This window comes from Homalodisca vitripennis, chromosome 2 (genome assembly GCF_021130785.1).
Source record: "Homalodisca vitripennis isolate AUS2020 chromosome 2, UT_GWSS_2.1, whole genome shotgun sequence".
Lineage (NCBI taxonomy): Eukaryota > Metazoa > Arthropoda > Insecta > Hemiptera > Cicadellidae > Homalodisca > Homalodisca vitripennis.
The window spans coordinates 125,938,700-126,010,788 of NC_060208.1; positions in this window are offsets into that span (position 1 = coordinate 125,938,700).

Genomic DNA, 72,089 nt, shown 5'->3' on the forward strand with positions numbered 1-72,089 from the left:
TGAGAGAAATTACAGTTTTTACTTAGCAAATCGTATAGGATAAAAAATTTACCTGAGTATATTACACTGAGTATATACAGGGTGAGTGGCTCTTGGTGTGACAAAATTTTTTGGGTTATTATGCAATGTAAATGTGATACAATGGTGGTTATAAAAAAGTCCAACTCCAAAAATTTGGTCTGAAATGTATTATTTTCAGTTTTTCTAAAAAACCCTTGTTTTTGTACGTAGGAATTGAATACTGGTGAAAGTGATAAGATAAGGAATTAAAACATTGATAAAGGATGTGACCATTAATCCGTAACTAGCATCCACAAAATTATTTAAAACTGCTTTACTTTTTTGTAATCTTCAATTCCTTGTTTTATGAGCTATTTTATAAAACAAAAAAATTAAGTATGACCATTGTATGCGCGAAAAATTAAGCATACCATTAAAGCCTATTAAATGGCAAAGTTTTTAATATGACTTGACACATTCTTGTGTACAGGGTGTGGTAAAAAGATTGGGTTCAATGATATTTAAGTTTTTCTTAAACTTAGCAACTTTGCCATTTGAATCGACCTGAAGCTTAATTTTCTTTTCTTACCGTTTGAACCGATAACTTTTTCAAATTTAAAATTTAACGGAGAATCTAAAAATGATGTAGTTTGCTCACATATGTATATACTTTGGTGAGAAATATCAGATTTACGTACAAAAACACGGGTTTTTTAGAAAAACTGAAAATAATTCATTTCAGACCTAATTTTTGGAGTTAGACTTTTTTATAACCACCATTGTATCACATTTACATTGCATTATAACCCAAAAAATTTTGTCACACCAAGAGCCACTCACCCTGTATACTGGGTTAGATGCAAAATGAATTAAATGTCTCTAACATCTTTCTTCAAATTTTGGAAACAACTAATTTTAGTTATAAAAATACAATTTCTGTTATCCTCATTACCCAAAAATATTAATGTTGCATTGAAACTAATAACACATACGGACCTATCTGTCATATTTAATTGTGTAGTTTTGTTTTTTTAACAGGTACCACTAGTCTCCATTACTGTAAGGGATAATATAGGTATACATGTGAATTAAATGAATTACTATATCAGCTGCTCTTGTCACGTCTATTGCATTATACTAACATAAAATTGTAGTTATAAAACATCTAGTCTGTCTCTCACAGGAAGCCCTCGAAGGTATCTTGGGTCAACTAGTTCTGGCAATATGAGTTTTTGGTAAAAAGTTAAAAGTGGAATTTTAATTTAAAATGTTAAAATTTTAATTCCTTTATTTTGTAATGGGTAATAGCTGCTCATGTAATGAGATTTGTTTAACAATCAAATGAAGCAATCATACATTAAGTCAAATAAAACCTATTATAGTTAGACTATAATACTGCACTAAACAAAATACCTCATAATGTGGTATGTCACTCATATTTTGAAAATATTGACATTAATCAATAATTTATTGTTCCCCAGGAGGTAGAGGTAGTTGTTACACGTTACGAATGTATTGTTACGGAAAGAGTTCGCCAACACTATTTCGGTGATATGAAGATGTATATGACAGCTTCCACACGACACGATCATTCATTGCATGGGCGCGCAACGGTGGCGCGTAAGTAGTGTTTCGTCCATGGCCGCTGGAAAGACCCGGCGCGGCGCGATCCTTAGACACCGCCGCCCGTGAGCTCAGTGGCGCCTGTGATCCTATGCTCCATTTCTGCTCCGAGACGTGGACGAGTGAACATCTCTACTAGAGCGACATCGACCACGGCTGAAGATGATGGAAGAGGGATCTGCCTCGGCGGTCCCAGTTGGCGGAGCCGGTTTACCGGAGCCGCTGGCGACACTACTGGGGTCCCGCGCGGCTTGCCAAGCGGGCCCCAGCGCTGTCTGCCCAAAAGGCCTTTTACAAGGCCAACCAACCGCTGGACGTCCCAGCAACACCATTCCACCCGGGACGGGAGAACAGGGCCCGGGTGAAGTCTGGTTATTACCGGAGACCTGTAACGCGATGTGCCAGGTGAGCCCCGCCCGGTCAGCCGACCGGGCCGCGGGATCCCAGCACCGCACTGCTGCTCAGGCCAGCAAACTTATTCCACCCGGGACTTGTCAGGGCCCGGGTGAAGTCCGGACTACCCCGGAAAGCTGCCAGGGTGCAGCGACTAAGTGCCAGGGGAACCTGCGCCGGTCTGAGGCCCAAAAAGGCCTTTCTAAAGGCCACTCTACAACACCGGGGATCTCAACCCCAGTGGCCCAGGCCTTGGTGCCAGCTACCCCTGGGGCCAATTCCGGCTTATCAGGCCGTTCTGCCGCGGGTCTGCGGAAGCGGCAAGCGGCCCCAGCCTCGACTCTTCCGCCTAAGAGCCGACGGACGGACACCGCTGCCAGTGAAGATATGGAGGTTGAGCGAGGCCCCCGCATTCCCCCCATCATCTTGGACATCCCGAAAGGATGGGGTAGCCATGCAGTGACCCTGAAGCAGCTCCTAGGAGGAGATCTTGAAGCTGTGTGCACGGCCAGGACATTGCGGCTCAAAACCACTACTGTGGCCCACTTCAGGTCCTTGCAGAGATACCTGCAGGAGCAGAAAATAAACTTCCACACCTTTGCTATGGCGACCGAGCGTCTCCTGAAGGTGGTGGTCAGAGGACTGCCCTCTACTCTGACTCCTGAGGAGGTCGTGGCCGAGTTCCAAGACATCGGCTATGGCATAGTGGAGGCCAAACTGTTAAAGACAAGGAGAGGCCAGCCGACCAGCCTGTGGCTGATCACACTGCGCAGTGGCGATGGCTTGAGACCGCCTACTGATATCTACAATCTCCAGAGTGTACTTTTTTGCAAGCTGGAGATTAAGAAGTACACCCGACCGGGAGGACCGATCCAGTGCCACCGATGCCAAGGCTACGGACACGGTTCCAGACACTGCCACCGGGACACGCGTTGCGTCAGATGCGGCGAGGGCCACCCTGCCAGCCTGTGCCCAAAGGAGTCAACTAGCCCGGCAAGATGCTGTAATTGTGGCGAGGCACACTCTGCCAACTACCGCGGGTGTGCCAGCTACAAAAACGAGAAACAGCTCTCGTATGCTGCCGCTGCAAAGAGGACTCGGAGGCCTGAACCTTCCAGGGCCGAGCCTCCAAAGCCTCGGGAAGCTCCTGACTCTGCCCCAGCTGCCCCTGTTGACGACATCACAGAGCCCTCCACTGACAGCCGAGAAGACGAGGACTTCGAGGTGGTTCGACGTCGCCGACACCGACCTGCTCGGAAGCCGGAAAATCGGAGAGCTCGGCCTGCCGCGAAAACCTCCATCTCTGAGCCGCGAGAAGAGAGCCCGAGGATTGAAGCTGTACCAGCCCCTGTGAGACCTGAGAGGAGATCAGCCCTACCCAGGCCTACGCCGAGACCTCGCTTGGAACTGCCAAAGATGGCTGCTAGTGCAGAACCACAGGCCCAGCCGCCCACACAAAGCAACATGCCGACCTCTCAGCCTGCTGCCCGTATTCCTGAGGAACTCAAGGCAGGAATATCGCAGTTCCTCTCCCAGCTGACCAGCATGGTGGCGATGATGTCTCGCCTCATGGATATGTTGTCCGCCACCATGCATGGGTAAGCTGAGAGTTGTCAGCTGGAATGCCAACGGGCTTGCTGACAAGAGGCTGGAATTCAGCCAGCTCCTCCAGGACATGGACGTGGACATCGCTCTCCTCCAGGAGACCCACTTCAGGCAGACGGACTCCTTCACCATCCCAAATTTCCAGGTGTATCGCACTGATAGACAGCTGCAGGACATCCGACCCAGCGGAGGCACGGTGGTCTTAGTCCACCGGAGGGTGACTCATCGCCTACTGGCTGCAGTTATTACCCCGGGGACTGAAATCACCCGGGTTGCCGTCAGCTACAATGGGACGGAGCTAGAGATAGCTTCCGTCTACAACCCGCCAAATAGGTTGCTCCAACCGCACTGCCTCGACTGCCTGCTGCGACCCGGCTTTCCTGCACTCATCGCCGGGGACCTCAATGCGAAACACCTGGACTGGGGATGCCGGAAGACAAACTCCACCGGCAGGGACCTCAAGCGTCTCCTGGAAACCCGCCACCACGTCCATGTACTGGCCCCTGAGGAGCCTACACACTACCACCACCAAGGACACCCGCCGGACATCCTTGACATTGGTCTAGCTGGGTCACTGGATGGAAATATCGAGGTGTTTGCTGTGTCTGACCTCTCGTCAGACCACGTGCCAGTTGTCTTTGACCTACCGGACGACGGAGCGCCAGCCTACCCTCCGATGCGCCCCACCAAGGTCAACTGGCACAAATATGCAAACCACCTCGCCGACAGACCTCGGCCCCCACCAACCCCGGCCGAATCGCCAGACCAGCTAGACCAACAGGTTCTGGACCTGACCAACACCCTCCAGGAGGCTGTAGAAATTTCCTCGTCCCCTCTCTCACAGAAGAATCTCACTCCACCTCTTCCTGAGAACCTGAGAGAGGAGATACGCCTACGTCGTAGACTGCGAAGGGAGTACCAGCTGACACGGTGTCCCCACGCTAAGCAAGTCTTCAACCGCCAAGCCAGGAGATGCTCACGTCTCTTGGCGGAACACAGAGCAGCTGCGTGGGACAACTTCGTGGAACACCAAGCTGACGATGGTGTCGGCGGCATCTGGAAGGTCTCCAAAGCCCTCCGAGGGGACAAGAAGGTAAACCGCCCTCTCCACGGCCAACGTGGTATCGTTTACTCCCCCAGAGACAGAGCTGAGGCCTTCGCCGACACCATGGAGGACCAATTCTCCCCACACGCTGACATCTACGACGAGGTCGCCTGCGAAAGAATCGAAGACTTCCTGGAGGACTACGAACCTGAAGAGGATGACCCGCTGCCCTTGGTGACTACACAAGAAGTACACGACAACATCCGTCGCCTCCGCCCAAAGAAGGCTCCTGGCCCAGACTCCCTGGGAACGCCAGCTTTGAAGAACTTGCCGGCTTGGGTGATCGTCACTATCACATGCATCATGAATTCCTGCATACGCCTGGCCCACTTCCCGACCACCTGGAAGGATGCCAAGGTAGTCATGATTCCCAAGCCCAGCAAGGACCCCCCTTTTCCCGGAGAACCACAGGCCCATCTCCCTGCTGCCTGTACTCTCCAAGATCTTCGAGAGGATCATGCTGGCTAGGTTCCCTGAGGAGTTTTTCACGTCTATTAGGACTGAACAGTTCGGTTTCCGAAGTGGACACTCGACCACCCTCCAACTCCGCAGAGTTCTAAACTACATCTCAGGAGCGGTGGAGAGGAAACACCATTCAACTTCGGTCCTGATAGACGTGAGCAAGGCCTTCGACAAGGTGTGGCACGACGGCCTACTGTACAAACTCACAGAGTCCCCCGCTGCCTGGCAGGATGTTCCGGCTAATCCGCAACTACCTTCACCACCGGACCTTCTCCGTCTGCGTTGCCCGATCCACCTCCACGACTCGACCAGTCTCCTCCGGTGTACCACAGGGGTCAGTGCTCGGCCCGATCCTGTACCTGTGGTACACAAACGACATCCCCGTAGCTCCAAGAGTGCAGCTGTCGCTGTAAACGCCGATGATGCACTCTTCACGGCCACATCTGCAAACCTGAGGATGGCCAGAGTCTACATGCAGCGGCAGCTGGATCTACTGGAGCCCTGGTGTGAAAAATGGCGGATCAAGGTCAACGTAGACAAGTGTGAAGCGATCAACTTCACAAGGTCAAGGAGGCAAGCGGACGGCCGACAACTGACTCTCAACGGGGACAACATTCCTTGGAAGACGACGGTCAAGTACCTGGGGGTACTCCTGGACAGCAAACTGACCTTCACTCCCCACGTCACGAGGATCTGTGGATTGGCAAGGAAGGGCTTTGCTAGCATCGGCCCACTGCTCCGCTCCACGAAGCTGCCAGCCAGGACGAAGGTCCTGCTCTACACGGCTCTGACCAGACCAGTGATAACCTACGCGGCTCCAGCATGGTATCACCTCACCTGCAAGTCCGCCCGGAGAAAACTACTCGCAGTCCAGAGTAGGTGCCTCCGGCGGGCCACTGGGTCGCCCTGGTTTGTAAGAAACACCGTGATCAGAGCATCGGCCAACGTCCCTACGATCAGAAGCTTCGTGGAAGGACTTACTTCGACTCTTCAAGAAGCAGCAGAATCCTCGCCGTGGGAACACATCCGTCATCTAGGTGACCAGGAGGTCCCCCAACTCCGTCTTCCAATGGACGACTAGACAACAACACTACACTACACATTACACTACAACACTGACAGGTAGCGAAAGCTACTAGGGCTTTTGACCCTTGTTGACACAAGGCAAAAGCCAAACCGGCAGAGGCCTTGAGAGAAGTGGGGGATCCAGCCCCCACAGTCACAGCGACTTGTACTTGTACTTGTGTGATCCTATGCGATCCTATCCTTTCACACTGATCGGATGACGAATAAATAAAAATATTGTAGTTCATACTTTATACATAGTTGTTCATAATATATTATTATTTAAAAACAAAATATTTACTACAATTTTTTATTTGTGCAAGATAGGAACTTGATTATTAATGTATGAATAGATATTATAAATCAACAAATTGAAGGAACACCTACACTGAAAGGCCACACGTTATAACCTAGCCAAAGCGGGTGAGGGGAAATATCCAGCAGGTAGTGGTGGGAGAGTTGCCTACAGTTTCCGGCTGTAGCCGCCACGCGCGCCACCTGTCAGAGCGTTGAATAGCGCTTGCAGACCTTTCATGTCTACCTTATTGTACCTTAACTTCAGAACTTTTTAATAAACCGTTTGCAGTTTTACTCTTACTATATTCCAATCTACGAATGTCTGTATTTTATTCTTTAATAAAAATTCACGTTTTTATTTTATCAAACGTTGAAAATACCTTTTTTTTTAAACTTTCCACCTGATGTGCAGCTTAAGTTGAATCGAAATTACAATTTCAAAACCTTGCACGTATACAAATATTTAGTTACTTAAATGACATCAATATGTTTGTAATAGCTCAAAAAATGAGCCTAACATGAGGAAGATTCAAAACCCTTGCATCAGCGTTTACCATAGTGGTAGAGCGCAGCCTTAAGGCATTGCACCCGTCCTAAATTATGTACCTTCCAAACACGATATGAGGTGGACAGTGGGAGTGTAGTAAACCGATAGAGTTTTCCATTACAAGGGTGTACGGCATATTTTTCAAAGCTAAAGTATATGGAAAACAGTTAAGCGAAATGTGCCGAAGTTGGCATTCGTAAGTAATAGTTTTTAAAGGCATAACACAGTATCTTTGTAAAAAGAATAAAATTTTACTTCTTAATTAATTAAGAATTTGTAATTCAATTTCAATTTCAAGGTCTCTAAGGGTAATATTTTTTAGAAGCCCGATGAAAAAGTAAATGTAAGAAGAATTATAATAATACATACTACATTATAAACTTCGTACAATCATAAAATGGATGTTAGACTCATTTGAGTTGCATAATTATAATATTTTTAAGCAAATAATAAGTTAAAATAAACTAAATTATTATTCCTAACCCAATTCCACACATTTTTTGAAAACGCTGTCATTCCAGAACCGGTACAGGTAATTTACGGCAAGATTTTGCTTTGCCAGTACATTTCACTCTTGAAACTATTCTTATGCATGTCTCATTATAGGCCTTCATGCTCTCACTGTTTTATTAAGACATTGTTCGAAGCAGGTGTGGGAAGAAGTAACAAGAGGACTCTGGTTTGCAAAATACTAATTCTTTTTAAGACACTCTACTTCATTTCGTGGGATGGATAGAATAAGGATTACCCCCATCAGTGGTGTTCAGAACAGTCCACTTAGAGAAATCCATAGATGTGATTCAGGGACACTTCTAAATAGGTAAAAAGCGTGACTAAACTTTTATATAGATTTCTGCGCTTTGAGACAACCAAATTAATAACAAATTCATCGTGCATAACAGGTATTTAAATTAAGGTACTTTTACGCAAGAACCAACAGAAAAGTGCTTTCAGAACTTATTCGGAATACTTCAATAACCTTCGTGTTGTATAAACCACTAAAGGAAAAAAACTGTACTTACTCTCTCTGTGTCAATAACACAAAGACTTAGTCAAAGTGGACCTTTGTAAATCAGGTCCACTTCATTTCCATCAGTATCGTCCATCTTCTCTTTTATCACAGTCCAGCTACCGTGGCATGAAGCCGCCACCGCCGAGACTAATACTCGTCGTCACTCTTGAATGTGACCACAATACGTTATGGGGAAACTTTGTATTGTATGTCCAGTATACTCCAATATATATCAACCGGCATGCACTGGATGTGAAAATATTACCTTCTTCTTGAGATATATATATATATATATATATATATATACTATATATATATATATAATATATATATATATATATATATATAATTGTTAAAATGTGATTGATTCGATAGTGGACGTGATTAAAACAAACAATAACATTTATTAAGTATGGCTAAAACTTCTATTAAGTGTAATATTGGCAAGAAAGTTTCAATAACATTACATTTCAACATGTTTAGACTTAAGGAGATTCCATTATAAAAACTTAACTTTAGACATTTTATAAAATTACAAAGTAATAAACATACTGTTTTATTAAAATATATGTTTGTTTAACAGAAGTATATTTTACTGTGACTTTTAAACGGCAGGTTAAAATGACACGTATTGAATACGTGATTGATTTTTCAACATGAATTATTAAGGTAAATTGTACATTTTTTGTTTTTTAAGACATTTACCACCTAGATTGCGGTGGACGCAAGTTTATATATATATATATATATATATATATATATATATATATATCTTTGATTTTTATGATTGTAATGATTGATTGATAATGAATAATATTATTATTGCATGTGTAATGTTGTCATGTGCAATTCTGCAATACATCAGGCTCACATGAAGTAATACATATTTTAATTTCATTTCAAAATCCAATTCATTGTAATAGTATTTAAACTATATTTAACATAAGAAGTATACTGCTACATATAACAATTTATTATTGATCGTGAACGATGTTTTAGTAATCGTTTCTAATATTAAGTTAGATTTAATTGATTCTAATAATAAGAATTGTACTACAATATTATGTTTCAATTTATATTTATATATTTCAGACTATATTTTCAATAAATTCCATAATTAAGCATGAATATATTTCTTTTTTAATATTCAAAGAATTACATTTTACAAAACTGATTAATGAGAAATCTTTCTCTTTACATATCTAAACAAATACAACGATCAAACTACGCAAGGAGAGATGTTCTATTTAATTATTGAAACAATTACATTTTACCTTTACATAATCAACTGGAATCAATTTCTTGTCCAAATTAAAACAATTACGTATCTTATCGGGGTTTTAAACACATATTTTCTATAAAAAACTACTGATCTGTGCAAATGATCTTTAAATTGATTACTTTTAAATATAATTACTTTGAAAATTGACATGAAACGTATTAATATGAATGGAGAAAACTCTGACATTACCTTTATGTTATTTTCTTATAAAAATATAATTATTTACAAAATGTCCTAACTTACAAATATACTGGGCACTAACACAAGACACTTGTGTACCTTAAGTATTTCACCGCACACGAACATACTTCGCTTTTTCGTTAACTAGCGCGACTTCGTGAGAACTCCTGAGGCTTGAGGACTCTAGCTGACTGCCCTCTCATCTCCCCCCCCCCATCGGCGGGTTTTTGTATTTGAAGCATTCCAAGCCGTTTCCTGGACCACGCCTATTGCGAATCTCCACTGGCGATTGGTGAGTACCAATATTTTGGTATCAGCATTTTTGGTGGGAACAATTAAAATGATGATCACTTCCTGATGTCTAGCAGCTTCATGGGAGCGGAAGTCGGTATCCGCCCACCGGATACCACCGCTCCGTAGTGTGGTTTGTATTACTACACTTCCGTTCCTACGGTGGGAAGGTGGTTTCTCTTTAGTCATGAATTTTGATTTTCTAATAATTTCATATCCCTTAAAGATGAGAATAGGATCAAAGTGGATTTTTAGTTCAATGTTGCTTCCCTTGATTTTTCTTGAGGAAAAGAAGTAGAATTCGATTGATTAATTTATATTACTGGTTATAATGCAGAGTGCGAGAAAAAAAGGAAAACAAGGGCGACCTCGATCTCTTGGTTTTCTTAGTTTGACAGAAGTGTAATGTTCCTTTGCTTAATTACCGTTTATGTTTGTTCATTCTGTCCATACCCTCGTCAAAGCTGCACATCCGGTTTGTTCTACTTTCTAGTTGCTAGAGAAGCGTATGTTAAAAATTTTCAAATTAGAAGTTAAAAAATAGTGTGGGCGTCTCAATAAAGAGTGCTTTGTCATGCTTTGCCGGATAAAATGTGTTAATGATACATAAATAAGAAAAACCTGTTCGGATAATATAAGTATTTTTCTAAATTTATATATTACAATATGCATTTCCTAAAGTTATAGAACAAAGTAATTTAAAACTAAACGAGATTTCGCTTTCAATAAATGTATCCTTAATATTGTCCAAGAATAAACTATACACAATTATAGACTATACAGTTTTTATGAATAACATTCGAAAACATTACGTAACATTCTATGTATTTCTTAATAAAATATATGATGGTTTGCCTTTTATTTGTTGATGCCACAGTTAAAGTGGCCCCAAAATACTAGTAGCTACGTCGTTACGAAAGGTAGAGATATTAAGATATATTCTAGTAGCGAACTAATTTGCTTTAAGACACAAAAATCTCCATCAAGATAAAATTCCAACGAAACCTCATTAATACTTTTCCCAAATATGTAATAGAATGTAATAATAATACCGTATTTTTTCCATTTTCGGTCGCCTTCCAATTGACTCAGTAATACAATCGCCCGAAATTGGTTGTTTGCAAGATCGAATGAGGCAAGATAGACAATAATTTCAAAAGCCTACTAAACTTTTTGCTTAGAAGTATACCATTTTTTGTAATTTATGAACAATTTCTATATCGCATTCTTGGGTATTGCTTAAACTATAATTAGAGAGGAATTAATTACTGCACATATATTTTAATATCTCATAGAGTGGTGGTTACTCTACAACATTTTTATGACTATAACATGTCAAGCTATGAAATCAAGGAGTTAAATATATTATTATTAAACTGTATCTTGTTATATTGAATTCAACATGGGACAATTCACTTACCATAGGTACAGTTCTCACTCTCTGTTAAAAATAATATATCACTTTTGTTAGCATGGATAGTGTATGTTTAAATGAAAAGCTTACGCTTTCTTCCTTTGTGGCAACGTTGTGCACGCCTCTTATGCCGTTATAATGGCTAATCTTTGTCAATACATCCCCATCCATATCCTATAGTATCACTGCATTTCTGTAGGCATCTTGTAATAGATATTTGTGGATTAAAGAAGAGGGCATTACACTACTTTCTTGATAGTTGTAACTTATTGTAAAATATGTGCATTATGTGTCTATTATTACATCGTGCATTTACGTTCATTTGTCGGTTAGCGTAACACAATATACTTGATTTAAATATTGTTAAAGGAAAGTTCAAAACAGTGATTGGCATAAGGTATTCGACGAAGAGGACGTTACCATTTGTTGTATTACATTTAAAGAAATTTTAAGTAATATTTTTAATAATAGTAATAAGATAGTTTCCCTAGACTGTAAACTAAGAAAAGCTAAGTTATTAATCTCTGGATTTTTAACACGGTATTTTTAAATAATTACATAATAAAATAACTTTATAAAGTAACTAACAGAAAACCGTATTATATAACATTCCACAATTATTTTACAACTTTTCCAATAAATGAAAAGTGCAAATTGATTTTTTTAAAATTTATGTTATATAAACAAGTTATAAATTGTAAGAGCAATTTTTTTAAACGGTGGAAAATTATTAATAATTTTACAATAGGATAAGTGTACAGACCGAATTAAGCTAGGTTATGGAACATGGATAACTGAATCAAGTGTTATCGCTTCAGAAATCAACAACCACTTTATTCAAGGTGTCACCTATACAAGCTGGTCAGCCAAATACAGTCACTACCGAAACAATATCTCCACATTATCTTCACCGTAGCTAATTTTTATTGCTCTTAGCTCCTACTACAATGAGGGTCAAATAAGTTGTTTTTAACTTAAAGAACAAAAGATTAGTAGGTTTTGACAAATTCAGCATTAGTTTATTGAAATACATAATCGATGTTATTGCACCCTTGCATCCGTACTCGTTTCGTTCATTAATAACAGTTTTAGTAAAGGTGTCTTTCCAGAATATTTAATTTAAGTGTAGAAGTATCTATTCTAGAAAGACTAATTCATGTTAATTGGACAATATAAGGCCTGAAAGTCTCCTGTCTCTCAGTCTTTTCAAAATCGTTCGAAACAGTAATGTTGGACGATTTAAAGAAATATCCAACGTGTAAGTAGTAAAAAATTTGGATTTACTAAAGGAATATCAACAGAGTGGACTTATTGTTGTAATAGATCACATATTTTGATGAAATATTTTCTTTTCGACCGCATGTACTAGATGTACGTGGAAAATTAAAGTCACAATTTAGAGGATTATATATTTCTAAGAACCCTTTTGTAATACATAAACTATTAAAACATATAGTGTTAAATGTGTGTTAAGTGTTAAAAGATAACCTAAATTAATTGGTGTAAAAAACGTGTATTTTACACTAGTTAATTTAAGATTGCCGCCCGCCTTGCCACACTGAGGAGGAACCTATACATCATTAATAGATAAGTTAAGAGCAACTCAAAATTATTTGTAAAAAAATGTGACATGTAAAATTTGTGTAACGAGCACGGCTAGAGGAATTTGCATATCTCTGTCTTTATGTGTCACCTTGACAGTGAGTCTGTAATTTGTCACGCTGCCAGTATAATCCTAGTCTAGACGATTGTGACACATAACATTTGTGTAACGAGCACGGCTGGAGGAAGTTGTATATCTCTATCTGCATGTCACATCTTGACATTAACAGTGAGTCTGTATCAGTTATATGAGTACTAAATTTATGTATTTCAAAGTATAAATGTCTATTTTATATCATAAGACGTTTCCACGAAACGAATAATTAGACTTATGAAATCATACAAACAGTTTTAACTTTTGTCAGTTTATTTTAAAAACATTTTGTACTCCGATGTATATGATATATTTTAATTATATATAATAAATATATGTATAAATTAATTAGAACTTAACTTCATACCTCAAGTTGTAAACGGGGTTTAAGACAAAGTAAATGTTTTTCTCGAGTAATAATATTTTAAATATAATCACTATCATATAACATTCCTCTGGTTTCTCATACTAACAAATAACGTTACCAGGGAGTAATGTACAGGAAATAACTTTATTGTAATAACTTACCAGTAGACGGAATGTAATGTTATTAAGAGTTGCATTCGTCATTAGAAACCATGGACTTATCGTCACTCGAGAAACTGGAAAACATTTCATTTTAACAGAACATGTCTGTCTGCAACGATGTTACTTAGAAACATAGAACAAACTTAGCTCTAGACTTTTGCATGAAGCGCCGTTTTTTATTACGAGGTTATCGAATTCGATGATAATTTATGGAACTTCAAGGGATTTGGCTTAACGTTAGGCAATAATATTAGATTATTTTACAATGGCATCGAGAAAACCATAGAATAAACAAGTTTTTAAACATACTTGAATCCAATTTACTTTTGTTTTTTTTTTTAAGAAAAAGGAGAGACCGATCCTCTTTTAAGCCTTATTCTGTCCGTCCTCATGGGCCACTGGCCTGTGTGAGGCTCTTAGACGACTTAGACCGCTCGGCCATCGGCACTCCCAATCATAAGTTCTAACATGTGATTTACGATAGGTGGATAGGTTGGTAAGACCTTCGTTACATTCTCTTTGGTCCTTAAATAATCTGTTTTATCAATATATTTGTATATAGACAAGACGGAGGTCGATTAAAGTGCATGTTCCTTCATGGGATTTAGATAGTCGTTACAAAAACCTATGACTCAGGATGGTATCTCAAGAAACTAATTGGACTACAAACTTTAAATGTTGTATGTTTTGTTTAGTTATTACTAATGGCTCTGTAAACTTAATGTGAAGCCTCCAGCCCAAAACCCGGGAGACCTCATAGGCTGAGATCTCTCAAAGACCGTTATTGCTAGTAACGTAGACTTATGAGATACCAGAAGCTCCCAGAAACAGTGAGCGTAAGAAGCTCATAGAGACCGGAAGACCTGCCAGACTTGGAGAGCTTCTTAAGGTCAAGAGGTCCCAGAGATCCCAAAGATAAATCCCAAAGTTCGAGAAATATCAGAAACCACTATTTTCCTGCGGCTTTTCAGAGGCCAGGAGCTGATACATGGAAGAACCTGCCTTTATGAGTAGAATCTGTAACAGCTGGGATGCTACTAGAGGCTGAGAGTTTAAGGCCTACCCAAAGCCGAGGCTGCCAAAGGCCAGAGCTCAAATAAGCCGAGAGGTTTTAATGACTGAGGGTTTCCCAAGCGCCGGAAAATCTCAGTAGCCGGTTTCTATCGTAGGGCAAGACTGTTCATAGGCCAACATGCCGCCCAAATATAGAGATAAAACAGACACCAGGAGGTACTAAAGGATCAGAGTTGCCAGAGGCCGGGAGTTGCCTAAAATTGATAGAAGGTGATAACGACAAGAAGTTGAGAGCACCCTAAAACAAGGAACTGAGATTGAAAAGTTATGAAGCCAGGAGATGTTTATGACCGGAATGGTAGAGAGCTTCATGAGACCAGAAACTGACAGAGGCCGGAATATGAAGAAGGCCGCGGACCAACTTAAGAAGGATAGGCACCCCTAAAGGCCGTGTGCAGTTGTAATGGGCTTGCAGTTTTCATATGGCGATTGTTAGTCATATGAAATCGGGACCTATTCTGAGGTCGGGAACTTAGACCATATACAATAATACAAGAACTATAGATATTTATTATAATGGTATTACTCGTACAAAGGACACAATTTGTGATTTATATTCAATAAAAGTAGACTTATCACTATTTTCTCACACTAAAGTTATGAAAGAAACCCTGCCAGATCTTTCAAAATTAGCCGTAACGTCGGCACAATTTCGTCCTGTGATCTCTTACATCGAATAATTAATTACTAGTTGCTCGCAAGACCACTTATACATTGCTAATACTCGTACTTTGTATAAGCACTATATTTAACGATTTATACGGAAAAATGAAGTTTATTTTTAATGAAAAGGGAAACATGTCAATTGGTAATTTAACATAAACAGTATTAATATCATCCATCTAATTGTGTGCAATGCATGTCAGTGATGTGCAAACTACTTACTGCACTTGTTTGCTGGTTCTCTCCACTAATCAGTATGTGGCCAGTTTATACTGCCAGCCTAATGAAATAAACAGTTTATTACGAGTGTTTGTTACGGTTTGGAAAATAGTTTTGTCCCTGCTTATGTATTTACAAGCAGTTTTGATGACACAAGTCATACCTTTTATCCATAAAATAAGGGTTATGGCAACACCTGCAACTTTCTTTCTTTCTCTGTACAAAGAAATATTTTAATAATTATAAAATATTAAACCCATGTAATAAAACATCAAGAAGCTACATCCTTTTATTACTGAAAGAAATAAGTAACACCGTACTTGGTGAGTTGTCAAGTCTGTTCGGTATCACTTGTAACTGATAAAACTGTTTATTAGCATTAAGATTGTTTGATCTGTACATACAAAACGCAAAGACCTCACTCACTCACTCATCAATATTCCAATATCCTGGTACCTCAGAAGGCTTCAATTTGGAACATGTTATGCATCATGACTTAAACGTAATAATTGACACACATTATGCTATCAATACAATACCAGGACCAGGATTACCTTGGAACATAAGTAGATTACTGTGGATGGAAGTAGATGCTTTTTGACAGAAGAGCACTTCTATCTATATAGTATGTATATATTTTCTTTATCAAGGCAGCAATTTAACACTACTACTTCACCGGAAGTATCTTAGAGCAGAAATAGATTACTATGGATGGAAGTAGACACTTTTAGACAGAAGAAGATATTTTTGACAAAACGTATGTATATATTTTCTTGATCGGGGGTAACAGTTGAAACGTTACTAGAATACTGGGAATATTTTACACACAAAAATGTTTGGAAAAAACCATAATTATCTTAGGAAATTCTAAGGGATAAAAGTAAACACTTTTTGATTAAAATAGAATTTCCCACACAATGTATTAAATGTGTGTATCGTGGCAACAAGACAAACTGTACTAGGATGTGTGAAATATCATTCATTCGATTAGGAAATGCTTTTTTACGCGTGCATTTTTTAGATAACCTAAGTATTTTAACTTTTGACAACAATATATAAAAATATTTTAAATATTAATGGCATGTAGTGTTATTTTAAGATATAATCCTTCAGTAGCTAATCTATACTAATTATAATTTTGTATTTGTGAAGTAAATTTTATTTTACGGTAATGGATCCTTTCAATATTTCGTAGCTCCTAAACAATTAAAATTGTTGAGCGGAATGTTTATTTTTCACGAGAGGTATATAAAAAACATACATTTGGGTTCCAGGACTTGCTGTATAGGCTGGATACGTCAGACTCCCCGATTAATACCGACTAAAAAACCTCCTCTGGCTACGGCCAGTTGTTCCTGTGCGGAACCGCCGCTAGGCACTACTTCACGGAGGGAGGATATAGCTACAAATCTTTTCCATCGTGTTATTCTAGTCGTCGCTTCTTATCTTAAGTTGCTTTTATTTTTATTATTTGCTCGGATTCGTTCTTTGCGACGGAGCTCTTGGATAAATTCCACTGCAAATACGCTTGTTGCCTCCTATACCGACTTTAATGAGACCATAGTTTTCACTAGAGAATCTGAGCCGAAGAGGAGGCACGCAAAAATACATGAACCACATCTTCCTTACTCCAGGCCAAGACCCCAGGAGAATCCTCATGTTTAAATCGATGTAGGTACGCCCGAGAGCATCCTTGTCCTGAGATTCTTCGCTTCAAGTAGTAGTTCATTTCGCCGTGGCCGCGATTCAAAAAAAATACTTAAGTGTGGGATAAGACGGTTTGACCATCTTTCCGTTGTAGTGCTGTCCCACATCTTTTCCCTCTGCTGCATGATTTTTCTGTCGCTCTTCGGTCCTGAGATCATCTGAGTTTCATAAAAGCAGTCCGGTTATATGCATTTATTAACTGATGGACTATGAATGTTAGAATGATTTAGATTTTTCAAGGGACAACAATAAAGCATGAGTCAATAATGGATTTCTTTAAAAGTAAAATATAGTTCTATGAAATCTACCTAAAACTAAGATAATTATAGTTGTAATAACATTTCATCAATATATAACTACCAAAATAAATAATTTTCGGTGATGCAAAATTGTTCATATGTATATGGAAAAGTAATTACTGAAAATGTGAAAAACTACTGTACAAAAGAAAAATGTGCGGTAAATTATACATATAATAAAAAGCTATTAGAATATTTTATTTTTATATGGCTTTAATCTACATAGTAGTAGTTACTACATAAGTTACTACAACCCCACCCCCCCCCCCCCCCACCCCCCCCCCCCCCCACCCCCCCCCCCCCCCACCCCCCCCCCCCCCCACCCCCCCCCCCCCCCACCCCCCCCCCCCCCCATTTCTGCTTTTAATGTAACTAAATTTACTGTTTTTAGTGTATTTTCCCCATCAATTTCTATTGTTCAATGGTACGGATACACCGCTTTACTGTCTATATTATACAAAGTTCTATAATTTCCATAACTACCGTACCTCAAATTCAACACGGTAAAACTATTAATTATTGTGACATTTTAAAAAACAGTCAGTTTCATGCCTAGACGTGAATAGATAAAATTCAAATTATTCAAATAGTATTTATTGTTAAAGGGCTCTCATAATGTAAACCCATTTCAAAAATTAATCATGGAGATAGTGGTTTTCCTATCGTATTCTATGTATCATTCCAAATGAACTGAACTTTCTGTTGCTAACTTTATGCATTTCCATGACTATACTATTAATAATATATTAAAAAACGTGGGATAATCCCTTATAGTTAAGCTAAATCTGTAATACATTGGAAGGCTACTACGCAACATCTGTAGAATTGGTTTGAACCACCTGTGTGTTTTAAGTTTCTTTTAGTTTTTAACTTTTTTATAAATTGGTTGTTACAAAGAGCAAAACTCACAGATTCCTTGTAATTTTCATTCATCATCATTCCTTGTAATGATTGAGAATTCGTTTTAACAATTTTGGGGTAAAACTGAATTATTGGTATTGAAAGAAGAATTTCGCGGACATTTGCAATTGATTTATTTTAAACTAACAAATACAACATTTCAACACTGCTATTCAGATGTTAAATACGGAAAATGGCTAAGCATAAACGACTTTTGTAAGTGTTTTAACTTGTTGTAAATAAGGCTAAGAAACAGAAATAAATAGGGGTTTTTCCGTTCCTGAAGTTAATTGTATTATTGGAAAATATAAGGGTTTGATCCAACTACAGGTATATTTAGTCTGACTAATATATGAGGTAGAATATGAATGAAGGAATAAACAGCTAAAGTCACACAACGCGTGGTTAAAAATGTCCTACAATTGCTACAACTCATTAGCAATTTTTGGAACGATGTGTTATTAAATTCAAAAAGAATAGAACGGCAGACATAATTTGTCTACTAATTATATTTTTGTTGTAATATTTCTGGTATTATATCATGAATTTTTAATAGATATTCGTAGATTCGTCAATTATTTGCTTTCCTTTCCTGTTATTCCAGAAGAAGCAGTAAATAACAATTGTAAAAAGTAATTTACTAAATGATCACTCAGTCTTGTAACTATTTATACAGGAACATATCTAAACTATACGAGTTTTACAAAAAATTTTTAAAAACAAACATTTATTAAATAGATTATTATATTCAATATGTGGAATATAATAATAGACACTTATTCAATTAGTTTCTAAACATAAATCGAAAATATTGGGAATTTTCTGGTTAATTACTCTTATTTTTTTAATACTCTCAGTAATTTATTTCAAGAGACAGTTTTACAATGAATACACATTTGATAGGTGACAGCAGCTTTTGTTGATGATTCACAATTCGTAAAGCCAATCCTGTAAACAATCGATTTAAACAAGTGATACTCAATCAAAACATGCTTTTTATATGAAAACCGTCCTGATTCACTTGTAATTTGCGAACAATCACTACCAAATACTCAAGTGTAAACTGTTCCATTAATTGTTAACATTGAGTTTCCATAACTGACGAAAAGTACTTGTTAATTATTGATGGAGTCATTTGGATAGCATTGAATAATAATTAGGCACATTAAGTTACATATAAAACCAGCGTTCATGAATAAGATATTCAAATGTTAACATTCCACCCAGTTCTTATATATTGCGTGCATGTGTAGTTCGAATGTGTTATATTTTGAAAACCATAGTAGTGCTTGCCTCGTTGGAGAGATAAAAAAGGTGAGACTGAAATGCTTACTTCAGTCATAAAAAGTCTATTTCCGTCTGCTGTAATCTAGTATTACCTAAGGTATTTCTGGTTCTACAGTAAGATTAGTGTTTTTGCCCCGATCAAGGAAATACATACATATGTAGGTTTAAAATAGCAACATCAACCAAAATATGTCTAACCACAGGGTTTAGACATATTTTAAATGGCAGGTATTAACATCTGCACACGGTCCAAATAAATAGGTATAAAAAGACTGCTTTCTTAAAAAATTCTATATAGTTCCAGGCCTTTTAATATACTTTCCGTTCAAGGTATTTTCGATTCCCTTTTTATTCAATGCCGCTAAATAAATGTAAATGTAAGTAAATATGGATATGGGGTTCCTTGCTCAATTTTGGAGCCAACAGTAAATCAAAGTAAATTACTGTTCAAAAAACGATAAATAATCCAACAGTAAATAATTTAACCACACTTGAAAACCAGATATATTTTGTAAGAGATTATTTAGTTGTTTTTGACAGATTAATAAGATTTTAAATGGTTTACAACCCTATTTAAACAACTCCAAATATTTAATCTTCATGATAAAATCCAAAGGTCTTCTGTAAAATAGCATTTGCTAAGTGACACGGGTGTCCAATTTCATCTTTCTGGGACATCGGGGAATGTAAATACAAATCTGTAGTTTTTATAATTTACAGCCTAATTTCAATCCCTGTTTAATCTTCACAGGAAACAGAGCCCCCCCTTCGTCCAAGGTGGCCAACTGAGAGAGTGCCTACTATCCTTCCTCGTAGTGTATGTAAATTTGGATCTCAGCAGGAAGTGAATCTGAATATCTCTTATCCATTCCCCCTCGGCTTCTTGACCTAGATGAATCAAATCTGTTTCAAACTATCGGCCAACAAGGATTAGCGTGCATTTTTATAGGTCTAAAGTAAATAAGACATGGCATTTCACGACTTAATTGATAAGTAGATTGATAAAGTATATAAATTGATAAAGTAGACGTCATAAAAAATTGTCGGTTCCAGGACACTATTTACGTTATCGAAGGAAATAATCTTTTTAGGTTATAGTAACACCCAGTATTGAAGTTTGTTTGTAGTATAAGAACTACAATTACTAACAGCTCAATATTGCATTTTAATTTATTACAAACAAGGTAGGAGTACGCCACACCACGTGCGATGTAACATGCTTCGTCTCGAGATCTCCTGGGTACAGAAATACAGACCTACAATTTTACAGGAAACAACTTCTTAAACGACAGAGAAAAGTTCTAAATAACGCTTGGGAAAACTCCAGGGTAGGACATGCACCATCATGGAATTAATTCATGTTTATGTAGAAATGTACATATATGTAGTTTTGCTTGCAACATTTCTTAAACATTGTTGTATACAAGATGCCTAGTTAGGAACTGCAAACATTAGTAGAACAAATTAATCAATAATAATGACAAAAAAATTATAATAGTACCAATAATGACAATGCCTTAACCAGCAAAACTACACTCTAAAGCATAGAATACACTATTTATTATTATTATATACCTATTATTCTTTATCTGGTCCACCTATTTTTTGTTATTGAAGAATTTATAAGAATGTACAATTATATCTTGCATAGTTTACCATATGCACGTCTGTTTATAGCTTTATAAAACCATTATATCTTTAACGTATACATATACAACGTTAATATAAGTATCAAATTCAAAATTTGCAAAGTTAGAAGTTAAAATATAAATTAGAATTAGTTAATTTACATAATTTCTAGTTGTGTATTTTCCCCACTGTTAACGACTGTTTAAATAATGGAACCAAAATCAATCAGTGAGTAATTTCAGCTATTGAACGTAATAACCAACTAAAATTATCAGTTAAAGGGCTTATTACATTACATTAAATTACATTAATTTCCTTAGTAAAACTACTTATTTAAAAGTGTATAGACATAAATTTGTGTAAAGCAATTTATTGTATGCTAACTTGTACAGCATCCAAGTTAATATAACGAAACGTTTTTCATAAATGAAAACAATGAGTAAACAGACGCGTTAGTTTCAGCAATCAGCTTATTATTTCAGACATAAGCATGGTATCAAAATGTTCGTGCTTAAGACCCTATATTTTACTGTAGTTGTCAATTTTCATAAATCTTCTATTTTTAAAATTCTGAAAGGCAGTCATTTGAAAACTTTACATTACACATTTCAGAAACGTTTTAAAAAACAACAGGTTCTAATTAGTACAAACATTTAAGAATGTTACAGCGTGATATTTTTATTAGTTTTAAAGAATTTCCTAGCAATTTATTTACTTTTATTTGACAAACAAATGTTGAAGTTTAATAGAGCCATTTGTGGACACCCTGTATATACATTGTTAGGTAATGTTTCATTTTCAATTTGCTCATCAAGTTATATATATATATATATATATATATATATATATATATATATATATATATATATATATATATACGTTTTTTTTTAATGTGTCAAAGAACGCATAAGAACAGGTAACGATATAGTTATATCTTCCTACACACAAAAGTGTTTTAAAAGGTGCAATCGCATAGTTTTTCATATTTCAATCACCCTTATTGTGAAGTGCGGAAATTTTCTCATCCAAACAAAATGAAGCAAATGGCATGCACTTATAGGATTGCATGGATCCTGCTCTGAATTCAATTTCTACTTTAGATGATTTCGTTCTGGTCCTTTATCTTGTTATGTGTCACCTTATTTTTTTTATCTTTTGGAAATACTAAATTAAACTATGGTTATTAATAAAACTATGTCGTGGAACAAGTATTGTTGAAAATTTGGAGTTTTCCTTTATGCAAATATAAAATTGTTCAAACTAGATATCCAACTTCCTGTTTTTAAACGCAAAATTGAAGTTCCTATACGAGTAATTACGTTACAATTTATTCAAATTAATCAGTATTCTTTTTTGACTACTAACCACATCTTGAGGTATAGATTTACAAGTTTCGTTGATGAGTGCGACCTGCTTGATGCCAAGGCAAACTGAAAATCACCAAGAGAAAATTAGCCGCTGTCAGTAGATTTTGTTTCAATACTCATTACCACTTTTTATGAAGGTAAAGAAATAAAGCTTCGTTTGATTTGAAGTAAATTGAATTCTATAAACGGATATTTAACCAAGAATTAAAGCAAGTTGTATTTACACTTCAATATTGCCAAAATATCGTTAATACTGATGAAATTTTAACATAATCGTTATAATATTATAAAGCGAAAGTGGCTTTATTTTTTTTTTCAAGCGTAAACTGATTGTTCTGAAAATTGACTTAGACATTTTTAAGGTTTCTAGGATGAATATAGTGTATGGGATGAAGATCCCTCCGTTTATAATATTAATTAAATGTAATGAACTTTTCTATATACATGGGTGTGTGAGTTAGATTCAAGAATCCTACTCCTGTCATATATTCTGTAAACATTTTGTTGGTCGATTAAATAAGGCAAACCCCACTGCACCATTGTAAGTACATTGGGCTAGGAGTGAATAGGAACGCCCGGAACTAAAAATTTTTTGTCCAAAGCAGGCTTCTAGGTGGTAAATATATTTTATTCGTCGGGGCAACGAGAATATATAGCTATGTATATATATATATATATATATATATATATATATATATATATATATATATATACATAGCTATATATTCTCGTTGCCCCGACGAATAAAATATATTTATTTTTATTATATATATTATTTTTTAATTAAATTATATGAAATTAAATAAGGCTATTGCCATTTATACAATTTAATGTAAATAAAAGTCGTTTGACAGGTATTTGGTCTTCCGATCATATGTTAGTTTGGCAATTTAAACGCATATGTGACAGATACGGCCAAATACAAAATAATTTTATCTGGGTTCAACTCCCGGCGGAGCAAGTACTTTTTGTGATTCAATGTTTATTGAAATTATATATATATATATATATATATATATATATATATATATATATATATATATATATATATCTGTTGCGGTGGAAATATATTTAGACCGGAAGTAAATTATAATAGCTGGAAATAAGCGGGTTTTTAAACCAGTAGTTTTTTAAGACATATAATTTTTATTGGGACACTAAGTAAAGTTCAGTTGTGTTACCAGAGCTATAATTATTCTAACTAGAAATGGTCCTGTACATGCCAAATGTGATATAAGATTAGTTTATCGACCTTTTATTGCCAAACCATGGACACTGAAATCATATGAACCTGCTCATATGCCTACTTAAGTTTGACAAATATCATAGAGGACAATCATATTGTTCTTTGACAAAGTCGGCTACAGATTGTGATTTAAAAAAACACCGAAGCCGCGATTAACAGCTAGTTGTCACATAATAGAATTAATGAATATTTTACACGTGAAACTATGTTTGAATATAATTATTAAAAATAAATAAAAATACTAAAACCATATTTAATTATTATATCTAATATTACAATTGTTTATAAATGCTTAAATGCATAAAAAAAACTTGTTTTAAATTTTAAGCATGGTGATCATTACTAATACAAATATGTTTTAATTATATATATGTATAGTTATACGTTTCAGTAAAAATTCTCAATGTTTAATGATAAATAACGAATATTGACTAAATTTCGTTTACGTACGCTGGCGTTCTCAGCCCATTATTTCACATAAAATATTTTTTTGTAGCATCGCGTTCATTCACTATGTTATTAACGGTCTGATAGTCCGCCTGGCTGTCCAAATATAGCTCATATGTAGCTCTTGATAAAAAGGTCTGAGAGACTTGAAACATAAATTCCTGTTCCTCCAAGGAAAAACTCTAATTATTTTGGGATAATTGAATCAAAGGGCAACAAACAATGCATCGAGTACCAGCATGTTTACATTACTACTATGGGAAACCATTATGGTAAGAAGAAAAGTTCAGAATAAACTAACTGTAAAAACGGGCTGTGTCGTATATATTTATTTTCATCATGATTCTGAATTCTGTACATGGTAGGATTAAGAGGATACAACAATTAAAAAATATTATAGCGATAAAACAATACTTACAAATTAATTTAATTACATATTTTTTTGGACTCTTTTGCGCTTAAGGTATGCACGTCACATAGAGTATTACAAGGTATTATCGTTTTAAATAAATATATATATAAAAAATTGCGATTCAGTGTTTATTGAAATTAAATAAGGCTATTGCCATTTATACAATTTAATGTAAATAAAAGTCGTTTGACAGGTATTTGGTCTTCCGATCATACGTTAGTTTGCTTATTTAAACTCATATGTGACAGATACGGCCAAATACAAAATAATTGAATCGGAAAAAGTAAGCGCTCTGTGGTGTAATGGTAGCACATTCACCCGGCCAAGTGAGAGATCCGGGTTCGACTCCCGGCGGAGCAAGTACTTTTTTGCGATTCAGTGTTTATTGAAATTAAATAAGGCTATTGCCATTTATACAATTTAATGTAAATAAAAGTCGTTTGACAGTATTTGGTCTTCCCGATCATACGTTAGTTTGCTTATTTAAACTCATATGTGACAGATACGGCCAAATACAAAATAATTGAATCGGAAAAAGTAAGCGCTCTGTGGTGTAATGGTAGCACATTCACCCGGCAAGTGAGAGATCCGGGTTCGACTCCCGGCGGAGCAAGTAACTTTTTGCGATTCAGTGTTTATTGAAATTAAAATAAGGCTATTGCCATTTATACAATTTAATGTAAATAAAAGTCGTTTGACAAGTATTTTGGTCTTCCGATCATACGTTAGTTTGCTTATTTAAACTCATATGTGACAGATACGGCCAAATACAAAATAATTAAATCGGAAAAAGTAAGCGCTCTGTGGTGTAATGGTAGCACATTCACCCGGCAAGTGAGAGATCCGGGTTCGACTCCCGGCGGAGCAAGTACTTTTTGCGATTCAGTGTTTATTGAAATTATATATATATATATATAAATATATATATATATATATATATAGACAAATGTAGATCTATTCTAATAAATAAATTATATGAATACATATTTGTATAAATATAATTATATAAATGTATAATAAAATTCATATGTATAAATTTGTATGTATGTGTTGTATGTATTTCATATGTATTATGTAAAATAAATACTTAACTTAATGATAACCAATACTTTTTAAGTTTTTCCGCTTTAATTTATTAATCAAAAGTAAAAACTAGTAATCTACTAATCGCATTAACATATTATTAGAGCAGTGATGCGCTTTTATGGTTGAGTAGATCTTTCCTATAACTACGTATTTTAAATTGACAAGAAATATGCGCAAGATGTTAAATCTAGTGTTCTATAAAAAAATTATTTCCTGGCTTCTGTTTCCACGCAAATGAAATACAGTATAAATGGTTATTTTCCTTATCCTTATTATATGTGGTCTCTGCAGAATATAACTGGATAAACAAGGGTGGATAAATTGGTGACATAAACAAAACACTATAACAGTTTATTTGTAAAGAAATTCTTGTTTTTCACACGTTTAACTACTTTTATACTGCCAGCAATTAAAGGAAAACATAAAGTTAAATAAATTGAAAAGAAAAATTACATACTGGGTGATGGTGATTACAAAATAATTCCTTTTAACTTACATGTAGGATTATGAATGTACTAACTGGGTCTGTGAAGTTCTGCTTTACAAGAACACATAGTTCCAGCTTGTGAAGTACATAAGGCTGTCACAGAGGATGCTATAGTTAATTCTCCCAATCAGTCGAGACGTGAAAATTGTGTTTCTAGAACACTGCAACGTGGGATGATGCTATATCGCTAAGAGACCTTCCATGAAGAGTATACGATATTAATAACCTCAATATCGTATTTATTGTCAAATTCATTCTTAACTGATTATTTCAATAATTGACCTGGTTCGTGTATAACCGCCACACGTTACATAGAAGATTTACATCACAAGTTAAAATTCGTTAGACTTTCAGTGAGCAATGTGACTGACCAATAAAAGTACCAAATTTTGAAATGTTATCTCAGAATGCAACCGAATACGGTTAAATTCTCAAAATCACTTAAAAAATTACGAGATTTTCCTGAAATTTCTGTAGGAGCTCTCTGAACGTTTGTTGCCTAAACATGGGTATTAATGGAAACATATAAAACTATTTATAAAGATCTTAAACGATGTTTGAAAATAGTACACAGCTAACATTATTAAATTTTCCATGAACTCTTAGTACTCTTGTAAATACCATAATAAAATATAGAATAAGGATATATTCATAGTTTCTGGCACTTTTTTACACTTAGCCGGCTTTAAATGAAAACTAATCTTTAAATAACTAGCAAATTTGAATTTTAAGTTACAAAAAGTATATTAGGCTATTCAAAATATTTCTATACATGACTTGGTTGTTGTAAATAACAGACTAAATATAACGAAGAGCTGTGAATGTGTCGATTTTTGTGTCAAAAAATCAAAATATGATTATATGAAACTATTTCTAACAAAAATTATTATTATGTCAAATATTGGTTATGTGACATATTCAATAACAAAGAAAGAAATATGAAATCTTGTTTCTTTTTATTAAATTTTAAACGTGTCTTTTGAGTCTCACATAATTTTTAACATCAATATTTATGTTCTTCCAGTCCGAGTACCTGGATTTCCTTTTGTAATAGTATCCACAATCTACAACCTCAGGATATCCTCTACGAGGAGTAGACTGCGGACATGTTCATAAATTCAATCTGGGTACTATGACTGTGAGAACATACAATCCTGGTAAAGTAATGAAATACAACACAAAATCAAACTGTTGAAGGAAATACTACTTTCAACTCAATCCTTCTTTCTCTCAGGTTATTGATAAATTATGTATTTTTATACAAGTAATAGAGGTTTATTATCATATATATTGCGTTGTTGCTTTTAGGTATATAAAAAATATATATTATTAAAACAAGCATGTATAAACTTAGATAGTTAACTTTTAAATACTAATTCAACATAATTCCTTATTTATATTTAGGCAGTGTATTTACTAGAGTAAAACATGCTATTGAAATAATTATAATTACTTTAAATTGTATAATTTATTGGAAAAACTTAAAATCAAAACTAAAAATTGTTAAACTTAAAAGTTATTAATAAGTAAAAACAGGCTACTTATCAAAACTGAGTGTCAGAAATAATTGTTTATACCATGAACTCATATTCATCCGATATTTATGTTTCACTATGTTATTTACAACAGTCCTAAGTATTATTGAAAAAGTATTGAAAATCTCAAACTATGTACTTTGATAAAGATATCAATAAAAACCTTTATATGTATTTTGACAAAACTTTTTCACCACAATCAATGTAATGTTATACATAATTGGAAACAGTATAAGAAATCTGCATTATAAAACCTCTTCCAACTAACTAGGGCAATCAGGAGAGTTCCAGTACCGTCTGTTCATATATTTTTTGTGAGTTTGGACATTTTATGTAACAGTAGTATTTCAAAAAGATTTTAGGAATACAATACTGAATTTGGTATTTTTATTGGTCTAAGCACTAACATTAACTACATAACATTTCACAAAATCTAAAATGGTGAGGTAAATAACAGTGTGTTGATTTGACATGGAATAACCCACCACTCTCTCATCGTGACACGGCTAAACGCTGTAAACCCCACAATAGTCCAGTCATTTAAGGTTTTATCTGTGGAAAAATTCCTAGTGAGCTGAATTTTTGTATACATCTTCATTATGACGTTATAATGAAGATGTGAAAAATCGTATCTTATTTATTATCGATTCAGCAGTTTCTAAAATTCTTAAACATTCATCACAAAGATTTGTCTTTTTTACTTCGTACCATGAATTAGTCAAAATATTAGCTGCAGTATCTCGAAAGCAAATTATACCAAAACATTTGCTTTTCGTGTTAATTACAATATTAATCCCATGGGCAATCATTTTTTTTTATAACTCTCTTGTCATCTGGAACGTAACCTTGAATTACATCTTTCAACTCAGTCAATGTGAATTGGTTTTCAATGTAATGGAAAATATTTTCCATAGTAATCCTGATATTCTCATCCAATGGACGGCCTACATCACCCTTTCCACTCTATAACGTTTAATCGGGTCAGGGATAGTTTAGAAAAATATATAACCCTAAGATGCCGGATAGAACATGTCGAGGAGCGGTAAAATCACAAGGGTTCGAAAGGGAGAAGGTAGTTTCCAGGTTTCAGCTCGAACCGAATTAATGTAAAACCAAAGCCGAAGCAAATACAGCACCGATGATCAACGGATCAACATGCTTTTCATATCGCAGATACGGAAAACGAAAGGAATAAAGGGAGGCGTCTGCATTTGCTTTAGGGATGACTGTTCCACTACCTTAAACGTCCCCTAATACGACAGTTGTTAGTTCATCTTGAAGCTCGAACTAGGAAAGATGGTGCCAACGTACGTCAAGCAACCAAGCGGCTCGAAAAGAAACGATAAATATGTAAAACTAAATTAAATTACGCTAGCCCGAAAAATTCGGAACACTGGTGCCAACGTTCGTCAAGCATACCAGCGGGCTCGAAAGAAACGATAAACTAAGTAAAACTAAAAATTAATTTACGCCTGCCCGAAGTTCAGGAACACTGGTGCCAAACGTACGTCAAGCAACCCAGCGGCCTCGATAAGAACGATTTAAACTAAGTAAACTAAATTATATATTACGCCATTAGCCCGAATCCTCAGGAACGCTGGTGCCCAACGTAGTCAGCGAGCCAGCGGCTCGAAAAGAATAACGGATAAACTAAGTAAAACTAAATTGAAATTAACGCTGCCCGAAGTTCAGGAACACTGGTGCCAACGTACGTCAAGCAACCAGTGGCCTCGAACAGAAACGATAATACTAAGTAAAAATTAAAAATTAAACTACGCATAGCCCGAAGCTCAGGATCGCTGGTGCCCATCGTACGTCAAGCGACCCTCAGCGGCTCGAAAAAGAAAACGATAAATAAGTTAAAACTAAATTAAACTTACGGCCTAGCCCGAAGTTCAGGAACACTGGTGCCACCACGTACGTCAAAGCAACCAGTGGCCTCGAAAAGAAACGATATAACTTAGTAAATTAAAATTAAATTACGCCTAGCCCGTAAGCTCAGGAACGCTGGTGCCAACGTACGTCAAGCGACCCAGCGGTCTCGAAAAGAAACGATAATACTAAATAAAAGCTTAACTAAATCATAGCTTAAATAATTAAAACTCTTCTTTACTAGTAATAGAATCTATATCCCCTTAATAATCGTACTTAACTATTTTCTTGCTACACTTTATATCTATATTTTATTCTGTTGCAGCTTAAGTACGTAATGTCATGTACTTATCCTATCGTTAGTGAATAGGCAGTTCAGGTAAAAGCGTGTTTTGGGCAGGTATAATAAGTACCTACTTACTGGACCTTATCGTGGCGTGTGTGGGGGCGGCGACACGACTCGACGATTCGTCTGCAATCCCGACCGAATAGACAGCCGACCGGAGAGACTGCGACCGAGAGAGCGAGGAAGCTAGGAAAGCGTACTTACGTACTGTAGTACTGGAGTCGTCCGCTGTAAGGGCGCTTTCAGCCCTTTGAGCGAACTCCGGCGGAGTATCCTGAAACTCCGCGTCTTACCCGGTCGAGCCGGACCCCGCCGGCTGACGTCTCCCACGATGGCGTTGAGCTACTGGAGTATAAATGTAGGTAGGAGAAATAAAAATCATAAATGTCATTAACTTAAAAAATATTTTCCTCTCAAAAAAAATAAAAATGCCTTTGTAAACCCCCTGTAAAAAATGACATGTTACATCCCCCACCCACTTCGGGGAAACAAATTGAGAAAAATAAGTTAAACTTTCGATTTTTATCAGTTGGATCCACGTATACGTTTTTCGTCTTTTAGTGGGCCGTTTGAGTTTTGTTTGTCGACGGTCTTTCAACTCGACGATATTTGGACTTTATCCTATTACTTCGAAAGTGCCTTACAAAACGGGGCGCTTGCTTCGATGCATAACGCTTCAGGAGCCGAAGACAAGGGTATGGTGTCTTTTTCCAGACCAATTGTCCAACACCGGAGGTTATGATCTCGTCGCCTGAGGTCATAATATCGAGACTGGCCATCTGGAAGGCACGGGCTAAATTGCGTGACAGCTTTGATAAATCCTTTTAAATTCTTCCATTCGTTGTTCGTGTCGTTCTCCTCGTGTAGTAGTTTCCTGGTCTGCCGGAGTACTCAAATCGCAGGTCCACATATTGCTCTAGGTAGTCTCAAGCTCGCGTCCATGTTAAGGCATGGCTGTCGTGAAGTTTGTTGTATTCGTGGTTCGCTGTGTTTAATGCATATCTAAACTCACTTAGGTTAGCATCCCACGACGGAGGTCGTCACCATACGATTGCGATTATCAAGGTGTGTTGACGCGTTAGAACGTTCTACTGGACTTGGCTTGAGGATATAAGGGGACGTCAGTTGACAGTCGACGTTCCAGTTACCCTACATAAAGATCCCGAAAATTTTCGAAACAAATTGTGACCCATTATCGGTTCTTAAACCGGGGGTGCACCGTATCTGAACAAAATATCTCTTTGAAAATTCTTTACCACAATTAGCTGCCGTGGCCGATCCTAAGTGGGACTAGTTCTAACCTCTTGCTGTAGTAATCTTGACACATAGTATAAACACGATTTCCACTCTTCGATCGTGGTAAGGGGCCCACTTTATCCTGCAGGTAACCGGTGTACCACGGACTTGTGGCTACGAAAAATACATTTCCGGCGGGCATCGTTTGTTCAAACTTTATATCGTTGGAATTATCAGACATTTTTTTACGTATGCCTTTACAATCACGTAACCAACCTGGCCTGTACTAACATTGGGAGAGCTTTAAGGCGGTTTTTCTACCACCCAGATGACCCGCAGTTTCTTAGTCTTGATTTTTTGCAGTACTTTCGGGCGGTCTTCTTCGCGAACACACATTTTTCCAGTGGCTTGTCTGCGTCCGTCATTCTTTTATACTATTTCGACGATAGAGGTTCCCATCTTTTATAATTTGATTTGAGTCACCCTTTTTGGCCATCTTGTATCGCCTTTTATACCATAGGTTCCTATCAACCATCACTAATCATTGGATTCATCCGTAATTCCTTCTGACTGGTCTTCTGTTTACCTGCTTTTTTTGAGCTGAACAATTTTCAGCCGTAATGATCTATATGCTCAATTTGTTGCTCACTATACCGGGTTCCGAGACAGAAGCGTCAGCACCTTTTTTTTGTTTAGGGCTCCTTTTCGGTATCGCTATCTCTCATATCGTGTTGCTGAGTTCCAACACCAGCGGGCCGCCGACCAGAAGGTGTCTCTAACTTTGTAACCATCCCAAAGCCTGATGGTCCGATTCTGCGATAACGTGTGATATCCCTCTAGGTATGGCGAAATTTTTTTTCGGCCCAGACTAGCGCTAAGCATTCTTTTTCTGGACTGAGAATTTGCGTTCATTGCCCGCAACAATCTTGCTACCGTACGCAATCACAAACTCTTGTCACGTTTCTGTGTTTGTGTTATAAGATTGCTCCAAGGCATCGCCCGAGGCGTCCACTCTAAACAAACGTGTTGTCCCAAAATCAGGGGACAGGCTTGGATATGGGTAGTCGTTTATATTTTTCCATTAAGAGTCTTGACATGAACCTCTTGTTCTTCCGCTCCATTGCCATCTAGTATCTTTCTTCAACAGTCTCGTGAGGGGGGTGGTAGAGATGCGAAGTGTGACGAACTCCGATACCCAGGAGGCCATTACAAGGAAGCTCTCTTAGAGTTTTCAAATTGGAACGGCCTAGAAATTCTACAATGGCTCAGAACTTTCTCTGGATCTGTTTAATGCCCCTGTCGTTTATACGTGACCCAAATACTTCAGTTCAGTTTTGGCAGAAGTGACATTTGGCAGGGTTAGTTTTCAGGGACCTGCTCTTCTTTGGCGTTGAAAAACCTCTTGAAGAAGCTTAGCTGAGCCTCGAAGTTAGGGCCTCACGATAACAAGTCATCAGATAGGCAAAACACTTTAGGGTTCCAATTCTGGTCCTATACGGTGTCAAGAGGCGCTGGAAGGTAGCCCACAGCGAATGCAAACAAATGGAATGACGCGAAATTGGAACATTCTTTTCCTGGTACTGTGAATTGCTGTCAGCGGCGACTTTCCTCTGATAATGGGACCTGCCAATATCCATTCTTTGTGGTCGTTGGTCGATAATTTAGCGGTGCTTCATTGAGTTTTTCTTGAATGGGGGTGATTGTGGCAAGGGTAAGCATCCTTCACCGTTGAACTGCATTTAGACGCCGAAAATCGTACAAACTCTGTTTGCACCAGATGGTTTTTTGGTTGTACTATCGGTGAGCTCCACGGTCTCGAAGACGGTTCGATCACTTCAGCCTTCGATCATACGCTCTATCTCTTTTTCAAGTACAGTGCCTGCATTGCGGGTTCTCGTATGTACCCTTGGTTTACCAGGGTCGAAATTATCAGATATAGGTCTAACGGTATTAAGGTGTGATAAGATACGTCCTGTACCATTGTCTACAGTAAACTCGACCTTCGCACGCTTAATGTTTCCACTAGGCAACCTGGAAACAATAAATATAAAATCCGACGGAAAATACGACCGCTTGTTGGATTGGTTCTATCTCTTAGACAACATACGCAGCTACGTAAAGGAAGATTATTAATACTACAGATCTTGATAGTGAGGGACAAGTAGTGACTACCCTAACCTCCACCTACACCTACTTACAGTACGAGTACTTGAAATAATAAGATACGACTTCGCGATGTGTGAGGTCGATGTAACGATGAGAATGTACGGATTCATGATCAGTTGGAAATTGATTGTTCGTGTTCAAACTATGAGTGAGTGATGTATTCGTACTAGCACCTATATACATACAGTCGGAGTATTCTATGTGCCGCTCTAGCTCCCATGTCCTCCGTAGAGCATCCTCTTGTCGTGATTGTATCTGTCCAGACCTACGTGTGAGCTCATACTGTCTGTGCTAAGCTCGACTTCTGAACGAACCTCTCAGAGAACATACTCACCACATCCACTATCATCTTGAGACATTCAATCAACTCTACGCTTGAATGCAAAGCGTATTAGGGATTGATCCAGCCATACGTACGTCTCTATGGGGCTGCGCCATCGGCTATGACCCCCCCCCCCCCCCCCCGTCGGATCAGCGCGAAACGTAATCAAATGTCAGAAAGAACCTATCACCGATCTGATGACGAAGCCTCATCTCCCCCTCCCGCAGATAATCGTATAGACAACTCACTTACTACTACCTACAAATCCATAAGCTTACTTCTACTTCTATCACTCACTCTCTCAGTCAGTAGGCCTCTCTCACGCACTCTTCTCAACGCGGATTCGACCTAATTCATGCATACTCACTAGTAAGAAAAAGTCACTCTATCTCTAACTCTCCCTCGCTCTTGTGTGCGTGCCTGACAGGAGCGCTCTCTCGTCGTACTGCGCTAGAGCGCTGCAAGTTGTTCGATATGTATGCGTCGTTATGTTCGCGTAGTAGTGAGCTACTCGAACAGCCGTGCGGCTATGCGGTATAATTTTCTCACACTACTAGATACGGATATAGCGCGTCGCGTGAGAGATCGACGATGCGGCCAGCATATCGATTTTCACATTGAGTACAGCTATTAGAAGAATATGGTGTGATTGCACGGAGGGAATGCACTGTCTAGTCTCAGGACTTAGGCGAAGATCATGTTGTGATGTGTGTGTCGAGAAGCTGCTGACTCTCTATTGATCTCTCACGCCGTTGTATCTCACCACCCTTCAAGAACGCAAGAGCATCTTCGAGCCCAGCAATCGCTCCCCATCACTATCATAGTCGCGCTCTGCTGATCAGCGTGTGGTTCGCTATGTATTCGAAGGTCTAGTGATGTGTGCGCAGACTGTTCGATGTATAGTATTGATTGTCGTCTGGCTGTGACTTGACATAATGCGGCATGAGCGCAGAGAATAGAGAGATCGGAATTGTGTGAAGTCTCCAGAGTACAGTCTAGCAGTACTATGTGCGAAAAACATTCATATGTATTTTATATACCAAAACATGCCGTGAGTGTTGAAATCTACGATGAAAGATGAGGTGTGTAGAGGGTGGTAGGGCTCCTCTCAGCGTGTGAGTAATGTGATTCTATCCAACGGTTGGCGATGCAGATATGAAGAATATTTGAGGGCCGGTAAACACTTACCGGGCCTCCTCCACTGCATACTCGCCCTAGTGCCTGAGACGGCATACTATGCTCAAAGAAGAAGTTTAGATAAATAACGACCGTCTGCGGTTAGCAAGACGGGTTACAAAGACAAAAACCCGCTCAGGTAAGAAAATGAAATGCGTTGCATCAATCATGGGGCGAGGACTGAACCACACGCAAAGAAAGGACGGACCAGAAACCCAAAATTGTCCAAACCTAAAACGTTCAAAAAGATAGAAGTGAGCTTAACGTGAGGTTCCACAAACCCCATTACCACCGGTGAGGCGTATACGCGGACTGACACCATATGTTTGTAACTTCTACACAAAGGGGGCATTTATTTCGAGAATGCCAGAGGCCCAGACCTTGAGGTGTTATTATTGTAAGCTACACTGAACAATCCCACCCTCCTATCAAAATTCCCCCTCCTTGAAACGGTCGGTTTGGCTCAGCCGAGAAGGGGTCACCTGAGTCCCAACCGAAGATTATTAAGAACGAACCCCAGAAGACTGGCGAGTTGGCATCTTTCACCACACTAGTACATAATATAAATTTCACCTACTTACCCTCTCCTCCTCCCCTTCCACCCCATTCCTTCCCCTTCCCCCCCCCACATCCCATCACCAACAAAACACCCAACACCAGACCCCACGCACCCCACATGTACCACTTCTCGGCTGAGATCCACGACCGTTATCCCGTCTGGCAATTGCAAAGCGGTAGTTGCTTTTTCGTGCTATACCTTGTTTTCGCCCCCCCCCCCCCCCCCCCACCCCCCCCCCCCCCCCCCCCCCCCCCCCCCCCCCCCCAGCCTTCTTACAATTATAAATCACCTCTATGGTCTGTGGGGCTCTGGCTCCTTTCTTCACGAAAAAAAAAAAAATGCACCCTTTTTTCGCGAAGTTCCAACTTATGGGTCGTCCGCGTCGCGTATAAGCCTCACCGTGTGAATGGGGTTTGGAACCTACGTTAAAGCTCACGTCTATCTTTTTGAACGTTAGGTTTTGACAATTTTGGTTCTGTCGTCCTTCTTTGCGTGTGGTTTATGCCTCGCCATGAATGGTGCAACTCATTTCATTTTCTACCTGAGCGGGTTTTGTCTTGGTAACGCCGGTTCTTTGCTTCACCGCAGACGTTCTTCGTGGGATTTATCATAAATTCTTCTTTGACATAGTATGCCGTTTTCTCTGGCACTTAGGGGCGGACTGAGTGGATGGCAGTGGAGGAGGCCGGTAAGTGTTTCGGGGCCCTCAAAATATTATTCATTACTGCTCGCTTGGTGAATATTCAGATATGGTCCTATATTCTGTCGTTATCATCGTAAGTTTTATTACTCGGGGGACGAATGTTTTGGAATATAAAATATTGAGTTTTTCGTTCTAGTGTTAACGAACCTCTTCTGCGCATTAATGTCATTAAAGCTACTCGACAAAGTCTTTAAATTGATCCTCCTTGACCCTTGTGTAACGCTTCCGGATCTCGTCGTCAAGATTTTTGTTTGATCCAGGAGGAAGGAAACTGTTGTTTCAAAGTACCTCCGAAATTCCACATAATTGTTGCCTTAAGTACTTATTGTTCTCTATTAACCACAGCAAGTGCAGTAGTTTGGATAAAATTCTTCTGCTAGGATGTAAGGATTTCAGTTTCCGTTCCAATTGCCGTACGCGTCGAGTAGCTCATCCAATCTCTCTAAGATACGAGATTCGGTCCTTTCACTCCGTCAAAACGAAGATTCCTTTTTCTTACTCAGGTTGCCATAAGTTAGGCGAATCTTTCTGCGATCTGAATCCACCTGGAACTGTTTTTGTAAGCCGATCAGCATTCGATTCTAGTATACGTCGTGAGTGAATAGCTTGCTTAACATCGGATTGATCAGCTATGTACTACGGTTGCGGGCAGGAGTTCCCATCGCGCCATGAGCTGTAGGTGGGATTCCATACTGGTGTTTTAATGATAAAAGCTCATTTACCTTAGAGTTTTGCTGTCAGCGTGAGGAGGGAGTCAGAATTTCACGAAGAGCCTTGCTTTTTCGTTTTGATCGTTTGCTGCTCAGTACCCTGGGAGGGGTGTGAGATTCGGAATTGCCTCATAATACGCACGGCATAGTCCTATCGCTATTATTTTCGTTCTCGACCTCACGCTCTGTAAGTCGTTAATTTGTTCGACCGTAATTTTGCGTACGGTGCGTTTTCTGATTTTCGGCTATCTTGTTCCTTCAACTATTCAAGTTGTATTTTATGAATTCGTTACGTTAAGCTGCGTTTTGTCTAAGCGATAGACCCTATCCAACATATATGGTCGTTTTTCCGTCGGGGATTTATCTTTTATTGTTTCCGGGGTTGCCTAGTGGAAAACATTAAGCGTTGCGGAAGGAGGAAGGAATACATGAGAAAAGGAGGAATAGCTTTTAAACACAAATGTCGAGTTTCTGTTAGACTATGGTACAGGCGTTATCTTTATCACCCTTAATACGTTAGCCTTATTCTTAATCGGACCCTTTTGATTGAGGTTGGCACGATATAAAATTACTCCCAACAGCAGCGTTAAAAACTGCAAGAAACTTGCAAAATATAAACGTTTTCAAAATTTTAACTAATTTCCTTATAATAACTGTATTTTAAGATAAATTTAATCGTTTAATTTCGTCCAATTGTGTCAGGCGCCAAATTATAACGTTATTATTCGGGTCAGGGATAGTTTATAAAAATATATAACCCTAAGGACAACGGATAGAAACAGTTCGAGGCGGGGGTAAAATCACAGGTTCGAAAGGGAGAGGTCATGTTTCCAAAGTTCAGCTCAGATAAATAAATAAAACTAAATATAAAAAATATAAAAAAAAAAAATAAATCCGGAATTATGTGAAACAAAAGCCGAAGCAAATACAGCAAAGAAAAAAAAAAAAAACACGATGATCAACGGATCAACATGCTTTCAATCATCGCAAACTCGGAACGAAAAGGGAATAAAGGGAAGGCGTCAGCATTTGCTTTAGTGATGACTGTTCCACTACCTAAACGTCCCTATACGAACAGTTGTTTAGGTTCAACTGAAGCTCGAAAACGTGGAACGCTGGAGCCAACTTACGACAAGCGACCAGCCGGCCAAAAAAGAGAAATTATAATAAATAAATCTAATGCGGAACACTAGTTCGCTCGAAATCACACATAGCCTCGACTTCGCGCTCGAAAAACTAAGGAACCGGCTGGGTGCCAATCGTACCGTCAAGCGACCAGCGGCCGCTGAGAGAAGAATCGATGAACTGAATAAAAACTAAATGCGGAACACTAAGTTCACTCAAAATTCCGCGACATAGCTAGACTAGAGACTCGAAACTAAGGAACGCTGGTGCCCACGTACGTCAAGCGACCCAGCGGCCTCGAAATGAACACGAGGCATTGTCATTTTTACACACTAAGTAATAAAAAATTTGGAGAAAACAGTAATTATCATGGTACTTAGCTTCGACAGAGACAAGGTCATACTCAAAATTTACACGCTCCTTTACATTTCTACCATATTTATTACCACGCCCCTCTGCAGCTTTTAAAACTATGTCTTTAAATGTGAGAGTACTCGCTTCTCTGTATTTTTTTTCTTTTTTTATTTCGATTTCTTAACTTGATTCTTCTCCACAAAACGAACATAATTTTTTGAAATCAAAAGAATTAATTCTTTTTTGCGCGGATATGTTTATGTACTTGGCTCTTCTTGGTGTCGTTTGAAGGCCGCAATACTCAAAACGTTTGTATAATTTTTACGAAAATTACTGTGAACATATTTACATGTCACAGTATTCAAATATTCAATGTTACCATCACTTTGAGCTCGACCAGCATTTGTTTATGTTTGTAGACCAGGTGTAACTTCTACTATGTCACCACTTGATAACGATTCATTACATATGAAACACTTATCACTCATTATGAAATCTGTTCAAGACCACAAAACTACAAAAATAACGTCTTTAACATTCAAGAAATATTTCTCAACTGAGCTAAATACAGTCAGACAAGCAGTAGCAAGTATAAAGGGACGGGTCTCAGAACAACAAAGAACGGAGCCAGTGGAAGTATTTGTATTATATACAGTAGATTTTACTAAGTTCCAAACCCTCTATAATATAAGTATATTCGTCACAAAACGCCCGAGTAGAAGTTAGAAGATTTAAGAAAACCTAAATACATTGATAAAAAGCAACAGAGTTGACGCCTTATATGTATACGGTATATAATACCCTATGCGAGTGCATTCTACTCGCTTTCTGGCACTCTAGTCCGAAAATGGATGATTTTACAGAAAAATTCAAGAGGCATTTTTTGTAGATAATCGTATGAAAAATAATTTTTATAATGACCTTTATCGACCTCCGAGGCATAAGTCGCGCGATATTCGCGAAAAACTTATTTTAGTGACCTTTTGACCCTTATAACTTTTTTAGCCGGCACAACATCAATGTCGATTTTTCACATCTTCATTAAAACGCTATAATGAAGGTCTACTATACCAATATTCAGCTCAATGGAATTTTTGCGCAGATTCAGGATTAAAAAACCCCTAAAATGACTGGACTAACAATACCAGCCTAATGGCAATGATACAAAAAAAGTTGTCCCGTCTTGTACAGAACTTTGCTAAACACTCATATCCTAACTATTTCGAAGATAATCTTTATGAAAATATAGATTGTTTTTTCTGAAATATGTGTATAACAACATGGTTTTTGTAGCATATGTTGGTTGTTCTTCTGATTTCAATAAATATTCTGGGGTATTCTAATCTTTTTTTTGTAATTTAACTAGCATTCAAAAGTAATTATATAAAGTAATGTTTATATTCATTGCATTTATGGAACTTTTCGAGGTGAGAAACCAATTGCAGTTGACGGCTATTCGCTTTGAATAACAATGTAGGTAGTCTCTTGCCACAGAAAATCTTTGTTATTTATCATTCAATTTAATTAGTTATGGTGTGAATAGATGTGTAATGAAATTAACTGAACATTTTATTGAGGAAAATTGCTGGGTTTTAAGATATTCATAGCAAAAAGGTTTTAATGGCCACTTTTTAAAAAATATTAAGGATGAAATCATAATATCTTTTCAGTAATATGCCGTACTATTATAAATATGTAAGACGAGTTTGGTTTAAATGAATATATTAGTTTTGGGCTATTAATGTTTCTATTAAAACAAATACAGACGGTAGGAAACTAAGCAACGGAGACCCATGTCATATGGTGAACTGTGTTTGTCTTGACCTGAGAAATAATAATGTGGTACACCTTTTGTGCAGAGGGTTACAGTATACCCTGTATACTAGAAGATCATAACAATATTTAAAATCTACTTAATGTATCACATATAATAATATCCATCAAAGTATTATATTTACAAAGCTTGTTTCAAACACCCAAAGGAAAATGTTTGTTCTCGTTATTTTTTATTTTATTTTATTAACCATTATAAAGGTGTTATGAATCAATTTGCGTGATCCTTTCATATTGAGCTGATACCAATATAGCTATCAAAGCTTTTGTATGTAATAAGAAAAATAAGATATTTCATTAAGTCTACGTAATCAAAAGCTGTACATAAATATGCGTTATACAGTAAAAGAATTAAAATGAACATTGTAAAATAATATAGTATTTATTTTTTTATTATTAAACAAGACAGATATGACAAATATTTGTTGTAAATTTTCTTAACGTTGCAATTGTATAATCATTTAATTCTTATTACAATGTTTTTAATATTTGTAATCCTAATCACTTCCAATGTATGGGTATGACACACAAATTCCCACTTTTTAAGGCAACGTATTTTTATTCTGATCAGAGATAAAACATCTAGTAAGAATTGAACCAAACCTTTCATATACAGTATTATTTTACGATTTACATTTTCTGTAACTCATGTTTTATTAATGTGTACTTTTGCACTTTATTTTAAATATTAAATAATACCAGTTAAAATATTTTATTTATAAAAGTTAAGGTGAAGGCAAAGAAAGAGTTTTCTGATTTCATAAACATGAGATACTAAACTGAATCGATGTTGACACAGAGGTGTCTTCGGAGAGTGTTATTTCCCCTATGATTTGCATCCATTATTCGTCTTCTTCCAGCAATCTCGAAAAGCCACTTAAAGTTCAGTCTGTACAGTAAAATTTTTACTTCAAATATATGTGAGACGTTGTTTAATTTAGAAATACATCAATGCATTATAGAGATTACAATTAAAGAAATGCACTGTTAGTTAATGTAAAAAACTAACTTCATCGAAGCTGAATCTTAAGAAATTTCATGAAATGGTGTATCCTTACAAATTATTTTTAAGTGTTTTATTTTGAAAACTTAAGCGTCCAGTGCTTAAACGGTTTCACAATTAGGAATCAAAAATTATGTTCCGTTTTGATAGATTTACTCCCATTTTCAGTTTACTAAATATTTTGACCTTTTTATTTACGGCTATGAAAAAATCATAGCTTGTCTAAGTTCAGGAACCTAAATTTTATAAAAAATGTTGCTTTAATGAAAATAAATCTCCAAAACACACATCCGTATGTGAAAACTTCCTAAAACGCATGTTTGTTTCTTAATCAGACTAGTTATCTAGCAAAAATATTTATAATGATTAAGATAGAAAATTTGCACCAAAGAGTTACAAACAGATATTTAAAAATATTACTTTTAATTAGGATTGGTAAAACTTACATTATTACGATCATTATTTATCATTAACAAAATTTCTTTTTAAAATTATTTTTACTTCTTTTAAGAATAAAAATGACACGTTTTATTTTAAAAATACAAAATGAGAGAAGTTAAAATAATTATCTCACCATTATCGGTATTATTATTTCTCCGTTACTACTTGTTAGCTTATAACATAGGGCCATAGGGATAGCGTTTTTTATAAATACATTTTAAAAGGCAATTTTTAAAACAGTATATAATAATTTGATACATTTATGTTAGGGTTAAAGCTATTTTTAGATACAATAATAATACTTTAGAAGACTGTTGAAAATAAACTTATTTCAAAATATTGTATACACATCAGACTTTTATTACATTTCATGGTTATGTTATTAGCTTATTTTTATTGCTTATTGAGATGGCATTTTCAACATTAGCCAATATTTATACTACGAAGTAATAGGTCAAGACCATTACGCTAAATTTGTGTGAGGTATTTATTTTTTCGGTATCTCGATTTAAGTACTGTTATTTGAACTTTACAATTTGAAACAAAACTATTAGTTTGGTTCAAATGAAATATTTATAGAAAATCGGAATTGGATCTTGTTATAAAATACCAAGTTATCGCATGTTGAATTTAAGTTAACATTTAAATGACATAGCTGAAATGAAATGACATGGTGAAATGAAAATGGAGATTGATAATTATGATGGCTCGGTTTCAAGGTGTGATACAATATGCGTGGTAACCAAATCAGAATTTCACCAAAAAAATAAAAATTTATAATATAAATTGCTAGAGATATCTAATCTTGAAGGTTAAGATAATCTATTTAATTCTGTTTGTTGATAAGCAATGTTTTGTAACATCTGAGATAATTAGCATCACCTTTTCGTCCACATCAGAGTTCACATAACAGATTTTAAAATATATACCCTTGTAAATCTATAACATATCTCATATAGAATGAGAGTAGGGGATAGATATTTCATTATTAACTGTTACAGGAATTGAGGACTTTTTTAAGAATGCCTAAATAATTACACCTATAACGTCGGATTTTCGGAATTATACATGAGTGTGATATATTGTCATGAATATTGGCTATGTGTTTCAAGTAGGCTACATCCTTTCATGACATATCAACACTCACCTGAAAGTTATTTTAACTTCTATTGTAATCTCCATTACTGATTGTAGGTCAGGTTTTTTAAATTTCAGCTGACTTTTAAACGAACTTTGGTGTTTTGAATTTATGATTTTGGTTTGCTATTGTTGATGGATGATTTTAAAATAAAAATGAGATTGTTACCGAAATTCGTTGTCTTTAATCTGGGTATTGAAAACTTTCACTTCATTTAAGTTCTTTTTGTTCATTAAGTAGTTTTAGTAGGGCATGCAACTAAACTATGCTTTGTATAAAAGCCAAAAGGTCTTTGTTAAATTTATAGAGGAATTGATACTTCAAATGTGTTTAAGAATTGTCTTCTTAAGTCCCAACAAACACTTGAAATCCATTCCTATGGAGAGCTAATCTCCAGAACTGTGGGTGACCATTTTCGTCATTTTACTCCACTACACGCAAAATGCACATGAAAATACAAACCACTGCTCTTAACCGAACTAAATTCAGTATTTCACATTAACGTGCCTCTGTTACTTGCTACCTATTCCACTTTTCTGATGATGCTGGACGGATTCCGTGCTAGAGATAACAGTCCTATAACAGATAAATATTTAAGATCTCCCCACATTTCTTTTAAACCTAATGTCGCTGTAGTGTATTTAGTGTGTAATGTACCCATAGCAATATTTAATGTCTGCGCCAGTTATGTTGGCAGTATGTATTGTCAGGCGATGTATCATACGATGTAGTCTGATTTAATTCATACGAATAAAGAATGCTCCTAGGCTGCTCTCCTGTGACGTCACATCACGCCACTACCCTACAACCAACTGTCCAAGCTAGCTAGCCAGGAATCCACCACCAGACACCGTCATGTAAACCTCCGTGTCCCGTCCGTTCCTTTATGAGCGGTCTTAGAGCAATGGTACTCTAAAATGTAACGTCTTATTATTTATCGCGACCCCTAAAAATAGTGTACAGTGACGATCCGCATATCTTACAGTCGTAATGTAGATTGTATTTATCATTTTTTTTTTAATTCAGCGTCAGTTGTGTTAAAGGATATTCACGTGCAATTTTAATAAATCTGCCACTATACATTTAGGCTAGAAACATAACTTATCTGACTAATCAAACTCTTTTTTGACAGCAAAAATGGTTATTTTGCATGTTGAGCAATTTTTTATTATATTTTTAAGCCTTGAATACATTTGCAGGCAATTATATCATAGTTTCCTTGAGTGAAGCATTTATATAAAACTGGCGATGGTTTTTTTTTGCTAAAACTGTATTGACACATTTCTCACTGCCTAGTGCTGTAATTAATCTGTCGAACTTGCCGTGTTCCATTCAAAGGCACTACGAGCAAAGTTCAACAAAGCTGATATTTGCTCGGAGTTTGTCCGAAACTACCAACTGTGTTCCTGTTTCTCTCGGGATATTTAACTTAGTCTCGATCAAAAAGACGTTTTGTTTCATTTAGGTCATAACGAGAAAGGAACTTTTACTTGAAATCATAGTTTGAAATTTTGATGAACAATACTAAACTATTTACATATTTAATTTACTGTATTTTTGCCTGAGAGAATTGTACAGGAAACACACGAAATAGGTACGCATTATCCTTAGCTCTTTTACTCGTCCTGTGAAATAGATGGTTAGATAACAAACTTAATCTGTCATAGCTTTTGCTGTTCTGATAACAGCAGAGCCCTATTGTTCACTAAGCACATTAGACTTGTTAACAGAACTGAAATATAAATTGACCAAGTCATGTGGTTTGATTTTCAAAGGGTAAAACTTAAGTAAAATTATAGGAAACTATCAGTTGCCTTTGGCTTCACACCCCATCTTGTTAGCTCTCTACTTGTACGAGCCTTCTGGTTTGAGTGAATTATATTTCCGGCCCGAATATTGAGTATTGCTGGTTGCTACAACCAAGAAAATGTGTCAAACAGTGTAATCTATTGCCATTTTATTTTAAACCGGTCTTACTATCTTTGTGGCACTGTTTATCTTGCCTTGTTTCTCCCATAAAATATTTATGTGTCAAACAGTGTAATCTATTGCCATTTTATTTTAAACCGGTCTTACTATCTTTGTGGCACTGTTTATCTTGCCTTGTTTCTCCCATAAATATAATGTGTCAAACAGTGTAATCTATTGCCATTTTATTTTAAACCGGTCTTACTATCTTTGTGGCACTGTTTATCTTGCCTTGTTTCTCCCATAAAATATTTACGTGTCAAACAGTGTAATCTATTGCCATTTTATTTTAAACCGGTCTTACTATCTTTGTGGCACTGTTTATCTTGCCTTGTTTCTCCCATAAAATATTTACGTGTCAAACAGTGTAATCTATTGCCATTTTATTTTAAACCGGTCTTACTATCTTTGTGGCACTGTTTATATTGCCTTGTTTCTCCCATAAAATATTTAAATCTCCATGCACAGGTCTGAGAAGCCTACTTCTGCATATACTAAAATATGTTTATAAGACTCTAAATTTATAATAAATGTTAGATAGTAACCTTGCCTTTGATATTTGCAATACAGTACTGACTAAGCACTGCACATTAACAATTGCTAAGGAGAGCAGTTAAAAGTATATTTTTACTATGAATTTTAATTTTCTTATCTGGCTATTTTCTTACTCTCCGCTCAAAAGCTGCTGAGGAAAATATTAAAACTTTTACTACTATCAAACATATTATATTCCTCCAAGACTATTAATGTAAACCAATTGTATACGGTGGTTAAACTAATGAAATTTATGGTTTTGCTGCCACAAAACCATGTTAACGAAAAACATTTTGTTACATTTAACAGGCTCTTTCACTTAATGTTTTGCCTGTAATGTAACTAGAGAGACCAATGTGGGAATTTACACTACCTTATACACCAGTGGGGCGTAGCCCAGAATGATTTTCGAAATACGAATTGGTCTATGTGTTGTATAGGTATATAGGTTTTCTTCTTTTAGTTTGTTAAATTGAACAAGTCTAACTAAAACTATAGTGACACAAAAAGTAAAAAAAAACCATTACAAATGTCATTTTTTCTGGCCTAGGCAGATTTTTTATACCTGGTAAAGTTTTACAATTACTTTTCAAGTACTACTTTAATACTCTTACGTTACTAAATAATTGGCTGTAAAAATTTTTGTAACTACGTTTATTAAGTTACTTTTATGAAATAAAAAATATGTATATATGCTAAATATAGTCTACATAACAAATATATTTATCAATATATTTAGTATCAGAAACATATTTGGTACGATCTTTAAAAATATTAGAAGAAAAGGCTTGATTTTCATTATTATCTTCATAGTATAATTGTTTCTACCTACCGACACCTTATCCAAAGTTGTTATGTTTTTGTAGTGGGTAACATTGGGAAATGATTTTAAATTTCAAATACACGGTTGCAGTCAGGATTTTTCATTAAAAACAACAATTTAATTGCAAAATATAGTTCACTTCATAATATTGAGTTTCATACCAGTTTACAAATAAAATGTCACTTTCGAAACAGCGAGACAAATGTGACTTTTATTCAATTTTGTAAGTACATTATTCATATTACTAAGCAAATGAACTAACGCGGCTTAAATTCATGGAATTTTAATTAAGTAAAAACAATAAAAAGTGTAAAATAAATACGGTACAATATGTTTTACAGAACTTAACAATCAGCATATCTTGAACATAATACCTAATCAAGATACATAAACCGATGTTATAAAGTTTTATATCTGGTTAACAATCTTAGTACGAGGGCTGTTTTTTTTTTTCAACTTCCGATGTGATATAAAAAATAAAACTAGGGAGAGTAATTAAATAAATTTATTATCAAAAGTTAGGTACATTATTAGTTACTTTTCAACATAATCGCCATTTAAATTGAGGCATTTTTCATACCTGGGTACAAGCTTCTTAATACCTTCTTCATAGAAGTTTGCCGCCAGTGATTTGAGATGGGTCTTCACGGCGTCTCGCAGCGCGTCGTCTGTTCGGAAGCTCTGCCCTCCTAGCATCTTCTTCAGTTCCGGGAAAAGGTGATAGTCACTCGGCGCTAAGTCAGGACTATACGCCGGATGGTCAAAAACATCCCATTTAAAACCGTCAAGAAGACGCTTTGTCAAAGCAGCACTGTGAGGACGGGCGTTGTCATGAATGAGCACTACTCCCGATGTGAGCATTCCTCTCCTTTTGTTCTGGATAGCTCTCCGCAAACGTTGTAACGTACCGCAGTATCCTTCCGCATTGATTGTGGTACCTGGCTCTAAAAACTCAACAAGCAATACACCTTTTTGATCCCAAAACACTGTGGCCATAATCTTTTTGTTGTTGAAAGTTTTTTTGAATTTTTTGGGTTTGTTTGGAGAGTTTGAATGCATCCATTGTTGGGACTGCTGTTTCGTTTCTGGGGTGTCGTACAGAACCCATGTCTCATCTCCTGTCACGATTTTGATCAAAAAATCTTCGCCATCAGCTTCATAGCGGTTCAGAAAAGACGTTGCTGACGCCATTCGCCGAGCTTTGTGGTCATCAGACAACATCTTCGGCACCCATCGCGCACAAAGTTTTTTGTAGCCTAACTTTTCAGTTACGATAGAGTATAGGGCTGACCTTGAAATCTCAGGAAACTGATTGGATAGCTCCGTAATCGTAAACCTTCGATTGCTTCTTACACTTTGGTCAACTCGATCAACGAGGTCTTCGTTTGCGACCGACTTTCGTCCTTGGCCCCCCTTCATCATGAATGTCAACTCGTCCATCTTTAAATTTCCTACACCAATCACGCACTGCACTGTCACTCATAAAGCTTTCACCGTATACTCGTTCCATTCTACGGTGAATTTCTGCTGCAGATAACCCTTCAGCTTGCAAGAAACGAATGACACTTCTCAACTCACACTTGGCGGGAGATTCTATCATGGTAGCCATGTTTATGTGTCGCTAGATAAATTGGAAATGGCGTCGGCCGTCTGAAATTGAGTGAGGTTGTAGTGGGGAGAGGTGCGCAGTCGACTGCCGCGCATTGCTGGCCGATACCGCTCGCCCAGCCATCTAGCGGCACGATCGGAAGTTGAAAAAAAAACAGCCCTCGTAGTATGTGTCATATGACATATTATATTGTCCCAATGTGTTATATGACCATGTTATATAATCTTTTTGTACCTGTATTAGAAACACTATCACCCTACAATATTTCAACTATTCAACTCTGTCTTAGCTTTAGCCTGTATAACATAATTGAGGTATAACGCAGTCATTACACGTTGTAACAGTGTAATGAATATGCGTGGCGGAATTTTTAACTTTCAATTTATATTTTATACCAATTAATGGATTATAAAATAATGCAGTTTATTTGTCCTTGCCAAAACAAGAATTCATCATTGTTAGGGGATTAACATCTGTGGGATCCGGGTGTAGAAAATCCTATATTTATATTTTGCCTTTCGCTAACTTGTTAATCAGTACGTAGATCATTGTTTGGAGAACTGTATGGTACGATTGTATATGTGTACATAACCAATGTGTAAGACAGTTGTGGCACGAGACATCTGTGTAACGTGCATATCTAGAGAATGTTGTATATCTCTGCCTCTCTGAGACATCTCAACATTCATTCAGTCTGTAACTAGTCATTATTCTCGCAATACTCCGATTTGTAATTATTTCCAACTAATGAACACACGTAAATATTCCTAAACAAGAACTAGTGTTTGTGATTATCCTGTAAACTAATATTGGCTATTTGTTTTACATTCCACGTATGGCTTGCATAATAAAATTGGTTATCCATCGTTATTTATAACGTTTACTGATTTGTATTATCTTTAACGCCAAAAGTATTTACCGATCAATTAATTCTAGTCTATAACACTAATTGAGCCATTCCCCAACAGCGACAGACAGAACTTTAAACTTCTCGGTTATCATTCTTACCCACTAACCCATAGGCAGTATTACCTGCTATTTGTAACCTACTTGACACGTTCAATGTACATTTCGGTTTCCAATAAGTCCCGTCTAGCTGCTGTAAAAATCTGTAGATAACAAAAACGTCCTTCCCGGAATAAGTTTGTAAGAAGTAAGCAATTTCTACTCCAAATTATCCAGGTAATTCCAAATCCTTTACACTATAGATCTTTTCTTCATAGATCATCCGTCAAACTTTGCATATTCATATGACAAAGTACCAAGATGTCTGTTTAACTTGTGGTTGAAAGAATTTTCTTTAGATTTTGGGGTTCATTAGTAGGTATTGCTTTTATACTGTGAATACATTTTTTGTAATACAAGTATTTAGATTCATACCAGGGTATTAGAAACGAGTTTTACTCTCTGTTTATTATTTCTTAAAGTAGTCGATTTTTACTTTTATTGAAGAAAAAACAGAGAGATTGGTTGTGAATTACGTTAATAGTAGTTATTATTAAAACTATGTTTTAAAACCATAGAGCTCTTTAGTATAATTAGAACAAAACGTATTCACCTAGTTTTTATGTTATATGAATTCAGACAGAGTAAAAAAATATAATTTATTTTGAAGAAAACGAACATATTACAGAAATGTATACATCGTATAGGCCTAACTAGTAATAGGAAATTCTACTGCAGTGAGAATATAATAGTTCGACTAGGGATATCATCCCCGATTCATTTGATATCAAGGTTGAATGAAACATACATGTTAGTCTTAAAGCTTCAAGATATACAACTTCCTCCAGGCGTGCACGTCATGCAGCTGTTACGTGTCATAACTCTACTGTCTTACTCGTACTTTTTACTTGTGCACTAGTCATATTCTGATTCATGATCTCACAAGTCTGTAAGCTACGACAGCTCCAAGTAAAATTTTGAAATGACGAATTTAACATCTGTAAAATATTTTAAAATTTAGGATATAGACTTGCAATATACAGGATTTATATAAACGTTTCTTTGTTTCTTAGGCAATAAATTATTTAATAATTTAAAATATTCAAAATAGTGGCCTTTTGATTTTTTATAAAGGTACTGATACGTCTTAGCTAAGAGACTGTAGAAAGAAAGAAATTCTTTTTAATCATGCAATAGATATATTTGTCTTCTTACAATATTTGTATTTAAAATAAAGTTTAAAGATTGCGCCAGACAAGGCTGCGTGTGAGATTTACAGACGGCACGACCATAATCTTTCCAAACTTATACATATTACATGAATACTGCTTCCTTTTTTTGAAGATGTGAATATTATAGTTATTAAGTTATATTCACAATCATGACAGTGTAAAACTATCTGCAAGGATTATAGTGACTTATAAAACACATATATTATTTCTAATTTGGTTGATATCTAAGAAGCACATATAATATTACTTTATTAATAAAATATCAATAATAAAGTTTCTATACAAAGGTACAGTAACAGTGACAAGTAACTTCCACCAGCTGTACTTGTTACACAAATGTAACATGTCACAAATGTCTTACTTATTGTAAATAGTTATCTAAGACAGACTGTGCCAGGCATGTGGCAAGTTATAGACTCGCAGATAATGTTGAGATAACTGTATAGACTATAATAGTCGTGCTCGTCACACAAAAGTAACATGTCACAAATGTCTTACTTATTGTAAATAGTTATCTAAGACAGGCTGTGCCAGGCATGTGGCAAGTTATAGACTCGCAGATAATGTTGAGATAACTGTATAGACTATAATAGTCGTGCTCATCCTGCAGATATTCCGTGACAAACATTTGTCTTGATCGTGTTCTACTTAGAAGTTCTGTTTTACAATACTTTGACATGGAGATATACTCACATTTTAAAAGCAAAAGTTACTAATATGCATCTATTATCTATTAAGTAATTCCTCTAGCCGTATATATATTTATAATAATTAACAATATGTTCTTTATTTAAAACATATTTATATGGGGATATGATTTTACTATACAACATGCAAAAATGCAGTTTAAGTTTACAAAGTCTTAGGTTTACAACATTTAATTTATGAACGTTTCAAAGGTATACGTCTCATAGCCTAATAATTTTTATTGGGCATACATATCTACTGTTTTTGCAATTATCTGCACTATGGAGAAGCTATGTTTAAGTTATGGTGCTCGCCTAAAGGAAGAACGAAAGAAGGCGTGACATGGCAGCTGCAGACATTATACGATGGAGTAGTGATACCAATGTTACTGCAAAGTTCATAAACTGTGTTATTTGGTGTAATCAGAGTATTAACTAGTGACATAACATAGGATTTCAAGACGATGTGTGTGTGTGTGTGTGTGTGTGTGTGTGTGTGTGTGTGTGTGTGTGTGTGAGTGTGTGTGTGTGTGTGTGTGTGTGTGTGTGTGTGTGTGTGTGTGTGTGTGTGTGTGTGTGTGTGTGTGTGTGTGTGTGTGTGTGTGTGTGTGTGTGTGTGTGTGTGTGTGTGTGTGTGTGTGTGTGTGTGTGTGTGTGTGTGTGTGTGTGCTTATATATTATTGGGCATGATATAGAAAAGGGTGATATATAGATAGTGTTACAATTGAGAGGAGTCGTTGCTATATTTTCTAAGTGTTACAGGATCAGGATTAGTGGAGAAGATCTATCGAGTAAAAGGATAATGTTATTTAAATTTTAATAGTCGATCTGCTTCTAACACTGTTGATATCAATCCTAAATGATATATTTACATAAAAATGACTTGCTCCACCGAGACTAGAATCCGGGTCTCTCTTGCCGGTCGAACATATTACTACTGTAAGTAAACTGTATAAAAAGGGGCTTGTTATATTTAAGATATAGATATTTAAGTAAAAAAATACTTATTTAAAATATATATCATATATATCAGAGTTGTTATAATTTGAAGACTTGGGATTGATCCTTGTACGTGTCCAAGGCTGAATCTGCGTGACTCACGGCACGTACAGATTATCTGGCGTCTTGTCAAAGTGTTTTATACTTGTGTTATCGGCCATAATTTAATACTGTAATAAATATTTGGTCTAAATTAAACAAGACAATTTTGCACCAATTACACACTTCCATTCAATCAAATATCCAATGCTAATTTATTAATTTGTCACAGTGTTTTATCGCATTATGAATTAACTATATTAAATTTATCAATATTTATCTATTGACTGTTTCCAGTTTAAAAGTTTGCTATCTGCTGTATTATAAACAGTTATGGTAATTAAAAATTTTAAGGATATTACAAATACTAATATTTCTGGCCAACGTGAAAATACCAATCGATATATAAGAAATAATTATAAGAACAAAATAATAAAACACTATAAAAGATAAAACAAAAGAAAATAACAAATAATATTAACAATGGGGAGAAAACTATTATAACTGGATTAATTTAACTTCTCTTGATAGATTTCTCCGATGATTTAAACTAATTGCAGACTTGTTATTTTGTTACTCTTTCAAAAAGTAACGCAAATGTTTTGATGATTTTGAGATTTATCGCATAGTATTCTCTAGAATCTCGTTTTTATATTAATACAAAACATAATGCATTGTACATTAAAAAACCTAATGCTTCAAACACATTTTTTTACATAATGCATGCTTAACATATTTCAGGGTTTTCCGCTGACTAATACCGATATATTCCATGTGGCTATACCAGTATCTTGATTGCAATGAAATATTATTATCATAACCATCGCCCACCTTCCAGGAATTATGTTAAAGTTACCAATAAAACCTTTATTTAGGTTTTAAGGGGCGTCCGGGGGGCCATATGCTGCGCATGTTAAATTAGTCGTTTTAAGGTACACATACCTCTAAAACCTTACGACGTAACCTACTATAATTTTTTTTTATTTTGTTATGTATGTCTTTTAGAGCATTTATAGCACAGGAATTTCTAAAATAACTTTATTTAGGTATTTTAACAAATGTTTCTAAAATTTACTTTTTTTATTCAAAAATTGTGACTTTGCAACTATGTAGAATTGGTTTTAGGTTTTAAACTCATGAAATTGTGAACAAAACAAAACAAAACAAAAACTATACTGATACCTCGAGTAGTTTGGAAGATATGGGTACCGAAGTGTAAAAAAACAAGTTTTTCGGGAATTCCATTTTTTCTAGGCTATAACCTAAACAATAGTGACTCATGTATCTCAGTGCATTCCTGCTGCACTGGATTATATATTCCTGCTGGCTGGGTTATCTGGATCCTCCTGTTGCTGATATATATCCTACAAACGTCTTTTAGCTGCCTCCTGCTTCTGGCGACACCTTTTCAATCTCTTCCACCGCCTTTTGCGCCTTCCTTATGCGCATCCTGTCGAATCGCTTCATAACCTCAACACAGTTTTTTGCCTGGCATTATACCTACTTTCTTGAGGACTTCACGTTTAACAATGTTTCCTTTGTTGAAACAGGCAATGGCTTCATAAACACCAAACTCAAGGGTCTTTTTCATAACTAAAGTCGATTTTGGAATACGCGACCACACCACACTGTTCAGCAGCGACTCGCTCGGATTTTGGGTCTGTCCACGAAGACATTTCGCCAGCAGCGTGGAGTTAGCTAGGTCCTTGAAAATTTTGTTTAACCTGTTCCATTACTACAGGGGCAATGTGGAAGTGTTCATTGTGGGCATAGGCTTCTTTCTTCTGGATAGCTTGTTGGTATTTGCACCACGTATCAGCAGTTTTCGGACACAAACTGTGCGCTGGTTCTTTATTTGTTGAAATGAGATGGAAATATTCTGCCCAAACAGCCCTCTTCATATTTTCCTTCTAATGGCCAGCCCATAGTATAATTAAATTTCATTTATAGCCTCAAGAGTTAACCTACCTTTCACCCCCAATAGTTTTATCATCAGGAAATGTAAACAACACAATTTACAAAGCAAATAACACAGAAACTTTGGTTATAACAGATGACAACAAATGAGAAAGAACCATATGACAGTAAAGACCAAACAGTGTTACCAACACAAGTATGTGTAGTTTATATTATTACAACTGTAGTATGTACCTGTATAAACATACGTCCATCGCCCTGACGCCCCTGCCAGCGAAAAACACAGTGCAGACCATTACAAATAAATTAATTACATAAGGTTGCACTCGTCCAAATTGTATGTATGATATGTCAAATTACTCGTAAGATTCCAAAGAATACGAAAATGTCAAAAAATAAAAATTGTAATTTTGACCCAAAATGGACCCCGGACGCCCCTTAAATGTCTGAATCTTTAAGTGAGGGGAAAAAAGTCTGATAAGTAAGTGTTATAGAGTCAGTGTAATACATGGGTGATGTTGAAAGACTACTGAGAAGCCTTTACGAGTCCAAATCAATGAGTATTGTTTTTCAGTCATAAGCTTGGGCTTGAACTATTGAGCTTAAGAATTAAATTAATACATCTTTTCTCATTATTGATTACCATGAAAAAATTTCCATCCCGACTACCATAGTCAATTTTCTACCTCTCATAAGAAATAATTAATGCAGAGCTAATATTTAAACCGTATTAAAAATGTATGGATAATTATACTGAAAATCTTATGTTGCATAAAAAACACGAATCTAATTTGTTATATTGTAATAGGGCTGGTATTTGAGCCTAAAATTGCTTTGATTAATTGGTTTCAACAAGTACTTGATTAATTGACTTGTGCTGTAGTTGCAGAGACCTGTGAAACTTGCCTATTCCACAGTACTCTGACAAATTTTAGTTGCAAATCGTACATATGGAAGTCAAATATATAATGGAAGACAATATTCAAAGTGTAAATTACTAAATAACAGCATTATTTTTTAAAGCTGTTTAAAACAGACTACAATTCAACTGAATACCAACATTGCTAAACAGTATGAGAACTAATAAGCAGTGAACTTGTGTAAGCACACTATCTGTAATGTTTCGTGAAATCAAAAAAAGATATTTACACTAAGAAATATTGACATTGACAGCCATGTAAAGTTTGAATTGAGTTTAGTTACAGGGTTACCCATGTGAAACGAGATATTTTTTTATAAGTTGTACCGTTATTATAGTACATATATTAAATTTATATGGAGCTAATACTTCGTAAATCAAAACAACTTTTCGGAAATACTTGATTTATTCCGAGATTAAAGTTCACTCAAAATTTGACAAAGTTTACAAACTTTAGATTCGATTTTCTTCAAAACTTCACACAATCGAACAAATCTAATTAAGAGTCTGATCAAAAATGAATTAAAATTAAAATGAAACTAAAAATGTATACTTCTCCAAAAATGGTTTAAATTAACAAAATAAAATAAAAAGTTCTCTTCTCAAAATATTCAAAAAATCAATATAACACAAAACTTGATACTAACTTTACGACCAAAATTTAATTCACAATACTTCAAAAAATTGAATTAATTCTCAGACACTGTAAGATGGGAAACTTTAATTTTAACTAGAAATTTTAATTACAACAGTATAAAAATAAAAGATATTAACTAAACGCTGGTACGGGACTTACTACTTTGAAGATTACGGAGGCTGATAGGGATTTAATACGCACTGAAGAAAAATTAAATACTTGAATTAAATTTACACGCGATAAAAGAATTACTCTAATTCCCAAACTATAGGGTTAGAGGAAGAGCTGCCGCTTCTCAACAGGACGTGTGCACCTTCTCGTGGAAACTCCAAGACTGCGCTCCCTCTCTTCACCCAACAGGTTCGGAACGTATCACCGTAGATAACACGATCAGCTGATTGACCGGTCTCGAACCAACAAACAATGTCCACGCACCGCGTCTAGTTAACAAAGAGCCTACTTCCTACCGCGATTCAGCATAAATAATTACGACTACGGTACAAAGTCATGTTTTTAGCTTGATATACTTAAACTAAGTGGTAAATACTCGTAAAATGACAGTTAACTAACGTCAGCCAGAAGATCGCGATGCTTCTTAGGAAACATTACAACGCCCCTTTATTACAACGCTGGCTGGACAATAGGTTATCAGACAAGAGCTAAAAGACCCACTCTCATTCCGTCATTTTCTAACTTTCGATCGACGACTGGCCAAGTGTTGGTGGTTGGTCACTTCAAGCAGACGTATTGTGTCCTGAATTTTGAAACCAGTAAAACCTGTTTCTATGGTATATGTATACATTTGAAACGGGCTAAGTTGGCCAGAATTGGTAGGAAACTGGACCAGCAAAAGAAGCTACAACAGGCAGTGAAAAACGAGCAGCTGAGGTATGGCTGTGATCAGCGCCGATCGTTCGGCAGATCGTGCCAAGCTGATCGAGCGTTCTACTGTTTGAACCAGAACCGATAAGGGAGAAGATGAGTCTTGTTGGAGATGTTAAGTGATGTATGATCGAGTCGATGTTGCGAAGTTTAAGTTTATTGAAACCTTGTTAAAGATTTTTGTAAAGATAGTATCTGCAGTAGTGTAGTTATTTCTGTTACTTACTTATTAAGAAAGAGGAAATTTGATCCGTAACAATAAAGAAGCTAAGAGGAGCAAGATAAAAGAAGTTTGTTGGAGGTGAATAGAGAATAAGTCAAAATTGCAATTATCACCAGAAGATGGAAGAACCGAAAAGGAAGAAAATTTCACACACTCCCAGTGGTAAGTGAAGGAGATTTATTTTTTCCAGTTATTAAAGGCAACGCTAACTTAATAGTTATTGCGTATTACATCCATAGCCAGTTTTAAGTTACTTTGCAATTTTGCCTAAGTTATAAGGCTGTAAGGTTCTTGACTTGCCGAGTAAAGAATAATTTGAGAGTCACTTAGAAAGATTATTACCGCTAAACTTGGAAATTAATAACTTTTATGAAGTTATTTATTCATCTCGAGGAGTGCTCGTTATTAATTGAAAATCGTATTCCTGTAGCCTCTTAAGACATGTTGTTGCTGATTGTGAGCCGGCTTAGCAAAACTCCAGTTGCAAATAATTGCAAAATAATTGTAGGGTTAAGCAAGACTAGTGTCAACTAAGCATCAGCTAACTCACTGTCACTCTGTAATATATTCATTGGTGGCGATACACTCGGCTTATCATCACCAGTATTCTGGCGAGTAGCGTATGCAAAGGTGTCATCACAGTGAGTTATTCGCCACTCCGCTATTGAATTGTGTTAGCGATGTAACACCAGTATCAGTGAGATTTATACTCGTAATAAGCCTATATATTGTTGATTTACAACTCTATGCCAAATAGCGTGTTTTATGTGCTTCTAAACTTACTTCCAATTATTGTGTTATAAAAGTATGATGGTTGTGGACAGTAAAGTAGTTCCACTATATTCTCCATCCCTGCGTATGTAGTGATATAGGTAGTAACAAGGAGCCGTTGCTGGGGCGGGAAAAAAACTCATAAAACAGGGAATTGAATATTTAAAAAAAAGTAAAGCAGTTTAAACATTAAAACATTAAAAGTCCAATCACTGCAGTTCATTCTCAAAATGGCGACCTTCTTTTCTCACACAAGTTCTTGCTCGCTTTCTCATTGCTCCTGCGGTCATTTCAAAAGACAGTTATTCCCGAAGCCTTTGAGCAGCCAGACCAATTCTCCCTCGTAAATTTTTTCTGAGTTTACTGGGGTGGAATAAACTTCCTGCTTAAAAAACCCAACACAAAAAAGTCAATAGATGTAAGGTTGGGAGATCGGGCAGGCCATGCGACAGTTCCCCCACGTCCAATCCACTCGGGATAGTTTTTAGTCAGCCATTGACGTACTGTTGCATTAAAATGTGGAGGGGCTCCATCCTGCTGGAATATAAGCTCGTCTCTTTCAACATTGTTCAAATTGTTCTAGAAGGTTAGGTAGGTCATGTTGCAAAAATCTAAGTAGATTGTTCCATTTACAGTTCCATCAAATATGTAAGGGCCAAATAAGTTGGTTGCCTAAGACTCCACACCAGACATTAATACTAAAACGCGTTTGAAAGGATTGTTCCCTTGTCCGGTGTGGGTTTTGTTGATCCCAGTGGTGCATATTATGACAATTGAAAATTTCTGCTCTTGTAAACAATGACTCATCAGTCCAAAGGATTTTTCGATAAAAATGACGCTGCTCTATGTCTCTGTTTAGCAACCAACGATTGATTTGTAGTCTAGGAGCATAATCAGTTGCTTTAGTTGCTTTCAGACCTTGAACAGGCGTAAAATGGTATGGATGGAACTTATTCTTATGCAAAATGTCCAAAACCTACGTCTCTAGCAAGTTATCTCAAGACAATATAGATTTGATAGTAAATGTGCTCGCATGTAAATATTTTTGGGAAATAAATTATGATTTGATTTGATTTTTTTGATTTTTGTTCTACTTCTGGATCATTCCGTACTGAATTTAGAACTACTTCATCTAATCCTACATCATGAACAATGTGTCCTACTTTCGTTAGGTTTTTTGTGAACTGTACCTCTCTCCACAAGCCGTTTATTGAGTCTTGAGAACACAGAATGACTGGGAAGTCGGCGATCAGGGTAGCAAGCTTGATACTCTCTTTGGGCAGCACCCGCATTTCCATCTAACAAAACCCGTAAATAAAGTGCATATCAGCATATTCTCGAGTAGTGAACTCCATGGCAGCCTACACTTGACTAAATTGAGCAGAAAAATAGTTTATTGGAGGTAGAAGTAATTCATGTGGACACTGGTCTTACAAAACAAGATAAGGAATGAATGTACAATACTGGTAAAAGTGATAAGATAAGGAATTAAAACATTGATAAAGGATGTGACCATTAATCCATAACTAGCATCTACAAATTATTTTAAACTGTTTTACTTTTTTGTAATCTTCAATTCCTTGTTTTATGAGGCAGTTTTATAAAACATAAAAATTAAGTACAGTTGTTAGTATTGAATTGTGTTAATCTTTTTGTAGCTTGAATGTTTTGTAATATTTAAACCGATAAAAAAATCCCAGTAAACTCAGAAAAAATTTACGAGGGAGAATTGGTCTGGCTGCTCAAAGGCTTCGGGAATAACTGTCTTTTGAAATGACCGCAGGAGCAATGAGAAAGCGAGCAAGAGCTTGTGTGAGAAAAGAAGGTCGCCATTTTGAGAATGAACTGCAGTGATTGGACTTTTAATGTTTTAATGTTTAAACTGCTTTACTTTTTTTTAAATATTCAATTCCCTGTTTTATGAGGCAATTTGACAAAATATAAAAATTAAGTACAGTTGTTATTAAATTGTTTTAATCTTTTTGTAGCTTGCATGTTTTTTAATATTCAAACCGATAAAAGTAGGTAACCGAATACTTAACTATGGTCATATGGCATACCATTTTAAACCCTATCAAATGACAAAGTTTTTAATATCACTTGACACATTCTTGTGTACAGGGTGCGGTAAAAAGATGGGGTTCAATGATATTTAAGTTTTTCTGAAACTTAGCAACTTTGCCATTTAAATCGACCTGAAGCTTAATTTTCTTTTCTAACCGTTTGAACCGATAACTTTTTCAAATCGAAAATTTAACGGAGAATCTAAAAATTGTGTAGTTTGCTCACATATATCTATACGTTGCTGAGAAATATCAGATTTACGTACAAAAACACGGGTTTTTTAGAAAAACTAAAAATAATTCATTTCAGACCTAATTTTTGGAGTTAGACTTTTTTATAACCGCCATTGTATCACATTTACATTGCATTATAACCCAAAAAATTTTGTCACACCAAGAGCCACTCACCCTGTATATTTTAGATGATTTAAACTATTTGAGTTATTTCATTAAAACTTGGGTTACAAATATTTGTAATTGTCTTTATTTTACATGTTTTTACTATAGATGTTTTTACAATTAACACCATATAGCATCGGTTGAATATAAAATATTTTCTGATTATAGTTATAATATTCGTATTTGTTTTTTTTTTACTCTACAATTGTCGTACTGAACCCATAATCGTGGATTGTCTTTACTCTTTTACTGTCGGATCAAAAGTGTTGAACCTTCCGTTTAAAAAAAGGGAACTTAATTCGGCTCGAGTAGTTAAAGAAAAGAAAAAACAGAAAAAGAAAAGATATTAATACTTTTTAATTTTTTATAATATTACGCAACATTTAACAGGCTCAGATACTGCCTATATTGATCCATTGAACTATATTACTCATTTTCTATTATTCTGTAACTTTCTCCAAATATGCTGTCAAAGATATCTACTTAAAAAATACCGTTTCAGTAAACTTTCAGGACAAACTTGAGCAAAAGGAGGTAAAATATTGTAAAATATTTAAATTTTCTTTGTATTACACATTCTATTTTTTAATTAAAACGATATTTGGCAAAACTAGACAAAAACATTATAAAAACAATACAACCATATGTGTAGAATATATCATACATGAGCCATATTTTATTTTTCTTTACAATATTGTTTTTCTATATATTTTTCAATTACGAATAATTTTATTAATATAAATCACGAAAATGATTGCCATCAATCGTGTTGCAGTATATAAGTGAGGTAATTGTAAGTTTAAAACGCGCTACTGTATGGTTACTCTTGCTGTTAGCAAACAAATTATGTACACAGAATTTTCTGCATGTTACTCTAAATCATTTTGGAATACATTCCTCATACACTTGCTCTTCAAAATTAATTTGGAATCGGTATTTATATGCTTATAAATTCCAAATATAGTTTTGAAAATACTCATAGTTGATATTATACAATCTTTAATTTATTAACATTCTTTAAACATTGTGGATTTTAAACTGGAATCATTTCTTGTAAATACCGTAGTATAGAACTTACATATATACTATACCAATTAACATTCCAAAATATTTTTACTCAATATTTAATCTGCGTATGTGTTTTACGAAATATAAATATATGAAACTTTAAAAAACCTTAGATGAATGTTATATCGTTTAAAGTGTATGCAACAATATAAAAAAATCCACATGGCACACCTCGTATTTCTAATTAATAAGTTAGTATTACATTTCGTATATCTATAATATTAAATACATATCTAGTGACCCATAGTGTAGATGATTATAAAAAGTTTAGAATTTAAACTAATCGAAATCAAAAAAATAAAAGTGTATTTAGTTACGTAAATAAATGTTTTAGACAAACAATATAAGGACAAAGCTTGCAATATTTGATTATTTCAACTGAATCTAGGAGTTCTTTTATTATTGTTTTCAATTAATTTTAAAATGTAAGCAAATGCATAATCCCTTCCTTATTTCCATTGAAGAGATAAAATAAACCATTTGACCTTAATACAGTGGCAAGATAATTGTGTTACGATATTTAGATTCAACAATTATGTTTTCTTCTCGCATTACTCAATCACTTCTACACAACTCAAGAATGGCCACAGTTTAAATATTGTAAATTGGTCTAGAGTTTGTGTTTAACTGTAACTTTTCAAGCTATTGGTCAATTAACCGAGAAAATAGCGTGTATTTTTCTTAAATCTATGGTAAATAAACATGGCAGCTCGTGACTGAAATGATAGAGTACAGAACTGACGTCTGTTGTACATTATTCACGTTGCTGTAGGAAACAACCCCCTTAGCTTGCGTTAATACAACAGTTCTCAGGTTTGTTTTTACCAAACAGAAACACGACTAAATATAAATATATACCAAATCGAGATGTATGTAAACTTACCTTAAAATATTCTATCGAAATTTAAAAATAATGGTTAAAGCATGATCGCTTACAGGCAGATACTATAAAGTTTACTTTCGTGTTATTATTTATTGATCAGAGCAATATAAATTGAAATATGAAAAGTAGGAATTAAGGAAATATTTTTAAATACTTTTGACTACAAAACTCATATCTAAGTTATCGTTTAGTGACATAACAAGTAATTTTTATACCTGACACTAATGATAATAATCACGTTTTAATTTGTTTTGAGATTTATATATTTTATAAAAATCTTTAGAATTAAATCAGTAATAGAAACGCTGTTAATATCATTCTGAAGTCAAATGCCATAGTCCACTATTCAACAATATCTTTTGTTTTCTACCAACTTTACTATTTTCTTTTTTTAACTTATACATATTACGATTTGAAAACATTTATGAAAGAACATACAAGAGCAGGTAATGATATAGTTTTCTCCCGCCACACAAAAAAGTTTTGAAAAGCATCAATCCCATACTTTTTCAGATTTTAATAATCCTCAGGGTGAAGTGGATAAATTTCCTCATCTAAGTAAAATGAAGATAAAGTTCACGGATGGATCATGCACTTCAATGGATTTCATGGATCCTGGTCTGAATTCAATTTTTACTTCAGATGACTTTGTTCCGTTCCATTACCTCTTTGAGTGTTCTTTATTTGTTTTTAATTTTGGAAGAATAAAAAATTAAACTATATTTATAAAAAAATGTTGTTGTGGAAAAAGTGTAGGTGAAAATGTTGAGAATTGTATTTATTAAAATACAAAAAATCTTAAAAGTTTCAATCCATATCCAATTTCCTGTTTTTTTTTTTTTTATAAATGGGAGGTGCTTGTACCAGTAAATACGTTACAGACAAGCCAGTAAGCCCTTTTTACAGTACTATTAAAACAATTTAGATCTATAGATTAACAAGTTTTGTCTATGAGTGGCCAACTGCTTGGTGCGACGGCAAACTGAAAATCACCAAAACTTAATTGGTTAGTTCAACTGGATTTTATTTCAATACTTTCATTTCTTTTGTATTCAGTTAATTTATGTAAACGAATATTTAACCAAATATAAAAACCCGAGGCATTTAAACTTGTAAAATGCGTTTTTAAATGTAAATAATGTAAAATAACATACAATTGTAAAAATTAATAAAAACTTAAATACATACATACTCATTACATATGATAATACAATTGTAAATACACGCTTTGAAAAAACTATTCAAAGTTTAATGCATGTTCACTTATGAAATAAAAAGCTTTTTTTAATTTTAATCATCGTGAACACTAATAATATATATATATATATATATATATATATATATATATATATATATATATATATATATATATATGTATATATATAAAACCCTTTATATGTATTTTGGCAACATGTTTTCACCACAATCCATGTTGTGTAATACATAATTGGAAAGAGCAGAAAAATACAATACAGACACTTGAGTACCAACTGTCTATGACAATTTTGAGAGCTGCTAGGACAAACCTAGTAACATATGTTTATCTTTTTTGTGAGCTTTTTAAGTTTTACCAGGGCGTCTTTCGGAAGCATTTTGAGATAAACATTTAAGGCTCAGCGTGCAAAACGTTAAACGCTACAACTTCACAACACCAGCCTAATGTCAATGATATTGATAATGTTGTCGCATCTTTTATGGAAAATTACTTAACGCTCAATAGTATTCTGTACTTGGCAAAAAAGTCAGTGCCAAAGGGTTCGTCAGTTAGGGTCAAACTATTATGTACTGATAGTGCAAATTTTGAAACATATCTAGAAAAAGTATTATATGCCTTTGTCGCAAGAACATATCTTTCAAAATGCATAAATAATCAAATTAAAAACTCTAATGTTCATAACACCCAAAATAATGATGTTGTAAAATGTAAAACAAAATATTTCCTTGGTTTATAAAAAACAAATAACAAACAACAAACAAATAATATTCTAAGAAAGGCACAAAATATTCTTGAATCTTGATCAATAACAAAAAACTTATTTTCTAACCCACTCAGGCTAGTGTTTAGTAGAAATACTAACCTGAAAAATATTCTGGTACGGCCCAAATTTCCACCTACTGAAATTAAAACGTGTCATCCCTATAAAAACAAACTATCTGGTACTTGCAAAATTATAAAATCGTTCAATTCTTTTACTAGTAGTAAAAGAATGAAAAGTTATCCTATTAGAGGAGAAATTAATTTTAAATTTACAAATGTAATTTATCAGTCAATATGTAAAAATTGTGCCATGGATTATGTTGGATTGATAACAAACCCATTGCACATAAGAATGAATAATAGTCGTTGTTCGTCTAAAATCAGGATAAAAATTGGTTTCCCAACACGCATTAGGCCATCAACAATGTTGTTCACTCAAAAGTATTTGCAAAGTGCCCGAAGATGTAAACAAAATTTATTTAGAAAATTTAGAAGAGTCACATCAGTTAATATTAAGATCAATAGTACCCTTCGGTCTGAATAAGAATTGATAAATTATACTCATTATGTTTTTCTTTAATTCTGTTTATCTTTCTTTGTTCATGATATTTCTCTTAAATGTTCATCACATGTAAATATATTGTACTGTATTTATTTAATTATGTACATTTCTATTTATTTATTTATCTTCATTTTGTTTGCTTCATGTACTAATTTATTATGTTTTGTCAATTCTTTTTGAAAATGGAAAATGCTGAAATACTAAAGGACTTTTTTATCAAGATCTTAACTTTTATAACTGAGCATTTATGCATTTATACAACCGAAGTAAATACATAAGTATATATATATATATATATATATATATATATATATATATATATATATATATATATATATATATACTAATCACTGTGTTGAATAGAAGAAAACAAAAGAACTATTTTTCACTTCCATATTTCGGGGGATTTAATACCCCCGTCTTCAGGAATTTTTAAATAAAAATGAATACAGAACTATAACATGTAAACAAAAATTAATAAAACATAAATGTAAACACAGTGCATAACATTTGATAAAGTCCATTTTCCAATTCAATCTTGTTGGAACAGTTGATTTTTATAAAGGGTGGAATGCAACTTGTAATTTATGGCAAACTTTGAATGTTTTAAAATTATTTAAAAAGTTATCTTAAATTTAGATCAAATGGATCTAATTTTTTGTCTTCAACATAATTTGATGAGCTTGCTCCATGTGCTTTAATTTTAATCTGTTGTAGTTTTCATCAGTGCATTGTGGTAGTTGGTGTATTCCTTTTAATTTAAAACACTCTTCAATTTTGTCTTGTTTGTGTTCTAGACAATGTCTTGCCAATGGTTTATCTTCATCTTTATGGAATATGTCAAACCAATGCCCTGTCATACGGATTCTCAAATGGTTCGATGTTTGGTCAATATTTTGATTGGAGCAAAACTTACAATTAATTTGGTATATTACATTTTTTGAATTACAGTCAATTTTGCCAATTATAGGATAGGTCATTCCGGTACTGCTGCTATCGAATTCTCTTAAAGAAGTCAAAATTTTACATGTTCCACATCGTGACTTTTTACATGGATCACATCTATTTCTTGTATAGTTGATAGATTTTGGAACTAGTGTGTTAACAAGCTTGTTTTTCAGATTTGGAGGTCTTCTAAAAATTACTCGAGGTGCTTTTGAAATAAAATTTGAAGTGTCAGGGGAACTTTGAAGTAAATTAAATCCAATTTTTATAATAGAATTAATTTTTTGTAGACCAGGGAAGAATTGAGTAATAAATTTAGGTTCTTTTGAATAATCATATGAATTTTTTGGACATTTCGGTTTATTAATTTGATTTTTGACAATTTTTTCGGTGTAATCCAAATCTTAGAAGGTTTTACCCAATTTTTCAATGTAGTTTAAGAAATCAGATTGGCTGCTGGATAGTTTCTTTGCTCTTACTGACAATCTTTTTGGAATGGATTTTTTGACGTACATTGGGTGACAGCTGGAGAAATGTAGGTAATTCATGGTGATAGTCTCTTTTATGTGTAATTTAGTTTGGAGAAATCCAGATTCAATAAAAACATCTAAATCTAGAAACGTGACTTTAGATTTAGAATATATCAATGAAAATTTTAAAGAAGAGAAATCTTGAAGATCATTAAGAAATTGTGTTAATGAATCGACTCCATGATCCCAGATGAAAAAAACATCATCTATATAACGTAGCCATTTGAAAGGTATTAAGCGTTGTGTATCTAAAAATTCTTTTTAAAATAAGCCCAGAAATAGACTTGCGTAAGATGGGGCCATTCTAGTTCCCATTGCAGTACCAGAAGTTTTTATATAATTTTGGTTATTGAATTTAAAATTGTTCATTGTACGTATCATTCTGATTAACGTGATAATAAATTGTGTTGTAGGTTTAGTATTATTTGGTCGTGAATTTAAAAAATATTCTGCTGCTTTTACTCCATCTTCATGTGGGATGTTAGTGTAAAGGGAATTAACATCCACTGTTACTAAAATAGAGTCATCAGGTAATGGTTGGTTGATAGAGGAAATTTGATCGATGAAATACAATGAATTTTTTACATATGATGTAAAAGGTTTTACATGTGGTTGCAACTGATCATCAACAAAAGAGGATAACCTTTCAGTCGGTGACCCATAACTGGATACACTGGGTCTCCCAGGGGGATTTTGGATACTCTTATGAATTTTGGGGAGTGTATAAAAAATGGGGGTGCGAGGTTTTATTGGTGAAAGTAATGCTATGTTTTTTGAAGGTATATCTTGTTCTGGACCATTTTCCTGGACCAAATATATATATATATATATATATTATATATATATATATATATATATATATATATATCGTAAAAGTATAATATTTTAAAATTATTAACAAAATTAAATTATTACAATAACTAGAAATATCATCTAGAAAAAACTGGAATAAAATAATAAACCGAATTTATCCTCGTTCTATATTTGTAATTATGGAACCTTTCTAGGTGAGACAATCCAATTCAACTAAATCAAAGTTTCTGAAAACCAGGTTTACTGTTTGGCGTTATAACACATATGATGTATTATTGTTACATATCAAATATCCTACACAGTTAACTAAATAATTCGTCAATCACCTTACTAATCCATCTCCCTTTTTATAGATAACTCACATAATGCGAAACTATTCGATTTTGAAACAAGGATAAATGTAATGATGTAAGCATAAAAATTCATAAATTCAGATGATAAAATCTAGAATACCAACATATCATGCTTCTCAAGTAGCATGAGATAGTGTAAAGAGTATCTAGACGTTCCTTGAAGGAATTATCTAATCTTCGTCACTTTAAGGGTGAACACATAGCACAGTTAATTGACTATCGTTGTTTAATACTAACATCTCTCCTCACAACTAACCACTATAGAAAATGTCCCGTAACTCTCTGGACAAAGGTATATTACACTAATGCTCCGGTCAAACATATTACACTATGTGAATATGGGTCTCCGATGCTTAGTTACCATCCGTCTGTCTGCATATGTTTCTGTTTGGCTGAACTATTATGATAGCAACCCCAGTTGCTGAACGAATATTATGATATTATTTTTAATATTTTTCAAATGGTGAGCATTATAACTTTTTAACTTTAAATATCAAAATTATTAAAATCAAATAATACATGACGGATCTTGAGCAGATTTACTGCGACAAGACAAGGCCCCACATTGAGGTTCTCAGCAAATAGCCAACAATACAAAAATTAAATAAATTTAAGCTAAATTATATCATATGCCTTTTGTTTCTTTTTATGTTTTATGATGCAAAATAATTTAATAAATTTAATAAAATAATTTGTTTTAAGATCTGTTATTTTAGGATTTATTTCGTTAATAAAATTGTCATACGACAATCAGCTTATCACTAAAATAGTCGATTAATTATGCTGTGTTATAATTTTAAAAAGTTGTTGTTTAAAAATTACTAAAACATTGGGTTACTTGTTTGTTGTCTTAATAGGTCACAGGTAAAATAGTTAAAATTTAAGCTTTTAACATTTATTTTCATTAAGAGAATCCTAACTTTAAATAGAGCAGACTGTTTGCTACTGTAATTACGACGTTTTTTATCATTGTTCATAAAGACGTTTATTGTTGTTAATACAGTTTTAAAATAAGTGCATTGGATTATATATATGTATATATATATATATATATATATATATATATATATATATATATAAAACTAAAGCGATTTGGCAACAGATCTTAATGTACTTTATCGCTTTAAACAAAAGCACCCGGATCTGACCTTAATAGGTATAGACATTCTAGAGATGCAGTTTATCCACTTATGTATTGTTGTTCATTCGCTGAGAACATGAATGAGGGTCGTGTCTTTATATGAATAATAAATCTGTGTTATTTATTATTCAATTTAAATAATTTTGCTTTCATTATATTTGTAATAAAATTATCTAAACACATTTATTGTTGTAATTCTTGAGAAACATTGCATGTTTTTAAAATACTCAAAGCTAAAGGAGTTTAATGGTCGCTACTTTGAAAACAATAAAGATAATATCATGATATCGTTTTCATTAATATGCCTTATTGTAATATGCTTTGTTGCCTAAATACAATATATTTAGCTAAGTTTCGTATATCTCAATCTATTAGTTTTAAGATATTTAATGTTTTATAAAAACACATACAGACAGACAGATGGGAAACTAAGCATCGGAGACCTATGTCATATGGGAAATGTGTTTGTCTTGACCTGAGATATAATGTGGTATACCTATTTCCAGAGTGTTACAGGACAATCTGTACTTTAGAAGACAATAAACATATTGAAAATTGACAAAATGTTTCAAATACAATGTTTTCCATGAAAGTATTTATTTTATAAAATACATTTAAAACTTTGATTTGATCAAACCACCAAGGGAACATTAGTTTTTTAACTTTATATCATTCACCATTTTAAAGGCATTATTAATCAATTTACATAATATTATAATATTAAATTCATAATATGATTGTTTTTAAGTTTTGTAGGTGATAAGAAAAAAGCTATTTCAAAAGTATATGTAATCATATTAGGTATAGAAATACGTGTTATAAAGTAAAAGAATTAAAAGGAACATAGTCAAATAATGTAATATTAAAGTTACAGTTTACAAATATTACAAATATTTGTTTTCAATTTTCTCAACATTTTAATTGTATAATTATTTTATTATTGTTACAATTTTTAACATGTATTTTAATATTTGTGATTCTAAGCACTATCAATGAATATGACACACTGATTCCCACGTTTTAAGGCAACAATTGTTTAGTCCGATCAGAGATAAAACCACTAGTAAGAATTGAACCAAACCTTCCATAGACAGTTCTTGAATATAAATTTTATATAGCTGCTGTTTTATTCATGTGTAGCTCTACAACTTTATTTTAAATATTAAATAATCTCAGTGAAAAGAGCTTATATATGAAATTGAAGGCAAAGAAAGAGTTTTCTGATTTCATAAACATGAGATACTAAACTGAATCGATGTTTGCACAGAGGTGTCTTTCGGAGAGTGTTATTTCCCCTATGATTTGCATCCATTATTCATCTTCTCTCGAAACTCGAAAAGCTACTTAGTATTTAGTGTTTACAGTAAAATTATACATTACGAAATATATACGAGACGTTCTTTATTTAAAAAATATTTCAATGTAATATAGAGAGTATACTTAAAGAATAGCTTTTTGGTAGGTGAAAAACCTAACCTCATGAAAGATGAATCTTAAGATTTATAAAATAATGTATCTAGATTAGTGATTCGTAAGTTTGTTTTTATTTTGAGGTTAAGTGTTCAATGCTTAAACAGTTTCACAATTGGGAATCCAAAATAATTTTTATTTTTGATAGTTTTACACACATATTCGGTTTCATTAAAGCTATCAACTATTTACTTACAGCTATAAACAGTTCATATGTATTTCTTTGATAAGAAACCTAAATTTTATAAACATATTGCTTTATTTAAAATAAATCTCCAAATAAAATATTGGTATGTGAAACCTAATAAAACCTCATTCTTAGTAAGACCTTGTTAATTAGTGACCAAAATAATGATTAGGAAAGAAAATCCGACCAAAAGGTCACAAACAAAGATTAAAAAGATGATCTGTAAGTAGAACTGGCATAAAGTCCATTCTCACGATCATTACATTAGCTTTTAAATGTTTCTTTTTATTTATTTTTCAACTCTCTATAATAAAACACCAATAGCATTTTTTATGAAAATAATATAAAATGAGAAAAGTGAACACCATTATCGGTATTACTAGCTAGATCTCCGTAAAACTATATAATTTAAGGGCATAGTCAAAGTTATAATCTTTTATTGTCATCTGACTACATAGTATTAACAAAGGTCAATTCAATATTATTTTACTACAACAAAATTTGACATAAGAATTTGACTCCAAAGTGCCTGCTTATAGTGTAAACCTTTTTAACCCTTTAAGTGCCACAGCGTCGCTAATTTTTTGACGTTTCGTATTTCGATACTATTTTACGTAGTACAAGATTATTTTGACCAAATAAGCCTACAGCTGTATTTAATAGGTTCAAAACTATCGATAAATACGAGTTTTATGTTGTTTCTCTACCTTTTTGTCCGTGAAACTTATGTTGTTTGGATACTTATCAAGAGGCCACAATTTTTCGACGAGTTTTCCTTATCGGGGACAAAATAAATTACACTATTAAAAAGAACAGACTTTCTTTAACCTATTTTGGAATTTACAAGTTATTACCACAGTCAATGAAAACAAATACTAAAACAACAACGTTTTATTATTCAAAAATGTCAGGTCATTCGTGCGCCTATTTGGCGATAGGAATTATTACTCATCGAGTATCTTTCGATTCATTATGGAAGAAGGAACGTATAATGAAGTTTATTATGAAGCAGAGGCTATTATTTCGAATTAATTTAGCAGTAGCTATTATAAAATCTATTTTTAACACCAAAGAACTTAGATTTTTTGTAATTTATATTAACACCGACTCAGTCATGTTTAATATTATATGAAGTTTATAAATGTCCGATCTGTTTGAAGCATAACAAGCAAATTACAGAAACCTATATGTTGTATTAGTAGTGATGGAAAATTCTACTGCAGAGAGAAGATAATGCTTTGACTGAACATATCATCCCACGATGTAGTTGATATCAAGGTTGAAGGAAACATCCATGTTATTCTCAAAGCATCAAGATATACAACTAACTTCCTCCAGGCGTGCACGTCATGCAGCTGTTACATACAGTTGTAACTCTACTGTATTACGTACATCTTGCTTATGCACTTATTCATATTCTGCTTAATGAACTCAAAAGTCTGGAAGACAGGACATATCCTAGTAAAAGCTGGAAATGGCCTCCGGATATCTGAAAGCCTTATCTTATGCTAGTAAATTAGTAAAGTTTTTTAGAAACGCCTATTTGGTTCTTAGGCTATAAATTATTTCATAGTTTCAGAAAATTACAATTGCATCTCAGCTACTTGACAGAAGACCAAAATTAAAATTGTTAATCATTCATTCAATAGGTAAGCAGCTTCTACAACGTTTTCTTTAATGTAAAGTTTTGAGATTGTGTCAGACTAAGTTTTATAAATAAGAGATTTACAGTTCAACTTATGAGATTTTAATCCTTCCAAACTGTAATACTATATAAAAGCCGTTTACTCATTTTTTTATGATGTGTATATTATAGTTATGAAGTTATTTTCACATTTATGACAGTGTAAAATCACCTGCAAAGAATTATGTGGACTTTAAAAAAGTATAATATCACATATCTAGTTCATATGCACGAAACACACAATACTATTATTTTATTGATAGAAAAATCAATCGTAAGGTTTTGTAGAATACTTTATAGATTAATGTTAAGTAACAGGATCAGTTTTAATGTTTAGATTTAACATACAGTCAGAGATATACAACCTCCAGCCGAGTTCTTAACACAAATGTTACATGTCACAATTTTCTTACGTCATGATAATATTTTACCTAAGATATATTAAATTAAGACTTTAACTAATTGTCTAGGCCAGAGTCTACTATGTATGGGACAGACTCAAAGATAAATAATGTTGAGATGAATGTATAGACTGCAGTCAAGCTCTTCATACTTATTTTACATATCACAAATATCTGTCTTCGATCTTGATTATGTTGCAAGTACAGATGCTAATTGTACAATTTCTCATAGAAAGATATACTCAAATTTTAAAAAGGTCAAAAGTCACTAAATAGTAATATTTTTTTGCCTATAAAAGCATTATCCCTAAATAAGATGTCTCAGACAGACAAAAAGAATATACTGCTTCCTCCAGCTATATACATAGAAAAATATATAAATCCAACTATATGTTCATGATATAAACTTACATGAAGATTTTGATTTTGGTATTCTAAAGACTCTTAAGGTGCTATAATAATTTTGTTATTTATTCAAGGAGACATTACTACTCAGTATGATGCAGGCAGACAATTGTGTTGTGTGATGTAATAATACAGTATTAGTAACTGGGCACATTCTATAAAATTTTAAGATGAGAAATAT